Consider the following 70176-nt stretch of genomic DNA (forward strand, 5'->3'; position numbering starts at 1 on the left):
CTCAGCAAATTTGCGGATGATACTAAACTGGGAGGAGTGGTAGATACACTGGAGGGGAGGGATAGGATACAGAAGGACCTAGACAAATTGGAGGATTGGGCCAAAAGAAATCTGATGAGGTTCAATAAGGATAAGTGCAGGGTCCTGCACTTAGGACGGAAGAACCCAATGCACAGCTACAGACTAGGGACCGAATGGCTAGGCAGCAGTTCTGCGGAAAAGGACCTAGGGGTGACAGTGGACGAGAAGCTGGATATGAGTAAGCAGTGTGCCCTTGTTGCCAAGAAGGCCAATGGCATTTTGGGATGTATAAGTAGGGGCATAGCGAGCAGATCGAGGGACGTGATCGTTCCCCTCTATTCGACATTGGTGAGGCCTCATCTGGAGTACTGTGTCCAGTTTTGGGCCCCACACTACAAGAAGGATGTGGATAAATTGGAGAGAGTCCAGGGAAGGGCAACAAAAATGACTAGGGGTCTGGAACACATGAGTTATGAGGAGAGGCTGAGGGAGCTGGGATTGTTTAGCCTGCAGAAGAGAAGAATGAGGGGGGATTTGATAGCTGCTTTCAACTACCTGAAAGGGGGTTCCAAAGAGGATGGCTCTAGACTGTTCTCAATGGTAGCAGATGACAGAACGAGGAGTAATGGTCTCAAGTTGCAGTGGGGGAGGTTTAGATTGGATATTAGGAAAAACTTTTTCACTAAGAGGGTGGTGAAACACTGGAATGCGTTACCTAGGGAGGTGGTAGAATCTCCTTCCTTAGAGGTTTTTAAGGTCAGGCTTGACAAAGCCCTGGCTGGGATGATTTAACTGGGAATTGGTCCTGCTTCGAGCAGGGGGTTGGACTAGATGACCTTCAGGGGTCCCTTCCAACCCTGATATTCTATGATTCTATGATTCTATGATCCTGGCCCAGGAAAGGGACAAAGCCCAGGGGAGGAGGGGCTGGAGGGTGAGTCAGTTGGGGCTGGCTGGGGATGTGGAGCGAAGTGCAGACGTGGTTGTCTGGCTCACTGCCTCCCAAAATGGACCCGGCTGAGGGGTCCTGTTCTCTACCTACAAGCTCTGTTTTAGACCATGTTCCTGTCGTCTAATAAACCTCTGTTTTACTGGCTGGTTAAGAGTCACGTCTGACTGCGCAGTTGGGGGGCAGGACCCTCTGGCTTCCCCAGACCCCGCCTGGGTGGACTCGCTGTGGGAAGCGCACGGAGGGGCAGAGGATGCTGAATAATAAATAATAAATAAATAAATAAATAATAAATAATAAATAAATAAAAGAGGATGCTCAAATAAATTGGTTAGTCTCTAAGGTGCCACAAGTCCTCCTGTTCTTTTTGCGGACACAAACTAACACGGCTGCTACTCTGAAACCTGTCTCATTCCTGCTGTTTCACTCATCACACCGTGGCCTCCTGCTGGGGAAACACCCAGTTTTTCCCTTTGTCTGATCAGAAAAGATGCCCAACAATTCGCAGAGATTGACACGAAAATGCAAATGGTCCCGAAATGTCACTCAGCCAAAGGAGAGAACTCCCAGAGCTATAATCACAGACAAGTGAAGTCATGTCCAACTCCTAGCATGGGGTGCGAGCCGCTCCTCTCACAGGCTGCAGCAGTGTGTCAAAGGAACAGCCCCTTACACACTAATGAATGAGGAGGGGGGGTGAAGCGAATAAGAACTCAAAAACAGCCCCAGATACTGCAATTTTAAAAATCTGCCTGCCACTAGACAAAACAAAGAGAAGAACATTGAACAATGAGGAAATGAAGCAAGCCCTGTAAAATAACCCTGTGTCGAAGGCAGGTAAGGGAACACGTAGGAAATCTAACCACATGCGCACCAGCCAGCACTGCATAATAAGGGAATTAGCTGCACCACACTGACGGTTCATTTAGAAATAGCTTCACCAACTTGGGAGGCACTGACAGACCGGAGAGGAGCAAATATAACACTGAACTTCAGAACCTGACAGGTTTCAGAGTAACAGCCGTGTTAGTCTGTATTCGCAAAAAGAAAAGGAGGACTTGTGGCACCTTAGAGACTAACCAATTTATTTGAGCATGAGCTTTCGTGAGCTACAGCTCACTTCATCGGATGTAGCTCACGAAAGCTCATGCTCAAAGAAATTGGTTAGTCTCTAAGGTGCCACAAGTCCTCCTTTTCTTTTTAAGAACCTGACAGAAAAGCTATCGCTGTCCAGCGGAGCTAACTCCTGTCCCTAGTAAGACAATGGAGCAAATATTCGGGGGGGGATGACAAATCTACGTAGTTGAAAAAGTTGTAATAAGCAGTGGTTTTTAAAATAATAGTTTGGATCATTGCTAGACTATGTTAGTGTATGATCTCAGCAGTGTCCTCTTCCCCCTCCTTCCCCTGATCTCTTCCTGTTGGTTACATTCAGTTGTGGGATCTTGTCTTAAACTCTTCAGGGCCAGAGATTGTGTCTTTTTTTATATGTCTGCACAACACCTAGCATAAAGGGTTGTTGACACCTGACTGAATCCTCTTTGTGCCACCAGAATATAAATTAATACCAGCCATGAGCAATAGGCAGCCCTGGCGGCTGTAAGGAATATGTCCGACCGGGCAAACTTTTTAAAATGTGGATTTTAGAAAATCATTCATTGCTGTCTCCTGAAAACCTGAGCTGAAAAGTTAATTCTGCCCAACTTGCTAAAGAACGCAGTGATGTGGACTGAAACCTGGGTAAAAGACCCTAACCTGAGACCAATGGTACATGTCATTTAGAGATGGCCAAATACCAGACATAAAAACTAGTCAGTAACTAGTATTCAGCCAGCTATCAAGCTGGGCTCATACGGAGAAAAAAATCACTGAATAATATTCAGCTTGTTCAGGGATCAGTGTTAAGTACAATCTCCATCCATAAGCTAGGAAAATGGCGTTGTGAATAACACTGAGGACAAAGGACTCATCCAAACAGAGCGACAGAGATTAAAAACACGGGCACAAATCAGAATCAGCTTGGGGAACATGCAGCTAATGCACCTGAGAGAAAATAATCCAAACCCAGATACTCGCTGGGAGGGAGAATTCTGGGCCCCAGAGCATTAATATTAACAACACTGGTCAGAATTTACTGACTAAAACATTTTCTTCCCAAAATGAGAGTTCACTGAAAAAATTCAAAATAAAATATAATTTTCAATTACATGTTTAAATTTTCAACACAAAATTTTGAAAGAAAAGTTTTCAATTCATTTCAAATCAAAATATTTGTTTTGTTTCAGTTTCAAAACCAAAAAGCTTTTCAAAATTTAAAAATGTTGGTGTTTTTTATTTTTCCCCTTTCTGTCCTATATTGCAACAGAGTGAATGATCTCCATGGTTTAGTTTGGGTTGGTTTTTCTTTTTCTTTTTCTTTTCTTTTTTTTTTTCATTTTATTCACTGTCACTTTTCTAAACTTCTCCAACTTTTGGAAAGTTATGAAGCAGCAAAAGAAAAATGAAAAAAAATCCAAACCTCAGACATCATTCCTGCTGCTGTGTTCAGTACAAAAAAGGAGAAAGGGAGAAAAAAGGAGGCACAAATGGAAAAAAACCAAAAATTCTGAATATCAAATGTCACTCATTTTTTAGTTTTAAAACATGTAATCAAAATGAAACAAAATTTGAAATTAAAATTGAAATAACATTTTTGGGAACTGAAACAAAATGAAATATAAGATTTAATTGGAAAATTTCCCCATAGAAAATTGAAAAAATGTAAAGAAAAATTTTCAAATTAAATTTTCAAATATTTTGTGGTGGAAACATTGAGCAGCTCAGCTTATTAAGGATGAACAAGACCCAGGGGAGAGCAGACTAGATGTGAGTTAGCAATGGGACATGCCTGCAAAGAAAGGCCACTGCCAGTAGGAGCTGTACATACCATGAGATGTTCAGACACCATGGTGAGGTGCACAGTATGAAAAGATTAGACAAGATAAAGATAAAGACAGAGACATGGAGCAGGCAGGTCATAGTCACTCCGTTGGCCAAATCCTTTCAGTGGGGGTTTTGCCACCAGCTTCAGTGGGCCCAGGCACAGGGCCATCCCTGGGATGTTGACAAATTAGTGGGAGTGCCAAGAAGAGCCTGGAAGATCCAAGTTATAGAAAGAGCAAAATCTGTCTAGTCTGGCTAAGTAGCACTTGTGGTCTGCAAATAGCTGAAGGGCTTCACCACCCAGGAGGGAGAGCAGTTCTTTGGGATGGGTCCAGGAGGGTTAACTAGGAGCTAAATGGGATAAAATTATAAAGGGAAAATTAGTCTGAGCGTGAGGAAAACTTTCCCCACGGCAGGATGTACCGGGCTTCATCTCAAGTGAAGAGGGGGAACCCTGTTCCTTGAGACATTTAAAACTAGACTGGGAAATACACAGCTCTGGCTCCTGGCAGATGGAGTGGGTGATCTCATAGGTCTTCTTCATCTCTGATTTCCTGTGTGAATTCCTGAGTGTGAGCCCTGGATTCATGCCAGCTACTATCCCAATGGGCATCCCTCCTGTTCAGAGGTGGGAAGAGCCAGTCTGGATTGGGGGTGAAATGGGGAACCAGTTTTACGGCTATTCGCCTCGGAAGAAGCATGGGTGTTTGTGTATGTGAATGGCCCCTTGGCACTAGGGGGTTGTGGGAACAAGGTTAGCACTGTGTTAATCCATGAGAGCCACATGGAGAAAGAAGGACTGGGGAACTTCTTGACACTTATGTCTTTGAGCTGGGCTTGGTTTCTCCCCCCTTGCATCTGGAACCATTGTAGTGTAGAGCGGGGTCTCCCTTGCACCAGGCAGAAGGTAGAAGAGGATGAGAAGGAGACTTTCCCTTCCCAATAAATTCATCTTCTTGTTTCCGTGGCAGCTGAACTCCTTTGTCTTGGACACCAACACCTCTGAGAACCAAGCTGTGTGTGCAGTGGGACAGGGCGCGGGGCCGGCTCCTAATGGGGGACTGTCACTTTACAGCAGTTAAACAATAGTCAGCATTTGTTATTTATTTTCTAAATAAATCAGCGGGTCTTGTGCTGAAGGGCTGGAAAGTGGCGGTTTAGATTAGACCTTCCCTAAACCCCGGCTGGGCCTTGAGCTGCTGTCAGGGCTACAGAGAAACAGCAGCAAACTCTCACGCAAATGGCCTATAAAAAAGGCCCTGTCAAAGGCACCTTGACCTGGAGGCTCTCTCTGGTGCTGGGCTCCCCAGCAGCCCTCCCCTCCCATGGCTGCGCTCTCCTTGCATGATGTATTTCCCCTGCCTTTTTTAGAGCTGCATTATGTTAGCTCCAGGAAACAGCCTCTTCCTTCTTATAAACATAGCCCTGGGTTACTGACCAGCGGCCCTGCCACTCCGCAGCCACTCTCTGTCCATCCATCACACCTCGCTGTCACCCTGGCAACATATCTCTTGGACCGGTCCGGCTCCAGAGCTGGGAGAGGAGGGTGGGGGGAACAGGGGGGTCACATACACAGTGCATAATTCCAGCTTGCTGAGTAATTCCCTGGAAGCCCTGAGACTGCACAATGAGAAATCCTTTCCGATGGCTTCGCGAAGGGCACCCAAAGGTCAGCGCAAGGACATGGCTTGTACTTTCCAGCCTGTCAGCAGGGCGTGTGCAATGTGCGTACGTGTGCAAGCTATAGTGGTTTGGCTGTACACAGAGGTGCCGCGTGTGCACAGGGGGCAAGCAGGGAGGGAGGTTTAGAGAAGTGTGTCTGGGCCCAACCTGCCTGAGGACACTGCTCCTAGGTCTCCCAGCACTCCCTGCTCTGACTTTGTGTAGGTGCAGAGCCTGGTCACTCAGGGACCTTCAGTGGCTCCCAGGCAGCCAGGGCAGGTGTCAGCAACCTCAGTGGGATGGGGCCAGCCGGGTAAGCAGTCTGGGCCCTTTTGCCAAGTAAAAGGGGGAGGGCTATGAGGACACAGCCGCGGCCTTTGCCTGGTTCTGGACATGTCGGGAAGCAGATAAGGCCCTAGCAGGAGAGAGGTCTGTAATTATAGGACCCCTTCTCCTGTGTCAAAACCATGCCCTGGCGCCGCTCACCCACACACGCAGGGCTGGGTCGGTGCGGTGAGCAGCCCATGTTAGCGGGTTTAGGAGGGGGAGCTTTGCCTTTGGCCCAATTGGTTTTTTTAGTCTTGTTGGTGAATTACATGCATACGTCCCTCCCAGCGTTTTCACAACAGCATGACTATATGTCCGTCTCCTGAGCTGCTCAGCTGGAGGGGGATTAGTTGTTATCTGCATTACCGTAGTGTAGAGCCGAGGAGCCCTAGTCACAGACCAGGACCAGGACCCGGACCCCTGCTCTCCTTGGTAACTGCTCACACAGAGCTTCCTATGCGTAGGCAGGCAAGTAGCAGCTACTAACCAGCCCTCAGACACACTGGAGCCCTCACATGAGTAACCAGAGATTATGCAGTAACAACGGGTGGGACAGGTTCTCCTGTTTCATTCTGGCTGTTCAGGGGCCCACGGGACATGAGTCCTGGGCCCCAGTTCAGTCCCTGTTCCACAAGTGTCCGCACCACGCAACCTCCCTCTACAACTGCGGCTTTGGCGGCAGCCTCAGCAGAATGGCCACACCCAGAACAGCCTCTAGAATAGGCTCCTCCAGACCCAAGGGAGGCACATTGGCAGGACAATAGAGGGAGCCCAGCTGCGCCGCAACCAACCCGAGGTCTATGCCATGCCGTGCCATTCAGTCCCCTGCCGTGAGCTCTGTTCCGTCACTCCAACCCTGTCCTTCCATTGGAGCCACTAACCGCTGCGTGTTCCAAGCCGTCCTCAATACCTGATATCTCTTCCTTTAAGTTAACCATGGCTTTTCAAGGGCGAGGTAATTTAAAAGCATGTCTGCCTAACCAATGGGAAGCCTGTGCTATGCAAACAATACAGCTACTTGCTCATAATTCATCCTTTACCTGTTCCTCGGATAAAGTTGGGAGTAAAAAAACAGCAGAGTCTTCCCTTAGCAAAACAGAGCCAAAGCCTCACAAATGCATGTTCTGCTATTAATCTAGAAACTTCCCTGGGGCTAGGGGTGGAGTGAATCTCAGGCTGAATTTGGTGGAGCCATTTGAAATTTAGCAAAATGAGGTCTCCAGCCCTTGGAAGACTCTCAAGTGAGGGAGCCCCAACTTCTGACACATTTAAAACCAGGCTGGACGGGACCATGTCAGGGATCGTTCTGCACTGACCCTGGGCAATGGACTAGAAGAACTAAGAGGGCTCATTTCAAGCTTCTCTGAATCTGTTAATAACAAACTGGATCATAATTTTACTACAAACTGTTGTTAAAAGGTTCTGATTCACCATATATACTTGGGCCTAGACAACGGGAGAAGGTTTAACTCTCCCCTCCTCCCCCAATGTTGGGGGTGCATTACTAAACAAAGGAAACGCTAGGTTTAGAACAGAAGCTCATTTAACTCACTTTATTAAAAGTGGATACATTTGGTTATGCTACAAAACTGCTCACTGCAGCAATATTCAATAACTAGTGTTTAATTATTATGTAACTCTAGACACCTTCCTCCCAAAAATAAAAAATAAAAGTTGTCTATGCCCTTGACATGTTAACAATTGCTGCCTGGAAATCACAACAGGAGTTTGCCAGAAGAACTTTCAGGGTAAATCTTTACAGAAGTTTTCAGATTTCCCACCACCCGGCAGTGTAAGTGACTCAGAATCTAATCTAGATATTTTCATTTCAGTCACCAGCCTGGGAGGTGTGAGATGAGGAGAGAAAAAGCAGCAAAACACAACAGGGAAAATGAAAGCCACAAGGTTTTTTATTAAAAATGCACCAGCAAAGCCCACATTTAATAGCCATGGGCCAAGCTCACCAGCTGCATGAGCTGACCATAGGACCAGGTTTACCCGACATTCCCATAAACATGTCTCAATCCCCACCCACTCACCTACCAACCCATTTCAAATCACACGAGCTCAACAGAGTGCTGGAGTGTCAAAGCACTGCACTCTCAGTGATGTTTGGGAAACAAGTATACACACTTCCAGAAAAATGCCCTTCAGATGTGTCTGTTTGCCTGTAGTGCCACCTCCTTCCTCGTAAACCTTTGCATCTAAGCAGACAAACAGAAAGGTCTAGATTCCCCAGTCCCTCAACCTGCACCTCGGAACCACATATGGTTTCTGGCACATAGGCTTTGTGCCAGGCTGGGGATATATGTTGTGGGAGCTCCCTGTGAAAACACTGGAAGCATGTCACTGTAGCAGAATATGGAGATACTGCACACATCAATCTCCCACTGCAAATGCCACCTAGAGTCAATGAGACCAAACACCAGGAAGGGACCCTCAGCAGGTTGAGGCAGATATGGGGCTTTAAAAGGATTTCAGCATCAAATTCCTGGATAGGAAAGCCGTGCTCTCTTTCCTGGTGCAGGCAGGTACCTGAAGTTTAGCTGTAGCTGTAACTTTGTGCTGAGCAATGCCTGTCTGCTCTCAAAGGTGGGATAAACAAGGGAAAAGAAAAGAGGCATTTCCAAAACAAACTGGGGATTTCAAAGAGGGCACTGGAGGACATCCAGGCTCTGGGATCTCTGAGCAGTGGAGGTCAAAACTGTAACTGGCGTGGGGACAGAGACATTGTGAGATTGTCGCTGAAAGACTGTTTTAGCCAGCACAGATAATGCAGCTCCTACCCTGGCATTGTGCTGGCAGAAGTATGTCAGTGTGGGTGCGAAAGGCTGGGTTTTGCCTGTTTGCATCAATTTTGCTTGGGTCCAATCCAAACCTGTGGCAATAAAAAGCAATTTCTGCCAACAAAACTTTGCAGTGCAGGCCACACCCGCGTGTGGCAGAGATTAAAAGCCTAAACCCCGTCTGGGCCATGTTATGGGGCACCTAGAGCTGCATCATGGTTAAGGCTGCAACATGGTTTCTCCTTCAAGCTGAATTCTGCATTAGCTTTAAAACCCACCCCCACAATTAAATTGGCTTGAAAACTGGTGTGGTGGTTCGGGAGCCTGGGGTAGAGGTTGGGTGTAAATGTATCAAATCCCAAGTGTCACGGAGCCCCCGAACCTGTGCGATGCCCCAGCTGTTAACCTGTCCCCTTGGGGGAACCTTTTCAGTGAGCCTGACCCCCAGACTGTCCCCCTATTCCTTCAGGGTGGGCTCCAGCACTCCTGCTTCACCTGATGAGCTCTGCCCAGCCCGTCCAACAGAGAGAGACTCTTGCTCAGGGACTTTTACACCCTTTAGGGAGCAATGCACCTCAGCAAGTAGCTGTAGTGACGCCAGGCAGTCCTTCTGAAACGGAGCAGGAATTATTAGTCAACTGGAACACAGCACCGGGAAGTCCTTAGGTTAGCGCAGAAGAGCAAAGGCTAAGACATTACCCATCCTGGCCAAGCCAGGGCTCCAATTGCCAAGCTGCTATTGAATCTATGTTTGGTTCTCACCCTCTTTGTCAAGCCCAGGTGAGAGCTGCTTAGTCTTTCCCAAAGCCAGCTGTTATCCCTCTTCTGTAACCTCTAGCTTCCTTGTTTTCCCACTGAGCCTTGCTGAGCTCATATGCACCACATGCCTGAGTTTCCCATTGTTTTCTCAGTCAGTCCTTTAACAATTCAGTCATTCCACCCCACACAGTTAGGTGACCCAACACCTCATCTCCTGCTCTGCCCAAGCAAGTTTAACCCTTTTGCAACCACTGGGTAGCAATGCAAAGTACAGAGGGAAACTGAGGCACACATAGGATTCATAAAAATATCACAGAAAATTGCCATTTTGCCACACCAGATTAAGCAATGCAAAGTGTAACCTCACCCACATGGCAACAAATGAACTTGGCAGTCAGCAGGATCTTGATTAAGCAATAGAAGAAGTGATGACACTGAATTGCCAAGCAGCTCCCCTAAGCAAATGGAGCTTATCTGCTTGGTTTCCAAGATGGGGCCTGGGCCACCACCCAGCATATATATGCTCAGCACAGCTGTTGTCACATCACATCCATGCATGTGTGAGAGCAGGTAACCTGGGGAGCATTTCTAAGACTCAACCATCTCAAGAGAATAAGGATGCGAACAGTGACCAAACAACTCAAGGGGACTCTCCCTGGGACAAACCTTGCTCAGATTAATCCACCTCCAAGACACAGAAAGACACAGACAGCAGCAGGCCTTGAACTAGACAGAAAGCCTAATCGCAGTTGCTCTTCCAGCACCATAGACTCATCAGAAAGATGAACCCAAATGACCAGACGGGGAGGTCTTGGGAAAGGAAGCACTAAGCCACATGGACAGCAAGAATTCCTTCAGTGATGTATACACACAGCAAACTCTGACAGAGTTAAACCTCAGTGTTTATTAAGCAATAAAAGGCTCACCAGACCTGTTAAAATTTAATTGGCTTAATTTTAATTGGTCTGTTCTTTACAAGAGATACAAATCCAGGGCCTGATCCTGCCACTCTCACATGAGCAGTCCCTATGGGATTAAGTGGGATGTGAGTGAGACATAGGCCTATGAGTTTAGATGGTGCACAAGCCTCATGCTGCTCAGGGACGAATTGCAGCCATAGTTCTTAACCTCTGAACAGACACCCGTGTGCAGCAGTGGCCTTTCAAACATGAACAAAGGATTTAAGTGAATGGCTGCAGGTTTTCACCCTCCATGTGTGTTTGTATCTGGCGGTGTCTGCCAGCAGGGGCCCAGCTGCAGCGCTCCCATCTAACAAGCAGTAAAATGTGATTGATTGGAGATTTTCCTTCAGAGGAGGAATAGTTTTACTCTCCTTTAATAGTCCATAATTCCAGGGCTGTATTGGGCAGTGGGGGGACTCTGGGAGGCCTGGATGGACGTCGTGCATGAAAGATGCCCTATAGAAACAGCAGCATCAGTCCTTGGCCCAAGCACTTCCTATCCGGCATTGGCTCAGACACAGTGTGACCTTTGCCCACTCCTGTGATTTGGCTCCCAATTCAACTTGATGTGTCAGGTCTGCCTGAATTTCAGAGGTCCCAGCCTGCACTGGAATACAGTTGTAGTTTATCTTGTATGTATTTTTCCCTTTGAAGTTTAGATCTACCAAACGTCCCTGACTATAAATGATCCATCACCCCATGGTTCTGGCATGAACTGCTCTTGCTCGGTGAAATGCTGAGTGTTCCCTTCAGTGGAGGCTCACAGGTGACCAGTGCCCCTTCAGATCAGATCCAGAGATCTCACCCTCAACAAAATATTTTTTCTGGCTAATAGTTCATTTTGGGGTGTATTCTCAAACCATTAGTCACTGCAAATGTCTCCAAACAAAAAATAAATTAGCCAATCTGAGAAGGGAGGAAAATTCGCTCCAGAGACAAATGGGAATGTTTTCCTGGTATTCATGCTCAATTAAATAGAAAAGAAAACATTAATAGTAAGTTTTCCCAGGAAATACAAAAATGTGATCCCTTGGGGCAAATCCAGGCCCCTCCTCCCCGCCTGAGTGGTTCCCATGGCAGTAGAACCAGTGGGGTTACTTGGCACATATGGGGCGGCTAGAGGCAGGGATCACTCAGAGTAACTACTCCTGCCTGGTGCAGAGCCTTGCTAAATACAAGCTCCCTGCTCAGCCCAGGGGATAGCTGGGAGCAAGGCATCAGAGTCAGGGGAAGGCAGGGGAGAGTGGAGCCAGGACATCTATTACTTGGCCAATCTTCCCATCTTTCCCTCCACCCAGGGGCCTCCTTCAGGCTACAGCAGCCTCCACGGAGCAGCTCCACAACCAGTCTGTGACCTGGGCAAGGACTCCTTGTCTCCCCTCCCTCGATCCCACCAGGCTGCTGAGACCAGGTGTGGGGGCAGAGGATTTGCCCCTGAATGGCTAGTGGGGATCATCGACTTTTTAGATGCAGTTTTGTTCTCAAACAGTACAGTTCCATTTAAAACCATTTTTTGTGAACAAAAAAATCAGAAAAAAATTGAAATTAAAATTTCCTGAAAGAAAATCCAGGTTTTTTTAAAGTGTTTGAAATTTGTTGTTCCAAAACAGTGGAAGAATCCCAACTTTCTTTCAGTTTTTCAGCCTCCCCCTGCTCCCCACATCCCATCTCAGAAAGGGGAAGGATCAAAATATTACAGCGGAAAAAAAAACCCCACTTTTATCCTCTTTTTACTTCTTATTGGAAAAGTGTGAAAAAAATAAAATGTGAGTTGTCTCACATGTTGCCCTCCCAAACACACACACACACACACACACACACACACACACACACACACTTTAGCAGTGGAAAAAAGGGAGAAATGTCAAAATAAAAGTAAAATTTTTTTCCCTTGCTTCCCTCTCCCTCCCCTTCCACCTTTTTCCCCACTGGAAAAGTGTGAAGAAAAGTTGTTTTTAATTGTCCCACTTGTGTGTTTTTTCCTCCTTGGGGTAAAAAGGGGTGGGAGGGGATTCTACAAAGAGTGGGAAAGGGAAAAATCATTCCTGAAAATTTTAAAAAAAAATTGTTTATTTCAAAATATTTAATTTCCATTTGTTTCATGGGAAAATGGGACAGGCAGGAGTGAACCATTTCAAACGAAACCCAGATACGCTCTGCCCCAACCGCCAACGCTCCCTCCCAGGGTCTGCGACAGAAAGGTTTGTCACTGGCGGAGGACAATGGTGTAGCCGGTTGTCCCTGGAGCCCTATGTGTTGTGCAGTGAGAGTGTCTAACAAGGTTGAATATCTACGGCTTGAGTTCAAAACGGTTTCTAAACCCCAGGTCTTCGCTGTTTATACGGGCTGTTCTGCTCGTCCGTTTGCCTCCATGGCAAGCACATGGAAGAGGATTTCTGCACTCAGCCACTGAGGAGTGGTGGGCTATGACCTGCTGGGGAGTAAGTCAGCTGGAATGCCTCGGTGAGAAAGCGCGATTTGCGATGTGTTATTCGACTGCTACTCGACGTGCTGGGCAAGTGCGCCGTTCAAAACACAAAGCTGAACTGATCCACCACCAAGAGGGAATCTCTCCTGGTTAATTCAACAAGCCCCATGACAGCCTTGGACCAAGGGCGAGCAGGAATATCCCATGGTGTCAATGGCTCCTTTGCGCTCTGTGCCTGTTACAAATTTCCCAGTTGGATACCGGGTCTTCGCGGGCAGCGTTCAGACCTCCCCAGACCTCAGGTTCCGTCTCTGGACTTCCCCTAGCCCGGATGGGTGCTGTGGATGGGGTCTGGCATTTCTCACCTAATGCCCTGTAGTGTGATGATCTCACCTCTTTCTACACAACCCCGTGTCTGCAGAACTTTAATTTCCACAGCCCCTGTAAGCTTTGCTTCGGTGTCCCCTTCCCCAAGCCCTCCTTCTAGAAATAAGAAAAGGAGTACTTGTGGCACCTTAGAGACTAACCAATTTATTTGAGCATGAGCTTTCCTGAGCTACAGCTCACTTCATCGGATGCATGCCGTGGAAACTGCAGCAGACTTTATTTATACACAGAGAATATGAAACAATACCTCCTCCCACCCCACTGTCCTTCTAGAAATACTGTCAGGCTGCTCCAAGGGTGGGCTATTGTCGTTCTCATTGCAGCGTCTCCTGTGCCCTCTTCCGCCCATCCCTGGCGCCAACAAACCAAGGCACAGAGAAGGAGCCATTCTCTGGCTCTGGGCGTGGGCTTTGCACCGATGCACCGAGGCGCGGTGGCTTTAAGGACTGCAACTCGGTGGCACTCCAGCTGTCAGAATTGAAGACGGGTCGTTGCCCAGGCCTGTCAGGCTCGCCCGTGGTGACAGCCCATCCTAATGCCCTTAAAGGCTGGGCCCTTACCAAAGCCTTTCTCCTGCCAATTGGCGGGCAAAGACTGAGTGTTGGGTGACAGCCTGACATGGCCAGAGAAGCCTTGGTGCCCGGGAGGTTAGTGTCAGCTCCTGCCAGAGCTGCTGGAACTGGGGATGCTGCTGCACCCCCTGGCTTGGAGCGGTTTCCATCATACCCAGGGGTTACAGTCTGGTTCAATGGCTCTCAGCCTCCCCCCCCCACACACCCTGCTCCAGTCTCTGCTGTGCACCTGGCTGCTGGTCATTGTCAGCTCACTGTCGGGTCATTTTCAGCCCAAAGGCACCGCCGCCCTGCCCGCTCCCCCGGAGAAGCCCAGAACTTCCCTCGACCCTGGAGACGCGCCCGGGCAAGGCCGGGGACCCACTCTGCAGGGGCCCACCTAGTGACTGCTCTAGGGATGGAGGGTGCCGGCTGGCACCTCTCTCCGGCTCCCGCCCTTGGCCCGAAACCTCAGCCTGGCCCCTGCGGCCAAGGGCGGGGGGCACGAAAGGGCCCGGGGGAGAATCATTCACAAACCAGGGAGGGCGAACATCGACCGGAGCCGCGGCCGCGGCGGCTCCACACCCCCACCTCGGACAGGCCCTTGGGGACGATCGCCTGCTCCGGTGGGCGGCACATGCGGGCTGTGGCCAGCCAACCGCTCCCGGGGAGCACATGTGGGTCGCCCCAGTGCCCAGCACTCTCCAGCAGCCGGGCGGGGCGGCCTCCAGACAGTGCCCCACACCCGGACTCTCCTGGGGCTGGGGCGCCCCAGTGCCCAGCGCTCTCCAGCAGCCGGGCGGGGCGGCCTCCAGACAGTGCCCCACACCCGGACTCTCCTGGGGCTGGGGCGCCCCAGTGCCCAGCGCTCTCCAGCAGCCGGGCGGGGCGGCCTCCAGACAGTGCCCCACACCCGGACTCTCCTGGGGCTGGGGCGCCCCAGTGCCCAGCGCTCTCCAGCAGCTGGGCGGGGCGGCCTCCAGACAGTGCCCCACACCCGGACTCTCCTGGGGCTGGGGCGCCCCAGTGCCCAGCGCTCTCCAGCAGCCGGGCGGGGCGGCCTCCAGACAGTGCCCCACACCCGGACTCTCCTGGGGCTGGGGCGCCCCAGTGCCCAGCGCTCTCCAGCAGCCGGGCGGGGCGGCCTCCAGACAGTGCCCCACACCCGGACTCTCCTGGGGCTGGGGCGCCCCAGTGCCCAGCGCTCTCCAGCAGCCGGGCGGGGCGGCCTCCAGACAGTGCCCCACACCCGGACTCTCCTGGGGCTGGGGCGCCCCACACGGCGCTGGCGGCACTGCGCTGCGGGCGGAGCGCAGCACTCGGGGGCTGAGCCCGCCGCGAACCGGGCCGGGGAACTGGGCCCGGCGCTGGGTTCGCTCGGGACAACTCCAGGCGACCCAGGACGCAGCTGGAAATCATGGGAGCTGCTTCCGCTGGGGCCGCAAAGACCGTTAGGGGCGCTGATCCTGTGGGTGTGGAGCAAGGAGCCGGTCCCGCCGCAGCCGGGGCTGGTTCCGCTCCCAGGGAGCGCCCGGCTGGGCCCGGGCCCAGCCCTAGAGATCGTGGGGCCGGGCGCTAGTGAGGCACAAACCCCGCGGCTTCGCGCCGCAGCCAATTAAATATGCAGATGAGCTCGAACTGGCAGTGCCGCTGGCCGATTGGCGGAGCCGTCGCGCACCCACCCTCTGGCTGTTAGGTCGGTAGCGGGCTGGGGCAGGTGCCGGTGAAGCGCCGGCGGCGGGATGCCCGGAACTCGGAGTCCCGCGTCCTGCGCCCGGAGCCTCCGGGCGGCGCCGAGCGCTGTGGGGAAGGGAAGGAGGGAGTCGGCGCGCAGGAATGGGGCGGAGGGGCTGGAGCCCCTCGCTGCCCGGCTCAGAGCAGGGGGCAGGGAGCGGGACCGACCCCTGGGAGGCTTCGGGGCACTTGGCGAAGGGGCACAGCGGGAGCTAGGTTTCCCCTGCTGGGGAGAGACAGGGCCCCCCATCGGGGTGGGGTGTCAAGGTCCCGGCTGTAGCCACCCCTTTCTCACCCATGGAGGCAGCTGCGCGCTGGGGTCCCGGAGCTCGCCGGAGAAGGGGAAGCGCCGTTTGGGGGCGTCCCAGGGACCCCGGTCCCTGCGGTTCCCACATAAATCAGCTGGCCAGAGCCCGTGGGAAGGGCCCATTTGTCAGCGGGCCGCGGCTGACAGAGAACGAGAAACAGACGGGCCCTGAGATAAACGCCGGAGCGGGAGCGTTTACACAAGGGCAGGCTCTGTGTAAATAGAGCTGGCGCGGGGGCAGCGTCGGGCAGAGCCGGGGAAAACGGGCCTGGCCGGGTACCCGCAGCAGCCCCCTGCCGGGCGTTACCCTGCAGGGGCCCTGTGGATCCCGGTCGGCGCCGAGCGGGATGGCGACACACGCCCCGGGATGGGCGCAGAAGGCAGGAGAGCTGCTGTCCGACGCCTGGGTCCCCGGCGCCCCTTGCCGCGGTCTGCGCCCCGAGGGGTCAGGCGGGACCATCCCAGGCACGTCTCCGCCCTGGGATGTAACGAACACGAGGGGAGCGCTAGGGTCAGGCCGGGGCGCAAAGGCGGGGCTCCCCCGCAGCTCTCCCGGCCGTCACACCAGGCGCCCCCTTTTCCTCCATCCCACACGTTAGTCTCAGCTGCGGGTTTCTGCTCCCGGCCCTGAGGCTCCGTGCTAGCCCGCGGCGCTCCGGGAGCTGCTGTCAGCGCCCAGCGGCGGCTCCGTGGCGCGCACACCCCGGTTTGGCCGCTGGGCTCACCCTGCCTGGCAGGCGCCGCCCCTGGGTGTCACTCGCACATGGGCCGCCGGCCTCTTATGCGGGAGCCCAGCCAGGACAGGACTGGAGGCAGATTAGCCGCGCGTGAAGGGAGACAAGGCCCTGGCCCTCAGCCCGGTGTTGCTCCGGCTAGAGCCCCCTCTGGATTTCCTCCTGCCGCCCGGGTCCCCGTAGCCGAGGGCGGCGGTCGGGATTACGGGACAATGAGGCGGCTCTGCTGTGTCCCGCCGGCCGGGACAGGCGAAGATCAAAGGCCCCGGGCCGGAGCTGGAGACAGCCCGGGATTAATGTTTGTTTGTTTACAGCCATTAGCGCGGGGCCTCCCAGCAGCACTCAGCCCCCAGGCACTAATGGAGCAATTAGCAACCCAGCCTGGGAGCGCCCATCTCCCGGCCAGCGGGCCCTGTAGCCGGGCAGTGCCGCAGGGGCGCCGGCCTGCGAACCCGGCACCCTGAGCCCGGGGCTCCTGCAGGAAGGGAAACGTTTTCCTCTCGGCGCCAGCGCCTCCCCCGGGGTCTCCAGCGCCTCCGCTGCTGGGCGCCCCCCCGCCGGCTGTTTGCTAGGTCTTGGCTCCGGGCGCAGCATCCGCAGAGCGAGGGCCATCCATTACAATAATCCCCTGTCTAAACAGAGCGGAGAAGCGGCTGGGACAACAAGGCCGCGCTGTAAACAGAGCGCAGCGGGCGCCGCTAATGATATAAATAAAATAACCATTAATAGCGCAGCCATCCCTGCGCCCCTGGCCCAGCAGGCGGGGAAAGCCCGGGGGCCAAACTGTAGGGAGCCTAAGAAACCCACCTGCTGGTCCCCACGGCCAGGGACACGCCCAACACTGGGACCCCCAACTTCCTTTATTGGCCAGCAGGCCGCCCTCCCTCACACCCTCACAGAATTGGAAGGGACCTCAGGAGATCATGTAGTCCAACCCCCTGCTCAAAGCAGAACCAATCCCCAATTTTTGCCCCAGATCCCTAAATGGGCCCCTCAAGGATTGAACTCACAACCCTGCCTTTTGCAGGCCAACGCTCAAACCACTGAGCTCTCCCTCCCCACTAGTTCCACAGAGCTCCCTATATTCCTTCAGCCAGCGCCCCCGCCAACGGGCCTCGAGCAAGGCTTCACTGGGACTCTCCATTGCTCCCAAGCGCAGCGCAGGGGCACGCAGCGCCCTGGGGGTTTATCAATTAATTGTGCAGGGACCAGTAGCGGCCCGGGAAGCGGAGCCCAGCCTGGGGGGCGCTGCGCTCACACGCAGGCCCACTGCCCCTGCCCCACCGAGGCGAGGCAGGGGCTGGAGAGGAAACACGCGCGGGGGTGGGGGGCCCCAGGTGAGTGGCAGAGCCCGGAACAGACTCAGCCACGCCTGCGCCCGGCCGGTCCCGGCTGCCTCCGGGAGGGTTCGTGCCATGGGTCCACCCCAGCAGGCCCCGCGGAGCTTCCTTCGGTTCCCGAGCGCTGACGCAGCCCCGTTCCCAGCCCTTGTCCCTCCCCACGCGGGCCTGTGCGCGCTCCAAGGACCCTAACACCGGCGCTGTGCTCCGGCCCAGCCCAAAGCCGTGAGGCGTGGTCAGGCCGGCGTCTGCTGCACCCCGGCTCGGCCTCCGGTCTTTCCCTGCAGCACGTTACCCTGCGGCTCCCCGCAGCCGCGGCTCGCCCACGGCGGCACTGCCCGCCTGGGGGCTGCCCCCTGCGCTCACACCCCTTTCGGCCAGGCCCGCTAGCAGCCTAAGGGAGCGTGTGCAGGATCCGGCCCCTGCCTGGGATTCGGGGCGGCAGCAGGGGGTTCGGGGCCCGGGCCCGGGCTCATGTGACTCCCCCGGGCTGTATCCTCCCCCCCCCCCCAGTGCCGCGCTCCCTTTCCCTTATTTGGGCGTTTTGGGGAATCGGGCCGGGCGGGATTTCCAATAAGGCCAACAACTCTTGGGAAAGGAAGAGCAGCCGCGGCGGGTATTTTCCCTGGGCCCCTGTGTGCGGGGGTTGCCCGGGAGCCAGGGGGCCCTTTCCCCGGGGGCCAGGTCCCTAGGCACGTTGGGCAGAAAGGGAAGACCCCGGCTCTAGGCCGGCCCGGCCTTCCCGCCGCCGCGCTCGGGCCCGAGTAAATCGCAGTTTTTTATCCCACTTTTCACTGCCGGGGGAAAAAAGACACCCCTAGCCGGCGGAGCAAACTCCTGTCCCGGCCGGCCCGACCCGCCAGCGCCGCCGCTCCGGGGGGACGGCTCCCGGGTGGAAGGAACTAAAATCACCACCCCGGGCTCAGCCGCCTCTGCGTCGCCAGCCGCGGCCGGGCACAAGCTCCAAGAGAGGCGGGTAGGACCCGGCCTTGGTGGAGCCCCCTGCGATGACCTCAGGGCAGGAGCAATCGGGCCCGGGGAGCAGCGGCTTCTGCTGGATCGAGCTGAATGAACCGGCTCTCCGGGAGATCGGGGCAGAACGGTTCCGCGACCGCGGGAGGGTCGTTTGCTCGGATCCGTGCCCCCATGGATCTGCCCAACCCCGTGCACAGCCCATCCCAGTGGATCCCTACAGTCCGCCCTCGATCTTTCAGCACACGCGGACCCTCCAGCAGATCCGTCTGTTCCCCACCACCCCCCGTGCGTCTATGCAGCTCGCCCCATTGCTGCAGTCTCCGGCCTTGGGCAGAGGAGTCCCTCCCTCGCCGGGTCAGTCACTCCCTGCCAGCAAGCTACCGGGCGGCCCGGGCCCCGCAGCCAGCTGCTGCGATGTAGGCTTCTAAGAATAACGGCCCTCAACAGCCGAGGTCACAGGGATCCATCCAGCCGGGCCCGCACCCGCTGAACCAGCTCGGAGCGGATCCATCCAGTCCCTCCACTCGCTCTTCACCCAGCCGAATCAGACTGCCCCGGCTAGGGGAAGTGGGTCCCTGCTGGGGAAACAGCCCGCGGGCTAGACCCACAGACCCGTCAGGGCCCAGAGGGAAACTCCATTAACCCTGAGCCGCCTGCGCCGCCCGCCCTAGCAGGGCCTGGGTCCTGCTCCACGCGGCTGCAGCGGAGCCCGCTGTGCCTGGGTGTGGGGTGGATGCCAGAGGGGAGCGAAGGGGGCCAGGGCGCTGCCAGGAGGAGGCCGGTGAAAGGCCGGGACAGGAGCCCCTGTCCAGGGCCTCCCGAGCGGTGTCCACGGGGTGCGAAGCCTGCCCCAGGCTGGGCAGCCGGGCGGATTGTAACAGTGTTAATATCGACACTAACCGACTGCAGCGTCTGCCCACCTGGAGCCGCCTGGCCCGGGCAGAGCAGCGCTCCGCTGCCCAGCCACGACGTGTAGCGGGAGGCGGATTTAAGCTAAACCCTGATAAAAACCAGGAAGGTTAAAGTGAGCAGCGGCTGGGGGACGCGAGAGAGTCACTGGGCTGCTGGGCCAAGCCGGGCCTGGCCCGGACAGGCCCATGCCCAGAACAGGGTGCGGGGTGGTCAGCGGAGAAGCCCGCCAGCGGTGAGATCCCCGCGGCCTACGAACAGGCCTGGTGCGGAGGAGGGTGATTTTAACCCCCCTGTTCTCCCCGCGCCGCTGCTTCCTGGCGGAACCGAGCGCCGGCAGAGCCGCCAGATTTCTGCCTTTGCACCAAAACAGCGTTCTGGGCTGGATGCGTCCCGCGGTCAACCCCTCCTGGATGCGCCGGGCTTGGGGACAGGGAGCTGGGCCTCCGTGGGACTCCTAGGCAGTCCCGGCTGGGCCCAGAGCCAGGCTCAGGGATGCAGGCCTTGTTCGGGGAGTAGGCCCCAGCCTCCCCGGACCAGGCTCTAGGGGGTGCGGGGGAGCTGAGGGCCCAAGAGGCCGAACAACCTTCTGGGTTCCAGGCCAGGAACCGCCGGGCGCGGGCCGAGCCTGGCTATGGTGCCATTGATCGAGGCTACAGGGGAGTCGGGAGGCTGGGCGATAGGCCGCGGGAAGGGCTCGCCCCGTGCAGGGGCTATCGACCCCCAAAGGCAGAGGCCCAGCGCGCAGCGCAGCCACGGGGAAGGAACGCGCCCCCCGCCTTTGCCAGGCTCCCCTTGCCAAGGCCTGTGGAGATTCCTCCCCACGCGGAGTGTCGGGGGAATGAGCCGCCCCCGAGGACAAACCGGCCGGGGGTCGCTGCGGTGAAAGACTCCCGGACCCCGCAGCGCCGTGATCCCGCCGGGGAAGTCCGGAAGCTTCGGGAGAACACGCGCGGGAGCCCTGGGGGCCAGGGCACTTGGGAGGCCATGGGGTGGGGGTGAGGGGGCTCCTGCGCATCCTTCACACCGAGACAGCTTGACACCGGCGCCCGCTCCACCCTGCTTGCGGCTCCTGCGCTTACCCAGGCCGGGGCCTCTGCGCCAGCCGCAATCGCAACCGAACCTCCCCCTTTGCCTCGCAGCCCCGGGACCCCGCAAGGCTAGGGGAGGTGGCTCGGGGCGCTCCGGCCTTTCCAGGCCGCCTAACTGCGGAGCGCCGGGCGGCTGCCTTTCCCTCGGGCCTGCTCAGATCAGCACGGCCCTGCGGGAACACCCGGAGCCTCACCGGCCCTTGCCGGATTCCCCGCGAAAGCCTGGCCCCACAGAAGTCACTGGGGGGCAGCGGGGCCGGGATTTCACCCCTAGGAGCCGCAACCTCCAAAGCTGTGCGGCCCTCAGCAGCCAGCCCCGCGCCGATGTTAACAGCCAGCGGGGCCCGATCCGGGTGGAGGCGGCCAAGGCAGAGGGAGCGGCTCCCAGGCCGAAATTGGGCCCCCAGGTAAGCCCTGCCACTGCCCCGGGGCGGGGGGGTGGGTGAGCTCGCCGCGGCAGGGAACCCCATGGAACGACGCTGTGAACGCCCGGCTCTCTCCCGCTCTCAGTCGCTGCTCTCCGGCGGCGCGGTGCAGGGGAGCTGGCGGCAGCCGCCCGGCAAGTATCGAATTCATCTGAAATGTGCGATTGATAATGATCATCTGCCAGCCGGGCGGTGTGTAATAACGATCAGCCCCTCTCCGCCCGCTACCGCAGCGAAATGTCTCTCGCGGAAATTGTTATCGATCGGTTCTTGCACCCAAATGTTTTCGGCGGAAATTATAAATTATAGTCAGTTATTGTATCGAAATCTTTTAGATCTAGATTAGTGATCATTATTAGCGATAATCCCCGGGTCCGAATCGCACGGGCCAGGGCGGCGGCGCCGCAGGAATTAAATTCGGTTTAACTTTTACACGTAAATAAACCGCAGAACTGCTCCGGCTGCGGCGAGTTTCTTTGCCCACAAACACCGAGCGGGGCCTGAGGCTCGGGCGCGGGAACCACGGGGAAGAATCGGGAAATAACCAAACACCCGGTGGAGAAAGAAAACTGGACCCGAACCCTGCGGAACCCGCCGCCGGGTCGGGCTGGCGCGATTCGCCTCCCCGAGTGCCTGGGGTGAAGCGCGGAAGCCAGAGCGCCGGGGGGCCGGGAAGCCCCCAGAGCAGCCCCCGAGTGCGCCGGGTACTCACGCGACCTGCGGTCCGTGCTCCGGTCCGCCGGCGCCACGGGATCCGCTTTCGGCGTCCCCGTTTCGATTCTCACGGGCCTGCGGAGCAACACAATTGTTCGTTAAAACGAAATATCCCCGCTGTCACTGTCCCCCCTTCGCTTTTCCCTTTTGTTTTTCTGGAAGCGGCTGCTCTTCCCCGCATATACCGAAACCTCCCAGCGACAGGGTCCCGGGCCCGCCGCTTCCCAGTCGGGCCGCCAGGAAGAGGCTGTTTTCTTCCTAAAAATCTGTAGACATCGGTGGATTGACTGGACAGCTGGGTTCCTCGTTCCCCGTTTTCGGGCCTTTCTTCCCCGGCTGCCTCCAAAGGGCGCCAGGATCGGACCCGTGGCCGGGGCCGCGGAGCGCGGGTTATCGGCCCCTCGCCGCGATAATTCACAGGAGCGTTCGCTGCGGAGAGATAATTATTTTCAGCACCCCCCTTTGCAGGCAGCCTCCCTGCCGGGCTGTCCCCCCTTTGCCTCGATCTCCCCTTGACGCCGCGACAGGCTCTCGCTTCCCCGCGCTTGTGTAGAACGAAAACGAAGGACACTGCTCTGTCTTGGGCCGTCCCGGGCTTTCCCTACAGAGTTCGGCTCGTTTGGGGTTTTCCTTTGCAGCTCTGGATCTGACTTCCCAGACAGAGGCCGGCCCGCGCCGGCAGCAGAGATCGGTGCTGGGTCTGGGTCTCCTGCCCTGCTCTGAATTGCGGCGTCCACAGTCGTATGGACTCTCTGGGCCGATCCTGATCTCACGGCAGCGCAGACGGCGGAGTTCGGCCAGATCCTCCGCTGATGTAAACCAGCAGAGCTCCATGAAAAACAATGGAGCCCGGCCAATTCACAGCAGCTGAGGGCGCAGGCCCAGGGGCGCCTGGGGAGTTTGCCGCTAACTTCAGTGGAGCCCAGAGTTTACCCTTTATTTTCAAAAAACTCTCCTCTGTCCGTTTCGCAGCTTCAGTCTCCTGGAGGCAAGAGGGGGCTCCCAGGTGGGAATCTCGTCGGGGATCCCCCAGCTCCTGCAGGCCCTCGCCTGCCTGGGAACCCACTGCGGCCTCAGGGGTCCTGCTCCTGAGAGCAGCGCCGGGCGCGTTCACCAGGCAGGGGAATGGTGGCCCCCTTCTCCGGAGGCAGGCCCAGGAGAGAACCCCTCGGGCGGGGAGAAGGGGTGCGGGGCAGGACAGAAATCGGCACAGGCCCGGGCAGCACCCCCCGCCGCCCGTAGGTGCTGCTCAGTGAGACTTCTGGCTACTTTCCAGCGGGAGCCTAGGCCGGGAGAGGGCAGGGGTTTGTTCTCTCACAGCGATTCCCTTGGGTAGACCTGTCCGGAGACCCCCGCGCACCATCCCGCACTCCCCGGGCCTCTGAGCGCTCCCCGGGCCCGGCGCAAGCTGTGTGATGTGCCTACCTACCTACATGTACTTAGGATTGACATGAGCACCGGCTTTGTCCAGGGCACCCCTGGGATCCGCACAGCTGGGGCTCCCTGACCCCCACACACCGTCCCGCAGCCTCTGCCCAGCCAGGTGGGTGCCAGGCCCGGTCTGGCGCGCTCCTGGGAGCAGCCTCCCCCAGCCTCCCTTTAAGACATTGCTATTTCTGGTAGGGCAGCCGGATCTCGGGCCGGGGCTCGAGGGGCCGGCTCAGCCACCCCCACCCTCCAATGGGGAGGCTGCCCACAGGGCCCCGGCCCCTCCTCGCCGTGACGTGCTGGCCCGGGGCAGAGGAGGCTCGCGAGCCCTTGGCTGGTCCCCGCAGAGGCTGTAACAAAACGCAGACCCCCAGCGCCGGGCTAATGGAGGCAACTTAGCCAGGAGCAGGCGCGGCCCCTCGTTTATCAGCGCGCGGCGCTGCCTGCTCCCCCGCCCAGGGCGCTGCGCCCCCCCAGCACCCCGGAGCGCCGCCGGGCCCCGCGCAGGGCGCTGCACCGCCCCCAGGGTCTATTGGCTGTTCGCGCTGCCCCGATGATGTTACCGAGCCCCGTCACCTCCACCCCCTTCTCTGTCAAAGACATCCTCAACCTGGCGCAGCCGGAGCCGCACTATGGAGTCCCGCTGCCCCACCACCTGGAGCAGCAGTTCCACTCGGCAGCCTGCCTGCTGGCGGCCGGCGACGGCTCCCGCTTCTCCGACGGGGAGGAAGAGGAGGAGGAGGAGAAGCTGTCCTATCTGAGCTCCATGGCCGCGGCGGAGAGCCAAGGGGACGTGGGGCTCTCCCCGGAAAACTACGTGCACGCGGTGCTGCGGGGCTCCTGTGAGCCCAATGGCCCGGGAGAAGAGCTGGAGCGCGCCGGGGATCGGGACCCCAGTGAGTATGGGGGCCGCGACCCCGCGGCCGCGCTGTTCGCAATGCGGTACTAACCCGGCGCGGGGCAGGGGCAGGGGCGGGGGACCCCTGCAACTTCCCCCCACCCATCATCACCCCACAGCACGGCTCGGGACTTCGGGTCATCCGCAGCACCCGCTGTCCCCATCCGCCCCATAGCGCTCCACCAGGGCAGCTCCCGTCCCTATCCGCCCCATAGCGCTCCTCCACCGCTGCCGCCCCCAGCAGGAGTGAAGTCGGAGTCCGCCCCGCGTGGGTCTTCTCCCGAGTTTCTCTCCCCTGCCCGCAGAAGGCAGGTCCGTGGGCTGGGGGTCACCGCGGTGCCCGGGTGCTGACGGGAGGGCAGCGGGGCGGGCAGGCTCTGTTCCGATTGACCCTGGAGCCGCACCGCGCTGTGACAGGAACAATAACCCGCGGGGCGAGCCCCGGCCCCGGCAGCCCCCCGCGAGCAGAGGCGGCCCCGGGACTGTCACTCACCGAAGTGGCGCCCGAATCCGACCCCCGCCCCGTTCTCGGGAGCCGGGAACTCGCCCACCCCAGGCAGGGTGGGGGAACGGGGTCGCTGGGCGCAGAGCGGGCCCGCTCCTGCTCCGGGAGGCTGCTCGGAGGGGCAGAACCGGGCCCGGCAGAGACGCGGGAGGGTCCCGGCCCCGCGGTGGGCCCAGGCCTCGGGCGAGGAAGGGGAAGGAGACAGGCGAATGGATCTGGCGGCTCCCGCTGCTCCGGGGTGCGTGAGGGGAAGCGGGCGGGTGCCGGGAAGGAACAGAGGCCGCACCCCGCCTTGTCCCCATACGGCGTGCGGGGATGTCAGCCGAGCGCGGGTGTGTCTTGCTCTTTGCCTTCCGGCCTGAGTCCGGCATGCGGGGGATGAGTTCGGGGAGGCCGGCGCTTAGCCTGGAGCGCAGAGACTCCCACAAACTGCCCCGCTGCCCGAGGGGGCTCGGACCCGCCAGGGACCTGCTTTCCCGGCCAGCAGTGAGGGGCCAGAACCCCTGAGCAGAGCCGGGCCCTGTAACCCCCTCTGTTCTCTGCACTCACACCGGGGCTGGAACTCGGGGCGGCGGAGGGCTGTCAGACCCCATGGCTTGGAGTGGTTTCCACCATATACAGGGTTTACAGTATGGGTCAATGGTTCTCAGCCCCCCCGTACACACTGCTCTAGGCCCCTGCTCACACACACCAGCTGGGATTCTGCAGAGGCATGAAATGTGAGGCAGCCCAGGGAGTCCACACCCAGCTCAGCGCCCTGAAATACTGCACAGCCCTGGCCACACACACAGAGCTGGGGGGTCAATCACCCCCCCACACAGCCACCCAGGGCCTGCAGCAACACCGCGATCACACACACACACAGCCACCCAGGGCCTGCAGCAACACCGCGATCACACACACACACAGCCACCCAGGGCCTACAGCAACACCGCGATCACACACACACACACACAGCCACCCAGGGCCTACAGCAACACCGCGATCACACACACACACACACACAGCCACCCAGGGCCTGCAGCAACACCATGATCTCACAGCCACCCAGGGCCTGCAGCAACACCGCGATCACACACACACACACACAGCCACCCAGGGCCTACAGCAACACCGCGATCACACACACACACACACACAGCCACCCAGGGCCTGCAGCAACACCGCGATCACACACACACACAGCCACCCAGGGCCTGCAGCAACACCGCGATCACGCAGGCAGACACTGAAATACACAGCACTGCGCTCCCGTGTAAGCACTCACCAGACCATCACACCCCCCAGGACATCCCGCACAAACACACACAGGGCTCCCCTGGCCCCGGCAGGCCACAGTCCAGCCCTCGCCCGGCCGCGGCCCGGGCCCCGGGCGCTGGCGGGCCGAGGCCGGCTCTGCTCCGGGGCTGTTCTCAGGCCATGTGCCCAGCGGCGCGCCCCAGGCTCGCGGCGCGAAGTCTGCCCGGGGCGGCCCCGCGCGGAGGCCCGCTCCCCTGGCCCCGGCCCTAACCCTGCCTCTCCCCCGAGCAGAGCGCTGCGCCCCGAAGCCGCCGGCGGGCGCCGCGGCCAAGCCGGAGGAGGCGGAGAGGCCGAAGCCGCGGAGCCGCAGGAAGCCCCGCGTTCTCTTCTCGCAGGCGCAGGTCTTCGAGCTGGAGCGGCGCTTCAAGCAGCAGCGGTACCTGTCGGCGCCGGAGCGCGAGCACCTGGCCAGCAGCCTCAAGCTCACCTCCACGCAGGTGAAGATCTGGTTCCAGAACCGGCGCTACAAGTGCAAGCGGCAGCGGCAGGACAAGTCGCTGGAGCTGGGCCCCGCGCCGCCGCCGCCGCGCCGGGTGGCCGTACCGGTGCTGGTGCGGGACGGCAAGCCGTGCCTCGGGGGCTCGCCGGGCTACGGCTCGCCCTACAACGCGCCCTACTCCTACAGCGGCTTCCCGGCCTACGGCTACGGCAACGCGGCCGCCTGCAACGCCGGCTACGGCTGCAGCTACCCCGCGGGCGGCGCGGGCGGGCAGCCCGGCTGCAGCCCCGGCGCGGGCGCGGGGCCCTTCGTGAACGTGGGCAACCTGGGCGCCTTCGGCGGCGCGGCCCAGCCCCTGCATCAGGGGCCCGCGGGGCCCTCCTGCAGCCAGGGCGCTCTGCAGGGGATCCGGGCCTGGTAGCCGCGCGGGGCGGCGGACACTCTGGGCCAGGAGGGAGCCTGGTGGCCCCGGGGAAGGACAGGGACCCGCGCCGCCCCCGGCTGGTGCCCGCAGGCTGCACGCTAGAGGCAGACTGGAGCCCAGCGCAGCTCTCCGCGCCGCTTCGCTCAGGGCGGGAGCTGCAAACGCCGGCCAGCGCGATGGCCCAGCCTCCTCCCAGGTGGGGCAACTGAGGGCCGCTGCGCTCCGCGGAGCCCCAGTCCGGCCCCTCCGTGCCCCTGGCGGGGGCGGGGGACCGGCGCAGCAGCTGTTGGGGCCGCAGGGCAGAAGGGGGCTCGGCCCAAAGCCTGTCCGATCCCCCACGGCGGCTGGGGATGGGAACGCGTCCCCCGGCTCTGGGTGGCTCGGCTGCCGGGCTGGGCATGGAGCTGGAATCCCCGCACCGTCCAAGCAGCTTCGCTTGTAAAAAGCCAAAGTGTCGGGGTCTGGGGGAGGCAGCCGCGCGGAGAGCCGGGCCCTTGTATCTACTCTGTATCCGCTGTAAGTGCCAGCCCGCGCAGGAGCGAGGGACTTAATAAACCAGGTGCAATAGCCCCCGTGCCTCATTGCTAGCTGCCCGGGAGCCCGTGGCCTCGGGCAGGGACCGGAGCGGACAGCGGGCGGGGGATTTCCGTTCGCCGCAGCCCAGGGGATGTTGTACGTTAGGGGTGAAGCCCCTGCCCCGTTGGAGTCAATGGGAGATTTGCCCTTGTTCCCAGCCAGCCCCCCATGGGGGTCTCCCTGGCTCGGCGCTGCCGGGTTCCTGTGCTCCGCTGCCCCGCGCCCAGGACTCGGCTGAGCACTGGACGAGCAGGGGAGCGCCGAGCCCTGCTTTGTGCCGGCGGCTTCACCGCGGGTGCGGAGAGGCGAGTCCCTTGTACAAAACCGGCTACCGCCCCGCCCAGCCCCGGAGTCAGTGGCTGGGCTGCTCGGGGCAGTCGCCCTGGGGGCGGCCAGTTGTGGGAAGCCGATCCCCGGGCTGATGCAGGGGGACGCGGGGCCGGGGAGACCCTGGGCTCGGGGGCGGCGCTGTAATCCCCTTGTCCCGCAGGGGCCGGGCAGCCTGGCCCGCTCGGCGGATTGTGAGCGTGCCAAGGCGCTGAATGGGGAGCCGCGGCGCAGAGCCGGGCCATTGTGGCCGCCGGGCCGGCGCTGAAAGGAGCCGCCGGGGAAGGTGGCGAGAATAGGCGCTTATTGGATTCGGGAACAAAAGGTGTGGCAGGGAGGCGAGGGACAAAGGGGCCCAGGCGCCGAGATTGACGGGCCGCTCGGCCCCCCGCTGGGGCCCGGGCCCTGCGCTTTATGCGCGCAGGATGAGAAACGTGCTGGGTTTTGTTCCCCTTTCTGTGAGCGCAGGGGGAGAGGAGGGGGGTCCGCGGGGCGCGCTGATTAGGGGCGGCCCGGCCGGGCAGCCTCAATGCCGGGTCATTATTGCTACAAGTTTAGCAATTTCGCTGGTGCAGCGGGGGAGGGGCACCAGGGCCTGCCCGCGGCGGGCTGTGGGGACCGGGAGCACGGGCGCAGGGGACCGGGCTGAGAGGGGGATGGGACTGGGGGGAAAGGGGAGAAGCTGCCCCAGCTCCGGGTCGGTTCCGAGGCGTTTGAGCCGTTTCCTGAATGTAAAAGTCTGAAACCTGGGCCGGGGAGAGGGGCAGGGACCAGCCCGGAACCCAGCCCCAGAGAGCGACCCCGGAGGGGGGGCAGGGACCCGTCCTGCTCCGCTAGGAGTCACTGGGGGCCCGGGGGCTTGGACCTGCCCCCCAAAGGCACCGCCGGAGCGTCCCGCGGACCTGGGCGCAGTACCCAGGCTCTGAGTCCGGGGCGCTCGCTGGGGGGGGTGTGAGAATGAGAGTGAGCAGCGGAGAAAGTGTCTGGGGTGGGGGCAGGTGGTCGGGACTGGGCAGGCTGCGGAAATGGGCTGGCGGAGGAGGTTGCGGGGGTCGGCAGGGTGGGTAGGAGCGGGGGGCTGAATGTCGGGGGGGGCGGGGGATGGTGTGGGGGGCTGGCTGTGGGGGAATGTGGTGTCGGGGGGCTATGGGGCAGGGGGTGCGGTGGGTCTGAGGGTGGCGTTGGGGGATGGGTCCATGTGAGGTAGAGGGTCGGGGCAGGGGTAGAGGGTGGGGGCGCTGGCGGACAGGGGGGTGGGACTGGGCGGGGGGAGGGTCACCGCAGATCAGAAGGGGTTCAGGTGGATTTCTAGTTGCGCGCCCTCTGAGGCGGAGCCCGAGCTGGAGGGTCCCCGTGGCTTCCTGCGGCTGTCGGAGCGCAGGCTGGGCCCGAGCGCGGCTCTGCCCGGGCCAAGGGTACCGGCCTGGGGCGTCCTCGCGGGCTCCGGCCCGGCCGGGAGCAGCCGCTGGCTGGAAGCGACCCTGGCCAGGGGCCACCCACTGAGAAGCGGGGGGGGGGAACCGGCAGCTCTGGGAAGGGCCCGTCTCGATGGAACTGTTGCCCCCCCCATCCCGAGGCCAGTTGAGGGCAAAGGTGCTGGGGCCAGGACACCTGGGGCCTCCTCCCGGCTCCCACCACCGCCCCGTCTGGCGCTGGGGGGCAGGAGAAGGGGTCCCGGGCCCCAGAGGCGGAGGATGCCTGCACTGCTGCCGGCGTGGCTCGCAGTCAGAATCCAGCTCCAGGTCAGGCCAGAGCCAGCGGTGGAGACGGAGAGCACGGGTCTGTAACGTGCCCCTCACCGTGGTATCACAGCCTCAGCAACAGGCGGGGTACAGTTCAGCCCTGCCTGTGGGGTCGGTCCCTCCTTCCTGCTCCAGCTTCTGCTAACAGGTTCGCTTGAGCCTGGGTGATGCCAGCTCCCCTGCCCCCTGGCGGAGCCCATAACGAGTCCAGACAGGAACTCCTGGGTGAGATTCCCGTTCCCGTGGTGCTGGTCAGAGGCATGAGCCGATGGGTAACTAAAGGCTTGGGTGCTATGGAACAAGACATCAAACCCTTTGACAAGTGACTCAAATGGGGACCGCCTGGATTTGGCTGTGTGCCATACCTAACTGACACCTGCCGATTTTAGCTATAAACCCATTTGAAGGCACTTTTGCTCCCTGTGTGAATTAAATCAGGTTTGATTTGGTTTTTGTTTTTAAAGAAAACCAGTAACAGAGTCCATCCTGTAGCTAGATTTGAACCCTGAACCCTTAGATCCACAGCTCCTACTCTGGACCACTTGATCTAAAGAAGTAATTTTTCTTTTAATTGGGCTGGTTACAGGGGTGGTAACACACACCCGGCTACTGAGTTACACAACTATTTGCCAGACAGCAGAAAACTATTGGAGAAGAGAAATCCTGGATTCTGTTCCTGGGGTTTAGAACATAGTCGGGCTTCTGTGACTAGTCATGTAGGGGTTAGAGCAGAGATGGGTTACAGACCGGCCAGCCAACTACCAGGATTTGCTGCACAGTACTAGACACAGCAGATGGTAGTGGTGAGGGGTACATTCACGGTCTTCTGGCACCCAGCTCAGTGCACTATCCCCGAGCCTCCAGGTGTGTGGAGAGAAATCAATCATTACTCTCCCCAGTAGCACCTAGAGGTGTCAGCCAAGACTGGGGGCCCTGGTGCCGCAGAGGAAGTGACAGGATCTGCCCTAAAGAGCTTTCAGTTTAAACAGACCAAGAGTAGGAGGGAAAACAGGCCCAGAGAGGGGAAGTGACTTGCCAGTCGTCACACGGCAGCTCAGTAGCAGAGCTGGGAATAGCTCCAGATGCCCAGTCCCATGCACCATCCCCTGGGAGACAGCATCTCACATTACCACCCCTAACCCTGGGGGTGCTCACCATAGTCCCTGGTCACCTGGCAAGGCAGGTCTATAGAGAGGAGGCACACTTTGTTAATGAAGACCAGGGAGGATTGTGAGATTTGGAGAGATTCAGTCAGGTGGCAAACTCCAACCTCGTGCACACCTGTGCCGGCCCACTAGGGTCTGGGGGAGTGGGCAGCGTGAGGGCCGACTCTAGCCCCAAATTAGGTACCTGGACAGATTAAATTCATGGAAAACAAGTGCCAGGCAAGGCCTGTTGGGACTTGTTAAACTCCCATGCTGCACTGATGGGTTCAGAATGAGCGGTAACCCGCACAGAGAATGGGCTATGTGTGGTCAGGACTGGGTGTATGAAGGTGACTGCTCAATGCATAGCAGTGGTCAGAATGCTTAGGTGCAGACTGGGCTGACAAGGGGACAGAAAATAATGTGGAAATCATTGCTGTGCTCCTGCACACACAGATGCTCTCGGTGCCCTAAACCTCTGACTGCCAGGAGCTGGGACTGGTACAGGGGATGGATCACATGACATTGCCTTGTTCTGTTCATTCCCTCTGGGAACCTGGGACTGGCCACTGTCATAGAGAGGACACTGGGCTGGATGGACCATGGGTCTGACCCAGTCTGGCTGCTCTTATGATATTAGCCCTCAGCTGGTGACCTCAGCTCAGAAAGGAAAAAAATCTAGAGGAGGAACCAACAGTAGCGGCTAGAGATGGAGAAAGGCCATGTGCAGATTGAGGGGAGGACTAGCTATCTGGGGAGAAGAGCCATGGCCAAAGGAAATGAATGCATGGCCTAAAGAAGAGAAAACCAGCCCGTCTCCTACTCACCTTGCCCCTCAATCATGGGGGCACTTCGGAAAGGCAGCACGTTATTACAGTTCTACACAAGACAATACTTTTAAAAGTCAACATGTAATTAATTTGTGGCGCTGCATGATCCCAGCGAGACCTATAATTCAGGATAGCCCAGAAAGGGATTAGACTGAAGAGGCGGGGGAGGGGGGTGCAGAAAGAGGGACTTGAAGGGCAAAGGTCATGATTTCTGTTTGTTCCTGAAAGAGCCACAGGCTCTAATTTGGGAGCCAGAAAGGGAAGGTGCTGACGGATTTTGGACAGGGCTTAAACTTAAACACACTGGTCTAAAAACAATACAATGACCTGAAGCAAACAAGAGGGAGAGGAGACGCCAGGCCTGGGGCAGGGGCTCAAATTCGGGCTGTGTCCTGAGACAATTCCACGTTTAATGATGGCCTACAGACCAGGGAACAGACTGTGGCTCAGGACTTTCCTCCATCCACAGCAGAGCTCCCAGCAGAGCCAACAGGAGTTTACACAAAACCCAAGAGGAGAATCCAGCCCTTAGCTGTTTTGTCCCCCAGGGCCTTATTGTCACCTTCAGCATCACCCAGTGGGGCAGTCTGCTGTCTTGGGCCACTGCTAATTCTGCCCTGGTTTGCTTTTCTTCCCCATCCTTCTTCCTCTCTTCCTCTCCTTCCTTGCTGCTGCACCTCCCCTCCCTCCTTCCCGTGGCAATTCCCACAGTCTGCTACAATTACCAGCAGGGAAATAGTTAATACTAACCGGTATCCCCCTTGCCCTTGAGCAGGAGCACCCAGTGAGATCAACAGGGCCCTGGGAGTTCTGTCCTTTCAGAGCCATTGTTCCAGGCTGTCTGCAGACTTGGGGACACACTGCAGCATTGGGGTCACACAGCACATGGCTGGACCTGGTCCTGGAAGGGCTGCCATAGCGGGGTGAGCGCGCCACTCCTGCTTTGCGCCCTTGGTGCCAAGCAAAGCTCCCCCCCACCCCACTCCTGCTGCCCTGGGCCCTGATGCCGGCTGGGGTTGCTCCTCTCCAGTGAAGTCATAGAATCACAGAATATCAGGGTTGGAAGGGACCTCAGGAGGTCATCTAGTCCAGCCCCCTGCTCAAAGCAGGACCAATCCCCAGCTAAATCATCCCAGCCAGGGCTTTCTCAAGCCAGACCTTAAAAACCTTAAAGGAAGTAGATTCCACCCCCTCCCTAGGTAACGCATTCCAGTGTTTCACCACCTTCCTAGTGAAAAAGTTTTTCCTAATATCCAACCTAAACCTCACCCACTGCAACTTGAGACCATGACTCCTCATTCTGTCATCTGCCACCACTGAGAACAGTCTAGATCCATCCTCTTTGGAACCCCCTTTCAGATAGTTGAAAGCAGCTATCAAATCCCCCCTCATTCTTCTCTTCCGCAGACTAAACAATCCCAGTTCCCTCAGCCTCTCCTGATAAGTTATGTGTTCCAGGCCCCTAATCATTTTTCAGAGTTGCAGCCGTGTTAGTCTGTATCTGCAAAAAGAAAAGGAAGGTGCCACAAGTACTCATTTTCTTTTTTCTAATTATTTTTGTTGCCCTCCGCTGGACACTTTCCAATTTTTCCACATCCTTCTTGTAGTGTGGGGCCTAAAACTGGGCACAGTACTCCAGATGAGGCCTCACCAATGTCGAATAGAGGGGGACGATCACGTCCCTCGATCTGCTGGCAGTGCCCCTACTTATACAGTGTCTGCACCACTGCGCCCCGGACAGCCAAGCCCTGGCCCCTGGCTCACTGGAACCACTGGGCAGAGCAAGCCGGGCAGAGCCCGCTCGGGACGGAGCTGGAAAGGACCCTGGTCAGACTGAAACCAAGTGCAGCGGTCTGGCCACACCCAGGGAGCTGGGGACACCAGCCGGCGGCCAGGGAGACCCGCACAGCACCGCCTGGTGCCAACAGCACACATTGCAGTGGCTCCTGACCCCACCCAGGAGCCACTCCATGCTGCCCAGCTGCCGGGCTGTTCTGATGCATCGGGGCTGGGGCTCTCCTGCTTTGCCCTCCATGAGCCCAGGCGCTGCTCCCTGGGGAATGGAGTGAGCTCCCGCCAGCAGCCCCCCCGCCTGGCCCAGGGTCCAGAGGTTGGTTCAGGCTGGCCAATGGGGGGAGGAGCACGGAATGGGGCACACACACCAAGAAGCAGGAAGGGGGCTGACCCCTAATGGCGCACAGACCTCCCACTCCCCAGCCCTAGGGCATTGTACAGTGAAGTGCTTGCTGGGAACGGTACCCCTTCCTCGCAGCCTCAGGCCATAGGTCACTGTGGGAGGCTGACTTGTACTGGGGCTGCCTCTTGACAAACCCTAAGCACCCCCTTGGAAAGTCCCTGTACCCTCCCTGCAGGAGGCCCCTGCAGCTGCCTTCAAACGGAGCAGGTCAGTTTAAGTCCCTTTTGTAATTGTGATGACCTAGTCCCTCTGCAGACCAGACTCTCAAAGGCAGCCAGTGCTCCTGGCGGGATGGTGAGGAAACCCGCCACAGAGGGGCGGGAAGGAAAGTGAGTAATAAATCCAAGTTCAGTGGCACTTTGGTGTCTAAACCCAAGACTTAGCACCAAGTCTGGAGTTCCGGTGGCTAAGCACCTTCATGGTTCCCACCCTTGACCCTGCCTCTCTGTTCTCACCCTGAGCGCCGCTCCCTTGCTGGGCTCTAGGCTTTGTTTAATACCCTCTGTAATTGACGTGACAAGCCCCTTACTCAGCTCTGGGGTGGAAACATGGTCGGGTGTCATGATGAATAATGCTTTTATTAACCACTCAGTACTGAGGACATGCTCGGCCCTGAACAATCCGCAAACCCAGACAGCGCCTGCCTCAAAGTGCTTATGATCTTAGCAGCCTCCGCTCAGCGCAATAATTAGTGCTAGGCTGTGGCCCCAGGGCGTTAATTGGGTTGCAAAACCAAGCACCTGCTTAAGTACTGCACCACTGTCACCAGGGGGAGCTGTTTCATTATGGGCGAAGACAGTGGGCCCAACTCTCCACTACCTGGGGCCTTATGTGGCCATTTGCACTAGTGCAAAGTACATGCGAAAGCTAGCGAATCAGACCGGTGACCAGTGACTTCACACAGGTGTCAATGACTCCAAAGGGCACCAGGCGAGGGACAACAGGAGTTTGCTTCCTCCTAGCACCTGAGTTCTCAGCAACACGGACCCTTCCATGATGCTAGCTGACAGGTGTACTTAGGGGGCAGAACATCTCCCATATCAGCATTTTGGGGCCATGTTCTCCTAGATGAGCTGACTGCAGCATTTCTTCAGGCTCCCACCCTGGGTGAAAGCTGGAGCCCATGGCAATGTGCGAGGCGTCAGAACCAGAACAGACCTGCTGTGCTGAGCTAATCAGCTTCAGCACTTGCCCAGGGTGGGACACTGGTTTGGTCTCTGCCAAGGAAAAATCCATGGATCAGCCTCATTTAAAACAAAAATCTGACTCAGCCTCAACCCGGTCTTCAGTTTCATGGTAAACACAAATCCGTCTTGGCTCCTAGGGCCCCTTTAAAATGGCTCCATTCAGCACTCACGACAGAGAGAGACTGAGTGTGTGGTTAAATTCAGGGACAACTTATCAATGCTCCTAACTCCCAAGCCCCTGTGCCTTTAGGCCAGTCCTGGCTGCCTCTCCGGCCCACCAGTTCTGCTGATGCTCCTGAGTCCTGACCTGCAGCCCAGCCCTGAGCTCCCCTCACAGCTCTGCTGATGCCCCTTAGTCCCATTCTGCAACACCCCCATGCTATTCCAGTCCTGGGCTCTCCACACAACTGTATATTAAATGAAGGGAGTCCAGGAAAGCTGGCTGTATTTTAAAGAAGCCTTATTGAGGGAGCAGGAACAAACCATCCCAATGTGCAGAAAGAATAGCAAATATGGCAGGCGACCAGCTTGGCTTAACAGTGAAATCTTCAGTGAGCTTAAATTCAGAAAGAAGCTTACAAGAAGTGGAAACTTGGACAGATGACTGGGGGGAGTATAAAAATATTGCTCGAGCATGCAAGGGTGAAATCAGGACGGCCAAAACACAACTGGAGTTGCAACTGGCAAGGGATGTGAAGGGTAACAAGAAGGGTTTCTACAGGTATGTTAGCATCAAGAAGGTGGTCAGAAAAAGTGTGGGCCTCTTACTGAATGGGGGAGGCAACCTAGTGACAGATGATGTGGAAAAAGCTGAAGTACTCAATGCTTTTTTTTGCCTCGGTCTTCACAGACAAGGGCAGGCCACAGACTGCTGCACCGGGCAGCACAGCATGGGGAGGAGGTGAGCAGCCCTCCGTGGTGAAAGAACAGGTTCAGGACTATTTAGAAAAGCTGGACAAGTCCATGGGTCCAGATCTAATGCATCCGAGGGTGCTGAGGGAATTGGCTGATGTGATTGCAGAGCCATTGGCCATTATCTTTGAAAACTTGTGGTGATCGAGGGAGGTCCCGGAGAATTGGAAAAAGGCAAATATAGTGCCCATCTTTAAAAAAGGAAAGAAGGAGAACCCGGGAAACTACAGACCGGTCAGCCACACCTCCATCCCTGGAAAAAACATGGAGCAGGCCCTCAAGGAAACCATTCTGAAGCACTTGGAGGAGAGGAAGGTGATCAGGAAGAGTCAACATGGATTCACCAAGGGCAAGTCATGCCTGACCAACCTGATTGCTTTCTGTGATGAGATAACTGGCTCTGTGGATATGGGGAAAGCGGTGGACGTGATATATCTGGACTTTAGCAAACCTTTTGATACGGTCTCCCACAGTATTCTTGCCAACAAGTTAAGAAAGTATGGATTGGATGAATGGACTATAAGGTGGATAGAAAGCTGGCTAGATTGTCGGGCTCAATGGATAGCGATCAACGACTCAATGTCTAGTTGGCAGCCAGTATCAAGCGGAGTGCCCCAGGGGTCAGTCCTGGGGCTGGTTTTGTTCAGCATCTTCACTAATGATCTGGATGATGGGATGGATTGCACCCTCAGCAAGTTCGTGGATATCTCTAAGATGGGGGGAGAGGTAGATACACTGGAAGGTAGGGATAGGGTCCAGAGTGACCTAGACAAATTGGAGGATTGGGCCAAAAGAAATCTGATGAGGTTCAACAAGGACAAGTGCAGAGTCCTGCACTTAGGGCGGAAGAATCCCATGCCCTGCTACAGGCTGGGGACCGACTGGCTACGCAGCAGTTCTGCAGAAAAGGACCTGGGGATTACAGTGGATGAGAAGCTGGATATGAGTCAGCAGTGTGCCCTTGTTGCCAAGAAGGCTAATGGCATATTGGGCTGCATTAGTAGGAGCATTGCCAGCAGATCGAGGGAAGTGATTATTCCCCTCTATTCAGCACTGGTGAGGCCACATCTGGAGTACTGTGTCCAGTTTTGGGCCCCCCACTACAGAAGGGATGTGGACAAATTGGAGAGAGTCCAGCAGAGAGCAACGAAAATGATCAGAGGGTTGAGGCACATGACTTATGAGGAGAGGCTGAGGGAACTGGGCTTATTTAATCTGCAGAAGAGAAGAGTGAGGGGGATTTGATAGCAGACTTAAACTACCTGAAGAGGGGTTCCAAAGAGGATGGAGCTCAGCTGTTCTCAGTGGTAGCAGATGACAGAACGAGGAGTAATGGTCTCAAGTTGCAGTGGGGGAGTCTAGGTTGGATGTTAGGAAACACAATTTCACAAGGAGTGTGGTGAAGCACTGGAATTCGTTGCCTAGGGAGGTGGTGAAATCTCCATCCTTAGAGGTTTTTAAGGTCTGGCTTGACAAAGCCCTTGCTGGGATGATTTAGTTGGGGTTGGTCCTGCTTTGAGCGGGGGATAGGAGCAGATGACCTCCTGAGGTCTCTTCCAACCCTAATCTTCTATGATTCTATGAAAACAGCTGGAAAAAAAGAAGCTGAACTCTAACCTGGGGCTAACTAAACTCAAATACAATGAGAACAGCACCCAGCCTCTGGGGGCTCCTGCAGTACAAATAAAGCTAATTTCTCTGAGCTGCTTCAGGTTCCTTCTCCAGTGCTGCAGCTCTGGTTCACGGTCTTCCTCTTCTCTTGACGTGACTGGCATGTGACAGGCACACAGCGCTGGGGAACTAGAGTGGCTGGTACCAAGAAAGCCAGTAGCTTTTGTATCACTTGGCTTTCTGAACCTTGTCAGCCTCATGGAATAATAAAGTGGCTTCTCTGAGCCCCCCCAAAGGGAAACGTCTGTTCTGTGTCCAGAGAGCTCCAAACTCAAGCATTTAGCACAGATGCAGACACTGCTGGGGTCATGAGAACTTGTATAACTTTATTGGGGTCTGACAGAGCCCTGAGAAATCCCAGAGCTGCTTCATGTGTGGGGGAGAGGGGGCACTTCCTAGTGCAGAGTCAGCTCTCATCACCTCTTCCTCCAGCCCTACAAGCAGGAGAGTTAGGGAGTGGGCGTCTGTCCATGGGTGGGAGTGTTCCCTCTGCATACAGGTGTGTGTCTGTGTGCGGGGGGGGGGGGCTCCCCAGTCTGATCTCCCTGTACCAGTGGAGAAGGGGAGTAAAGCGCAGGGCTTCTGCAGAACCTCCCGTTTGAACCTTCTGTCTGTCTGTGGCCCTGTCTGCCCTGCACTGCAAAAGGCCCCGGGTTAGAGCATGTGAATGAGCCTGATGTGAGGACGTAGCAAGGGCAGACACGTTTCAGGCCAGGTCAGTGGGTGGCAGCTGACCCGCACTGATCACCATGATGCCCTCACACTTCCTGCCAGCGGGCTAGCTCGAGGTCTTTGACCTTTTTCTTTGCTGTTGTTGTAGAGGAAGCCAGGCTGAAGGGGAGAGGGAGGGCTCCCCTTTGCACTGGAAGCACTGGGATCCATTCTCACCTCCTGCATTCTAGCCAGATCCAAGCAAACTCTGTCCCCTGTCCCAGTGTACCCTCAGGATCTGGCACTCTGTCCATCCCACCCCCAGCACTGTGGAAAGAGGGGCTCCCTTAGGTAGTTTGGGCCATTTCCGTGGCTGGCCCTAAAGCTGGGGAATGCTACCATGAACTGAACCCCGTAGCCATTGGAGAGCCAGTGCAATGCCCAATGACAGGCTCCCAGTGACCAGCATTGCTGAGGAGGTGCATTGTTGACTTTAGACCAGGGGAAGCTTTTTAAAGCTCACCCCAGAGGGTGCTGCAGAGACACCTACCCCAGACCTGGTCTCTCCTGGTTAGAGAAATGGGATACTGTCAGGGACTGACATGTTAGAAGCAGCAGGCCTGGAGCAAATGGATAATTTCAGAAGCAATAAATCCCCAGGCCCATCAGGTTGCACCAAGGATTGTGAAGGGGCCTCAGGGTAAGTGACTGAGCTCCCAGCAAAAACATGCAAGCTCATAAAAAGCAGCCACTGTACCAGAGTATCGACGGGTAGCAAATGTTGTACTGATATCTAAAAAGCTTGTAGGTGGGACCCAGGTGTGACAGACCAGTCAGGCTTACATCTGTCCCCAGGAACATGGTAAAAATGCTCTTTAAACACAGAACAGCAGCTGGAGCCTGAGGGAGGGACCAACCCCAGCCGGCACAGCCTGTGTGAGAGGCTGACCTGCCCCTTTCCTACTTGTCACGGCATCTGGATCCTGCGTGCAGCATGGCTCACCCCGCACAGAGGAGATGGCCAAATTAAAGGCAGTGCCAAAAAGGTGACGAGAACGATTCACGGTCTGGAAAAACCTCCTCTGAAGAGTGATTGAGGAGCCAGGTTTTTGTCACTTTACAAAGGTGACAGCTAAGCGAGGACATGATAAATGTATGTAAAATGCAATGGTAAAATATGACATGAATGCAGAGTTAAGGTGGCCTGATGGTACGTTGTCCCCTCGCAGAACACTGAGCTGGACAGCACTGTATGGACTAACCGTTGGTGAGCAATACCGCTTTAAACAGGAAAGTCACTTGTTACTAAATACAGGCTCTAGGCTTCCTTTCATATCATTCCTTACCTGACTTGCTTTTATTTGACTCTTTAACTGAAGCTTTGGTAACTAAACTTCCCTTTGGCTTTACCCCAGACAGGTCCGAGTGCTGTGTGCTAAGGAGAGCGCTGAGCGGAGGTGAAGCGAGTGAGCTGGAGCGCTGCTTCCGGGGAGGCAGCGGATCGGTGCCCATTGCGGGGCTGGGTGTTCCAGAGCAACCAGGTGAGGTGTGCTGACTGCTCGCTCAGAGTGGGGCAGAGCAGATGTTGTGGTAGCTCGGGGCAGAGCTCCTCTGTTGCCTGCAGCCAGTGTTTTTGGGAGAACCTCCCCTGCTGGGCACAGGCAAGGCTCCCTCGCACGGGAGCAGGTGGTAGCGATTCACCTGGACACCTCAGTCTTACATAGGCCCCTAGTACCCCCTCACTCTCTGTCCTGATTTTTCCCACTTGCCGTCTGGTCACCCTACTTATCCTCTTTTTTCCTGGAGCTGGCAAGAGCCCCGGGTAATGATGTGTATACACTCCCGGTGCCATCAGTGTGTGAGGTGCCCGACAGTAAACGGTGGAGGCAGTGGGTGGCCCTGCTTGGTAAAGGTGTGTTTGCGCTCGGAGGACATGCGTGGATTCCTTTGAGGTGTGTCACATGATACGCTTTGTCCCCTCTGTGTGAAGAGCTGCATGTGTGTCTGGAGGAGCCACTGTGCATCATTTCATTGCCGAGGAGTTTATCCTATACATGAGGAGGGTGCGAGGTTTTATGATCGTTGGCAGAAGCAGGGGTATGAGAGCAGCCTATGCATTTATTATCTGCATGTACTCCAGGTAAAATGGATGTCGTCCGTGTCAGGTGCAGCTGTACTGAACGGTGGAGGCGGGTGCACTGGCTGAGCTGGGGGTGAAGGGGGGTTGGACTGCAGGTAGTTGGGGTGCATTGGCAGAACTGGAAGGTTGCCATGCCCCCCACACCTGAGCCCCCAACCTCTCTTGCCTCCCCTACCATCCATCCCCTTTTACCCCTTCCTATAACCCCCTCCCCTTGTTGCAGCCCCAACCTCTCTTCTCCATGTTCCCCCACTCCTCCACCCCGTAATGCCCCCTCATTCCAAGAAGTATTCACATGACCATTTCCCCCCAAATACTTTGATTACATTCCCCCCAAAATAAAATTGCCACCCAGGATTCACAAATCATAGCACCTCCTGTCACTAGTCCACAACTCCTTCTGTTTCAGGTGAGAGCTTGTGATTAATTTACCCTTAATTATGTTAATTGAAGGGTGAATTCACAGTCATTAAACTTAACAGGGTCTGTGATTCATCCACTCAGTCAGTACCTCTCAGTTTAACCGTATAAGGCAGCGGAAGAAAACCATTCTGGGGGGAAAATAGCTCAGAAACCCCTTGGTCAAGTGACCCCAAATTTGGATCACCATGGTTACCCTTCACCCGCATGAGGCCCACCGAATTTCAAAGCAATCTGATTAATCATTCAGATATTAGAGCACTTATAGGAGTCAAGCTTTAAAGCATATAAAATGGCGGGAATGAAACCCCTCCAGCCGTTTTTCTGAGGTGGTGCGTGTGCAGTGTGAAAATGAGAGACGGGGGTGGGTGGGGAAAACCTTCTAATGGACCAACTTCTGTTAGTGAGAGACACACGCGCGCTTCCCGAGGAAGAGCTCCGTGGACCTCTGAAGTTTGTCTCCCTCACCAACAGAAGTTGGTCCAATAAAAGACATTCCCTCCCTCCCTTGTGTCTCTAATACCCTGAGCCCGACATGGCTACAGTAACACTGCATCCAGCAGCGTCAACATGTACATTTTTTATTGTTCTCAGTGTGGGGCCCCCAAAGCCTTAGTGAGCGCCAGGCACTGCCGTGGGTAAAACTCAACAGCCCCGTGTTGACCCAGCGCTCACCAATAGTCTGCGCTCTATCTCAGTACAAAATACCCCCCCCACCTAAAGACGTTTTTCAAAATGGCAACTTTTTCAGGGCTTACATCTCCAGAATCCCAGCTCAATGACTCCAAGTCTGGGCACAAACCCTACCCTGCACCCACCTGAGGCACCCCAAATTTCGGAGAACTCTGACTAATCATATAGATTTTAGAGGACTTAGAAAGACTGACCTATAAACAGCCATCTTTATGCAAACTTAACTATCGCGTTACTGGTGTGCCACTGTAGTAATGACTGGGATACAGGAAGTAGATCAGGAGCTGCTGTTCTCCCTGTCTCCTAACACAAGAACAAAGGGACATTTAATTGCATTAACAAGGTGGCACATTTTAAACAGATTTTTTCACGCAGTGTATGTCACCTCTGGAACTCACTGCCACAGGAACTCACTGAGGCCAAGAATTTAGCAAGTTTCAGAAAAGCATTGAACATGTATAAGGCTGTAACACTCTGTACCTCGGGGGAACACCCTGCACCCCCATCTTCATCCTTATAATTACATGGTGTCCAATGCAAAGTTTATCATGTAGTGTGTCTTCAGAAGGCTCATGATGCACTGAGCATTGTTGTTATAGTAATATTATAGGTTGTAATTTCATGTATAATAGTTATGAGGCTGAAAATGTGTCCTCATGGCTTAAAACAGGCCCAGGCAAAACGCTCCAGGAGCAGAGGGGCCGTTCACACCTCGTCAGGACATGTATGGGACAAACCCAGCCCAGCCTCACAGGAACAAAGGACTCTGGCCTAGGCAGCAACAAAGGATCTGTTGGACTCTCAAGTGAGTTACCCCCCTTCCCTTGGTCAGGTGGGGACTACGATGAGGTAATGCTCCCCTGACTCTGAAGGCGGGGTGGGGGGGAAGCCAAGAGGGAAGAAAGGACATGATAAAAGGGAGAGATGTTTGCCATGCTCTTCCTCTCTCTTCCACCTACATCTACAGGCACCACCGCCAAGCGACTAAAGCGCTGATCAAAGGGGAGAGCCTGGCTGAAGGGCAACCAGCCAGCCTGTGGTGAGAAGCATCTAAGTTTGTAAGGGCATTGAAAGTGTTAAGATCAACTTAGAATGCATTTTGCTTTTATTTCATTTGACCAAATCTGACTTGTTGTGCTTTGACTTATAATCACTTAAAATCTACCTTTTGTAGTTAATACATTTGTTTGTTTATTCTACCTGAAGCAGTGCATTTGGTTTGAAGCATGTCAGAGACTCCCCTTGGGATAACAAGCCTGGTACATACCAATTTCTTTGTTAAATTGACAAACTCATATAAGCTTGCAGCATCCAGCGGGCATAACTGGACACTGCAAGATGGAGGTTCCTAGGGTTGTGTCTGGGACCAGAGATATTGGCTAGTGTCATTCGGTTGCACAATCCAAGGAGCAGCTGACATGCCAGAGGCTGTGTGTGACCAGCTCAGGAGTGAGGGTTCTCACTACAGAGCAGGATAAGGCTGGCTCCCAGAGTTGAGGGTTGGAGCGACCTAGCAGATCACTGGTCCGGATAACCCCAGGGGAACGTCACAAAGGCTATCAAGAATGTCCCAAGTTGTTGTAGACAGACAAGGTGTGTGAGGGAATATTTGTTATTGGCTCAACTTCTGTTGTGAGAGAGACAAGCTTCCTGAGGAAGAGCTCCATGTAGCTCGAAAGCTTTGTCTCCCTCACCAACAGAACGTAGCCAATAAAAGATATTACCTCTCCCCTCTCCCCCCATCCCATCTCTCTAACATCCTGGGACTGGCATGGCGACCCCACCACTGCAAACAGAGTTGTTGTAGTAAGTACTAAATAAAGAGTTTGAGGAGATAAATCCTCATGTTTCAGAATTTGAAATAATTGCTCATTATTCAAGGTCAGGATGAGCACTCCGTGGGGGCCAGATGATCCTACATCTGCCTAATGCAAGGGTCTTACCCTTTCTCCTGGCCACTGCCAGAGACAGGAGACTGGGCTAGATGGACCATGGCTCTGATCCAGTCTGACCAGCCCTAGGTTCCTCCATTCCCACTGTTCTGTGATGCCCACAGAAAATCGCCTTCCACTGCCTATCTCCTTCCCCAGGGGTCACAGGGGTATTGTCACCTCACCTCAGGCCCTGCAGCCTGGGCCTGTCGTGTTTCATTTGGTTTTCAGTGGGTAGTCTGGAGATGGGTTACTAAACCATGTTTGTGTCTCGGAACAGCCTAGAGTCCCCATCTCTGCCTCGCTCCTGGCTTGCTGCTATGTGACTCCCTTGCCTGCAGGGCTGTGGCTAGAAAAGCCATTAGCCATTAGGTTCCCTGCCAGCCCTGCTGCTGGGCACTTCACTGTGCTGAGCAGGGCTGCACCAGCTGTTTGATTTCAGTGACAAGAGGAACAGATGCAGGAGCTGCTGAGCAATGGAAACTTCTCCGCTGAGCTTATCCAGACTTGGGGTTTCCCTTCCCTGCCCTCTGAGAGCTGTCAGCATTAATGGGAGAGCTCCTCAGCTGCGGCCTTTCCCACAGGACAGCTTCAGTGCAGGGGACCGGTGCAGGACGAGGAAGAAGTGAAGGAGGGAAAGTGAAGGTGCAGCCCTCCCAGCGGCTGATGGGAAGACTGTGAAGAAAGGCCAGATCTGGGCGAATGATGCACAATAATGCCGCCTGAGAGAGAGACAGAGAGAGGCAGCGAACTATCCAGATTCCTGGCACCGCCAAGATCACGGGAAACAAGGAACTCACAGCACAAAGGAATGCTAGCTAGGACTCCAGAGAAACGCTCCCCCTCTCCCGGGGGAGCCAGCTCCTGTCACAAGGCCACAAGGCAGCCCCATCCCATCTAAACCCTGCCAGAGGGGTCGCTTGACCTCGAAAGCTTCCCTGTCCTTGTAAGAGTTTTTCCCAGTGTGGATTTATTGCAACAAGGTTTTTTGGCTGGGCACAGCTGCCTCCTCTTCTCCGTGTCCCCCCACTTGGGCTCAGCCCAGGGCATTTCCCGCTTGGTTTGACAGCTGGATGGAAAAGTTCTGGACTCCTACTGCTCAGCACAAGCTGGAGGGTTCAGGGCCTCCAGGGAATTTTACCTTCTGAAGTTGCTCTCATTTCACCTTCCCAGCTGAGCTCCATCCACGCAGGCCGGTGTGGTGAGCAGCCCCCTTCCCAATCCCAGGGGCACAAATCCCAGGGGCGTCTCCCAGGTGGGTTCAACAGGCCCTAGCCTCTGGGTGTCTTGAATGCCCGGCTCCTCATGCTCCAGGCACTCCAAGGGCACTGCTTCCAGGCTGGAGAGACTATCTCAGTAGTGGCAGGAAAGGCAGCCATTGCCTGTGACCTCCCCTCCACGTCTCTGGAGCCGGTCCTGCTGCTGTGCCTCTGGCCAGGAACCAGTGATCTGTGCCAATGGTTAACCTCAGCAGAGCAGGGAGAAGAGAGGGGCAGGAGAGAGGATTTTTCCTGAGTCCCTCCCAGCCCTGATGGGTGTCTGGAAGCTGCCCTGCTGCCTCTTCCTCACTGCTCTGGGGGTCCCCCTAGTTCAGCATGAGACCAGGTCTCTGCAACGCCCGGCACTCAGCCAACAGTTGGGGTCCCAGCTCTTTGCCCACAGCTCAATGGCCCATGTTCTGTGGTGAGTATTGCGGCTATGCAGAGTGCGTCCTGTGTGAGAGGGGGAGGAGCTCATGCCCGTGGGAAGGGGTGTGCTGACAGGGGCTTTCTGGACACGAGCCATGCACATGGATAAAGTGACCCTCTTTCCTACGGGGTGGCATGGCACATACAGACCTGTAGAGCCCAGGCTCTCTGGCTGACAGATGGGCAACAAGGCCTGGGCTGCAGTTAGCATACGGGGTCTGCCTAAGTCCCAGGCAATAATGGGATGGATTGATGGCTCTCTCCCACTGTCTCCTGTGTCTGTTACCACTCTATGGGGAGGGGTGTGTATTTACCTCCCTTAGGGGTCAGTCTATTGCATTCACGGTCAGGGTAGCTCCCCACACTGTTACATTCGTCGGGACAGCGACGGCTCCCAGCACCGCAAGAACATATTCCGAGGGGGCGGTCTAGCTGCTAGACTGCCAGCTCCACCTCATTTGGACTGGGCCTGAGCCAGCTGCTCATTCACCCAGACTCCAGCTTCCTCTAGACGCCAGCAGCATTGAGGGGCTTGATGGCTGGGTGGGGAGAAGCTGCCGGGAATGTTGTGAATTGTGCCCCCGTCCCTGCAGGATCTGGCTCTGCTACGTGGAATGTCCCATGAGAGCCTATGCTCACTGCACAGCCCATCAGCAGAGAGTCAGGCTTCAAGCAGAGTCGGGGACGCCTCCCTGGGTGTCAGGGTAGCACCTCAGCCAGGAGGCAGGTTTGGCAGCCTACCCTGAAGGCGGTAAGACTCAGCCTTTGTCTGGTCTCAGGTGGAAGTTTGTTCCGCAGCCCCTGTGAGGTGTTCCCTGGACTCTGTCAGCCAGGCTGCCCAGCTACCCACGAGCGTCTTTGGGTACCATCACTCTGGTCCTCCATCCCCGCCTGTGCTCACAACCCTGGTTCATACTGTGGAACGAAGGCTCTCTGGCATCCCCAGCAGTCAGGACGTTTGCAGAGCATGGAGAGGCCGACCTGTCTGTGGGAAAGGCCAAGCTGAATGAAAGCCCTGCAGTGAGCTGTAGCTCACGAAAGTGTATGCTCAAATAAATTGGTTAGTCTCTAAGGTGCCACAAGTACTCCTTTTCTTTTTGCGAATACAGACTAACATGGCTGCTGCTCTGAAACCTGACAAAATTATCTGTTACTTGCACACTTTAGGGGCAGCCACCCTTACCCTGTTCCTAAGGCTCAGGGTGTAACCTTATGCTCTAGGGCATCCACCTTTACCCTTCTGGGGGCTCAAGGCATAAGCCTGTTAACTTAGGCCCCCATCCTTACCCCATTCCTAGGGCTCAGGGTGTAACCTTAACACTCTGCAGGTTTGTAGGACCTTTTACCAGTGAAAGAGCCTTACACAGTAATATCCTACATCACCTCTATTTATTAACAATCACCAAAACATAATGCCCCCGCTAAGCAAACAGTGCTCACCACTCCCAATAAGGCAGATGAACTTTTCTTGAGGGCCAGTCAGGATAAGGTTGTCTGGGGGACTCCAGCTTCTGCACAGTGTGGTCAGCAGGATGTTGAGGTATGGCAGCTCTGATCTTGGGGCTGTGTCCTGGAGTTGATTCCCAAGAACTTCCTTTTGGACCCCAGTTTATATAACAAAACTTGAGTCCTGCTTAGCTGTACCGTAACCAATCATTTTACTAAAATATTACTAAACAATTCTCTAACCAATCCTAACATATTGTAAAACAATTATTTAACCAATCCTACCCCACCACCATGATTGATTTACACCTAGCAAAATTAGTTATGTAACAGACAGAAACAGTCAAAGAAACAGACAGAGACCATACAGATAAACAATAGAGAAGTGGGGACCATTAAGACAAAACAATAGAAGTATAGATTTTACAATCACAACTGTTGATAAGTTTCAGAGTAGCAGCCGTGTTAGTCTGTATTCGCAAAAAGAAAAGGAGTACTTGTGGCACCTTAGAGACTAACAAATTTATTTGAGCATAAGCTTTCGTGAGCTACAGCTCACTTCATCGGATGCTCATGAAAGCTTATGCTCAAATAAATTTGTTAATCTCTAAAGTGCCACAAGTCCTCCTTTTCTTTTGATAAGTGTTGATAAGTGATTCCTTGCCAGACAGATGCTATCAAACTAAGTTTTCTTTAACCATCTTAAGCTCTGTTTCTTTATCTGGTGATGGTGGGGGCCATTAGGACAGAAGCCTTCTTAACTGCCCAGCATTACCTTGTTTTAATGTAATGTAGATGGAATGTGAGGATGTGACTTTCTGCTTCTTAGTTCATGGCTGCTGCTCTCCTAGCATGGCTGCAGGAAAAGACCTCAGCCTTACACCGCGGGGGTAGGAAAATCCAGCTCCCCCATCACTGCGCAGTCATCTGACCCAGTCGCGAGTACAGGCTGATAGCAAACAGGCTCGCCTTGTCATCTGCTCTCTAAGCAACATCTAATCCTGGCCTCTGTTTCACATGCAGGTCCTGCTCTAGAGAGACTCCTCCCTGACTGGCTTGCTTAGGGTGAGCAGACATCTTTGGCTGCTCCAGCATTTTTTTGTTTGGTTGGTTGGTTGTTTTTTTTGCTTCCCCCATGTGTCCTGATATTTTCTCTGCTTCATCTGGTCACCCTAGGCTTGCTGGCATCAGTGCCCTGGGTTCGTGTGAGGGCAGCCGGGGAGGGATGTGCTCCGTGACCTGTTCCCCAAGATGATGGCCAAGACAGTGGCTTCACTGTTCCATCTCCCAGCTTTGCTACAGACCCTCAGAAGCCGATCTCCCCAGGTACAGCCAAGAGCTCTCTCATCCCATCAGCTCATTCTCCTACCCCAGACTCCAGGCTTTGCCCTGGCGTGGCTACCCGTGGTGTCTACAGCAGCCGACAGTGACACTCTGCACCAAGACAAGGGGGCAGGGGAAAGGAAGAAGGGAGCCACTGAGCTCTGCCTCCTGAACGCACACAACAACTTGCTCCCCAAGGAAGCCTCAGGAAAAGCCACCGCCAGCCAGGAGGGCAGCCGAGCCTCAGGGAACCTGATAGTCAAAGAGGAACCTTGTGATCCAAAGAGGAACCTTCTGGGCTGGGGCCACGTTCACAGCAGGCAAAGCAAGACCCTGCACCCAGGCACTGGCCACAGTGCACAAAGCACCTGGTCCGACCACTTCCCCGGCAGCCCCAGTGGGCTCTGTTCCTGGAGAGCTGGGTTTCTCTGGGTACGGTGGGGTTGGTGTCCCTGCAAGATGCCTGGTGAGGGAGAGCATTTCTCTAGGTCCCTCTGATCCCATGACTGTGCTGAGCCAGGCTTCTTTTGGGGCTCCCACCTTTCTCAGCTCATAGAGATCAACTGTGAAAAACAGGAAACAGGTTTGAGATAAAAGTAATAGGTTGAGGTGAGTCTAAACTGGCAGCCCCCTCTGTACTGGGGAGTGTCTCTGTGGGGAAAAGATCTCACTCATGGTCCAGTGAAAGCCGGCGGGACCAGGCCTAGCCAATCACAACCGATCCAGGCCAAGGGCACTGGCCAGTCCAGTGGATTGTGCCTAATCTGACGTTAGCTGCACCTAGCAATACTAAAAATCTTGTGAAGTAAGCGAGGCAGAGGCAGGAGCAGGATCTGGGACAGCCCTAGGAAACCAGGCAGCCCATCTTCCCGGGGCAGGACTGGTCCTACATTCCTACAGGAAGTTTTCTCCTGGATTGTCCAGTCCAGTTTTGTGTGAGCCAATCCATGGGGCTCCCACCCCTCCCCTGGGAGATGGTTCCACACCTGGATACGGCCCATTTCTCCTATTTACATACCCTGGAGTCACTCTACATAACACCTCTGCCCCTTGGGTGTTTACATCCTTTACATATTGGGACAGGTTTCAGAGTAGCAGCCGTGTTAGTCTGTATCCGCAAAAAGAACAGGAGGACTTGTGGCACCTTAGAGACTAACAAATTTATTAGAGCATAAGCTTTCGTAGGCTACAACCTACTTCATTGGAGGCATAGAATGGAACATATAGTAAGAAGATATATATATACATACAGAGAAGTTGGAAGTTGCTATACAAACTGTAAGAGGCTAATTAATTAAGATGAGCTATTATCAGCAGGAGAAAAAAACTTTTGTAGTGATACAGTGTCTCTATCTCAGACAGGCTGAATGTTAATCTCTTCCTCGAGCCCTGGCCATTTTTATGCTTTTCCCGCCAGTTTACCAGTAACCTGGTACCCAGAACTGAATGCAGATGCCCAGGCCCTGCTGCTTGGAGAGAGACCCTACCCTCCCTGCTCTGGCCTATGAGGCCCTCCATGCACAAATGGAATTGTGCTGGCTTTCTGCTGTCATATCACATGGTAAACACATGCCTAAGTCACTGCTCATTAATCCCCCACTTGTCTCGTCTTTCCTGTTATTCCAGTTTCTCTCTCTAGGGTGAAGGAGAAGCCATGTTGCCAACTCTTGTCTTGGTGTATTTCTTACAGCCCCAGCTCCGGGAATCTTGGCTTCCAAGAATCCATTTCCTTAAAAATCTCATGAGTTTTAAGCCACTCCCATGTTTTTGGGGCCTGACTTGGGTTGTGTGAATGCCCGCGGTAGGCGATGCTGAGAAGACGCTCTTGTGGCACTGTCTGGGGAAATGCTTTGAAGGACCAGGTGCCCTGTGCAAGGGGAAGGTGCAGTCCCAGGTCCCCACAGGCTGTGAGTGGGGCTCAGTTCCCCTTCTCTAGCCATGTTTCCTAAGCCCCCTCCCTCAGTTCCATTGCAGGCAGTGTTGGGGGGTGGGGGGAGGGCTCCAGCACACCTGACTGCCTCTGGCGCAGGTGTGGGGCTGGACTCCAGGCTCCCAGAGATTTGCCTTTGACAGCAGCTAGCTTTGCAGGGGGAATTAGCGTTGCCAGGTTTGTTGTTATAAGACTTAGGGTGTTTGTGCAAGTCGTCGGCACCTGATCTTCTCCGGCCTTGTTTGGAGTTTCCTGTCACAGCCGAGAGCTCCTGTAGGCATGCGTTAGAACTAGGTAGGCCAGGTGTGAACCTGACTGTCATCCCACTAAGCCAGGAGAGTGAGCTCAGCAGTGCCCCAGGGCACCAAGCCAGCATGGCTGAGCAGGACCAGTTTACAGAAATCCATGCAGCTCTGCAGGGACCGTGCAGCTGGGGTGAAAGGGAATCAGCTGTGAGCTCCCCATCACACCCCTCACGAATACCCTCTCGCCACAGGATGAAAGATTCACAGATTCCAAAGCCAGAAGGGACCATTGTGATCACCCAGTCTGACCTCCCGGGTAAGACAGGCCGGAGACCGTCCCCAGCCAAGCCATCACGCCGCTTGGTACATTGTTCCAGTGGTTACTTACTCTCTCACTGTTAAAACTGTGTGCCTTATTTCCTATCTGAATTTGTCTGGCTTCAACTCCCAGCCCTTGGATCATGTGAGAACTTCCTCTGCTAGACTGAAGAGCCCATTGTTAAATATTGAATGATGACAACTGGTCATTGCTGACCTGTTCCCTTGGGAAACCCATTGACTTGTTGCATGGGCGGGTCTATTCTCTTGATGGCAGGTTTGCCATCACTTTTCACAGTTACATTTCCCCTGTTCAGATAGACATCTTGCTAGCAAACCACCATTCCGCTGTTAAAAATCTTTACGGAGTTGTCTGACAACCATCCTGCATAAGTTTTCCTCTTTAGAACCTATGGGGCTAGCTTTCATAAGAACGGCCATGTTGGGTCAGACCAATGGTCCATCTAGCCAAGTATCCTGTCTTCCGACAGCAGCCAATCCCAGGTACTTCAGAGATAATGAACAAAACAGGGCAATTTATTGAGTGATCCAGGCCTTGTCATTCAGCCCCAGGTGCTGGCAATGAGAGGTTTAGTCCACTCAGAGCATGGGATTGCATCCCTGCCTATCCTGGCTAATAGCCACCAATGGACCTGTCCTCCATGAACTTATCATGAACTTAGTTCTTTTCTGAACCCACACTTATACTTTTGGCCTTCTCAACATCCCCTGGCAATGAGTTCCACAGGTTGACTATGCATCATGTGAAGAAGTACTTCCTTTTGTTTGTTTAAAACATGCTGCCTATTAATTTCAGTGTCTGATCCTGGTTCTTGTGTTAAACTAAGGGGTAAACAGCACTTCCTTATTCACTTTCTCCACACTATTCATGATTTTATAGACCCCTATCATATCTCCCCATACTCATTTCTTTTCTAACAGTCCAAGTCTTTTTAATCTCTCCTTCTATGGAAGTTGTTCCAGACCCCTTATTTTTATTGCCCTTTTCTGAACCTTTTCGGATTCTAATATAGCTTTTTTGAGATGGGGCAACACCAGATTGAAGGTGTGGATGTACCATGGATCTCTATTGTGTCATTATGACATTATCTTTCCCTTTCCTGATAGTTCCTAACATTCTGTTATCTTTTTTGACTGTTGATGCACATTGAGCTCTAAGATCTCTTATTTGAGAGGTAACAGCTAATTTAGACCCCATCATTTCATATGTATAGTTGGGATGTTTTCCATTGCATTTATCAACACTGAATTTCATCAGCCATTTTGTCGCCCAGTCACCCAGTTTTGTGAGATCCCATTGTAACTCTTCACAGTCTGCTTTGGACTTAACTAACTTGAGTAATTTAATATTGTCTGCAAACTTTGTTATCTCACTGTTTACCCCTTTTTCCAGACCATTTATGAATATGTTGAACAGCACTGGTGCCAGTAAGATCCACTGTGAAAACTGACCATTTATTCCTACCCTTTGTGTCCTATCTTTTAGCCAGTTACTGATCTATGCAAGGCCCTTTCCCTCTTGTCCCATGATGGCTTACTTTGCTTATGAGCCTTTGGTGAGGGATCCTGTCAAAGACTTTCTGAAAGTCCAAGTACACGATATCCACTGGGTCTCCCTTCTCCACATGCTTGTTGACCCCCTCGAAAAATTCTAGTAGATTGGTGAGGTCTGATTTCCCTTTACAAAAACCAGGTTGACTCTTCCCCAAAGTATTTTGTCCATCTATGCGTGTCTGACAATTCTGTTTTTACTATATATTTTTACTATTTTTACTTACAGGCCTAGTTTGACTTCTATATTTGGGCTGGGGGCAGCTCCAGTCAGGCCAATGGGGCCACGTGTGGGGGTGGGGGACAAATTCTGTGCCTGCCCTCAGGGCGCCATTTCAGATTTCGGGGGAGGGGAGCGCAATTTTAACTGTGATTCCAGGGGCTACTTATGCAACCAAAAACTCTAGTGTTCTTGCAGATAGTAACTTAGAAATTATCTGACAGGAGCATTGTATCTAGTCCCTATATCAAGAAAGAAAATTAAATAAATATTAGACCCAGTCAGTTCTAATACTAACATGTTCTGACATCTTGTGGCAAGTCACTTATGCGACACTGGTTAGGTTTAAAATTGTAATGTCTATTCTTACTCAGATAATCTTACTAAAGTCAGAAGGGACCATTGTGATCACCTAGTCTGACCCCCTGCATATTGCAGGCCATAGAACCTCCCTCATCCACTCCTGTAATAGACCCATAACCTCTGGCTGTGTTACTGAAGTCCTCAAATCATGGTTTAAAGACTTCAATTCCAGAGAATTCACCATTTACATTAGTTTAAACCTGCAAGAGTCCCCTTGCCCCATGCTGCAGTGGAAGCCAAAAAATCCCCAGGGTGTCTGCCACTCTGGCCCAGGGGAAAATTCTTTCCCAACCCCAAATATGGTGATCAGTTAGATCCTGAGTACCCAGCAAGACCCACCAGGCAGATACCTAGGAAAGAATTGTCTGTAGTAACTCAGAGCCCTCCCCATCTCGTGTCCCATGTCCAGCCGTTGGGAATTTTTGCTACAGGCAGTCACTACTGGGCCATACTCCATTGTAGGCAGTCCTGTCAGATCATCCCCTCCATAAACTTATCAAGCTCAGTCTTGAAGCCATTTAGGTTTTTTCCCGCTGCTCCCCTTAGAAGGCTGCTCCAGAACTTCACTCCTTTGATGGTTACAAACCTTGACCTAATTTCAAGCCTAAACTTGTTGATGGCCAGTTTATAGCCGTTTGTTCTGGGGTCCACATTGGTGATTAACTTAAATAACTTATCTCACTCCCTCATATTTATCCCTCTGATGTGTTTAGAGACAGCAATATCTCCCCTCAGCCTTCATTTGGTTAGGCTCAACAAAACAAGCTCTTTGAGTCTCCTCTCATAAGACAGGTTTTCCATTCCTCAGATCATCCTAGTAGCCTTTCTCTACACCATTTCCAGTTTGAATTCATCTTTCTTAAATATGGGAGATCAGAACTGCACAAAATACTCCAGATGAGGCCTCACCAGTGCCTTGTATAATGGTACTAACATTTCCCTGTTTCTATTGGAAATACTTTGCCTGATACATTCTAGGACTGCATTAGCTTTTTTCACAGCAGCATCACATTGACGGCTCATAGTCATCCTGTGATCAACCAATACCCCCAGCTCTTTCTCCTCCATTTTCACTTCCAAATGATAAGTCCCCAGCTTATAGCAAAAATTCTTGTTGTTAGTCCCTAAATGCATGACCTTGCTTTTTGCACTATTAAATATCATCCCATTTCTATTACTCCAGGTTACAAGTCATCCAGATCTTCTGGTATGATATTCCGGTCCTCCTCCATATTGGCAATACCTCCCAACCTTGTGTCATCTGCAAATTTTATTAGCACTGAAGTTAGGCTTATTGGCCTGTAATTGCCAGGATCACCTCCAGAGCATTTTTTAAATATTGACGTCACATTAGCTATCCTCCAGCCATCTGGTACAGAAGCTGATTTAAATTATAGGATACAAATCACAGTTAGTAGTTCTGTGATTTCATATTTGAATTCCTTCAGAACTCTTGGATGAATAGCATCTGGTCCTGGTAACTTATTACTGTTTAGTTTATCAGTTTGTTCCAAAACCTCCTCTATTGACACTTCAATGTGGGGACAGTTCCTCAGATTTGTCACCTAAAAAGAATGGCTCAGGTGTGGGAATTTCCCTCACATCCTCTGCAGTGAAGACTGATGCAAAGAATTAATTTAACTTCTCCGCAAAAGCTTTATCTGCCTTGAGTGCTCCTTTGGCACCTTGATTGGCCAGTGGCCCCACTGGTTGTTTGGCAGGTTCATTCACTATGTGGCAAAATGTCTTATTTACTGCACACTGATCAAAACCTAATCTGAAGACAATTATTTATTTCTTCATGGGTTTTTCCATGATGCTCAGCACTATAGAATCATAGAACAGGAAGGGACCTCGAGAGGTCATCTAGTCCAGTCCCCTGCACTCAAGGCAGGACTAAGTATTATCTAGACCATCCCTGACAATTGTTCGTCCAACCTGCTCTTAAAAATCCCCAGGGATGGAGATTCTACAACCTCCCTGGGCAATTTATCCCAGTGCTTCACCACCCTGACAGTTAGGAATTTTTTCCTAATGTCCAACCTAAACATCCCTGGTTGCAATTTAAGCCCATTGCTTCTTGTCCTATCCTCAGGGGTTAACAAGAACAATTTACCACCCTTTTCCTTGTAACAACCTTTTATGTACTTGAAAATTGTTATGTCCCCTCTCAGTCTTCTCTTCTCCAGACTAAACAACCCCAATTTTTTCAATCTTCCCTCATAGGTCACGTTTTCTAGACCTTTCATCATTTTTGTTGCTCTTCTCTGAACTTTCTCCAATTTGTCCACATCTTTCCTGAAACGTGGTGCCTAGAACTGGACACAGTACTCCAGTTGAGGCCTAATCAGTGCGGAGTAGAGCAGAAGAATTACTTTTCGTGTCTTGCTTACAACACTCCTGCTAATACATCCCAGAATTATGTTTGCTTTTTTTGCAATAGAGTTATACTGTTGACTCATATTTAGTTTGTGATCCACTATGACCCCCAAATCCCTTTCCACAGTTCTCTTTCCTAGGCTGTCACTTCCCATTTTGTATGTGTGCAACTGATTGTTCCTTCCTAAGTGGAGTACTTTGCATTTGTCCTTATTAAATTTCATCCTATTTACTTCAGACCATTTCTCCAGTTTGTCCAGATCATTTTGAATTTTAATCATATCCTCCAAAGCACTTGCAACCCCTCCCAACTTGGTATCATATGGAAACTATATATGTGTACTCTCTAGCCCAGTGGTTCTCAAATTTTCTTTTCGCAGACCACTTGAAAATTGCTGAGGCTCTCGGCAGACCACTTAATAATCTTTCCAAATGTTGTTTGCACCATTAGCTAACTATTGTAAAGCAGTTTAGATAAAAGCTGTCATAAATATAAAGGGAAGGGTAAACCCCTTTGAAATCCCTCCTGGCCAGGGGAAAGCTCCTCTCACCTGTAAAGGGTTAAGAAGCTAAAGGTAACCTCGCTGGCACCTGACCAAAATGACCAATGAGGAGACAAGATACTTTCAAAAGCTGGGAGGAGGGAGAGAAACAAAGGGTCTGTGTGTCTGTCTATATGCTGGTTTCTGCCGGGGATAGACCAGGAATGGAGTCTTAGAACTTTTAGTAAGTAATCTAGCTAGGTATGTGTTTGATTATGGTTTCTTTAAATGGCTGAGAAAAGAATTGTGCTGAATAGAATAACTATTTCTGTCTGTGTATCTTTTTTGTAACTTAAGGTTTTGCCTAGAGGGGTTCTCTATGTTTTTGAATCTAATTACCCTGTAAGATATCTACCATCCTGATTTTACAGGGGGGATTTCTTTATTTCTATTTACTTCTATTTTTATTAAAAGTCTTCTTGTAAGAAAACTGAATGCTTTTTCATTGTTCTCAGATCCAAGGGTTTGGGTCTGTGGTCACCTATGCAAATTGGTGAGGCTTTTTATCCAACATTTCCCAGGAAGTGGGGGGTGCAAGTGTTGGGAGGATTGTTCATTGTTCTTAAGATCCAAGGGTCTGGGTTTGTAGTCACCTAGGCAAATTGGTAAGGCTTTTTACCAAACCTTGTCCAGGAAGTGGGGTGCAAGGTTTTGGGAAGTATTTTGGGGGGAAAGACACGTCCAAACAGCTCTTCCCCAGTAATCAGTATTAGTTTGGTGGTGGTAGCGGCCAATCCAAGGACAAAGGGTGGAATATTTTGTACCTTGGGGAAGTTTTGACCTAAGCTGGTAAAGATAAGCTTAGGAGGTTTTTCATGCAGGTCCCCACATCTGTACCCTAGAGTTCAGAGTGGGGGAGGAACCTTGACAAAAGCGCTATATAAAAAAAATCTTAACTTTTTTTGTTCTACAAATAAAAGCACACAACTCATATTTTAATATCAGTAGTCTTACCTTTCTAATGCAATGGATGTGCCCTCTCTCCCCCGCCACAGCAACCCCACAGCTGGGGCTGGGAAGGAGGGGGGGTCTCTCCCTCATCACAGCAGCCACAGCTCTGAGGCTGGGAAGGAGGCCATCTCTCTCCCGGCAGCCGCAGCTCTGGAACTGGGGAAAGTCACCTCTTTCTCTGGCTGCCACAGCCCTGCACATCCAAGATTCCCCCCACCAATTGTTCTCACCCCACTGCCTCCTCCCACTTGCCCATATTCCCCTCAAGGCCACCACCTCACCTTACATGTGCATCTTCTCCAGGGTCCAGGCATCTAATTAGTGGAGACGCACAGACATGGCTCCACTAATTAGGTGGGTGGCCCTTCATTTTCTCGTGCAACCGCCCAGGCACGCAACTTACAGGGAACTATCCGTGGACTGCCTGAATGGAGCTTGCGGACCACTGGTGGTGCACGGACCACAGTTTGAGAACCTCTGCTCCATCAATGATTTAGAAAATGGCATAAAGATATTTAACAGAACCAGACCCAGAACTGATCCCTGTGGGACCCCACTCGTTATGCCCTTCCAGAATAACTGTGAACCACTGATAACTACTGTCTGGGAATGATTTTCCAACCAGTTATGCACCCACCTTATTGTAGCTCCATCTAGGTTGTATTTCCCTAGTTTGTTCGTGAGAAGGTCATGCAAGACAGTATCAAAAGCCTTACTAAAGTCAAGATATACCACATCTATCGCTTCCCCCCTATCCACAAGGCTTGTTACACTGTAAGAAAGCTATCAGGTTGATTTGACACGATTTGTTCTTGACAAATCCATGCTGACTGTTATTTATCACCTTATCTTCTAGATGTTTGGAAATTGATTGCTTAATTATTTGGTCCATTATCTTGCTGGGTACAGAAGTTATGGTGACTGGTCTGTAATTCCCTGGGTTGTCCTTATTTCCCTTTTTATGGATGGGCACTATATTTGCCCTTTTCCATGACTTTTCAGAGAAAATTGCTAATGGCTCAGATATCTCCTTGAGTATTCTAGGATACATTTCATAAGAACCTGGTGATTTGAAAACCTCTAACTTGTCTGAGTAATTTTTTACTTGTTCTTTCCCTGTTTTAGACTCTGATCCTACATTTTCACTAAAAGAAAAGGAATACTTGTGGCACCTTAGAGACTAACCAATTTATTTGAGCATAAGCTTTCGTGAGCTACAGCTCACTTCATCGGATGCATACTGTGGAAAGTTTAGAAGATCTTATTATATACACACAAAGCATGAAAAAATACCTCCTCCCACCCCACTCTCCTGCTGGTAATAGCTTATCTAAAGTGATCACTCTCCTTACAATGAGTATGATAATCAAGGTGGGCCATTTTCAGCACAAATCCAGGGTTTAACAAGAACATCTGGGGAAGGCGGGGGGGGTAGGAAAAAACAAGGGGAAATAGGCTTGAATAGAGACTGGGAGTGGCTAAGTCATTATGCAAGGTAGCCTAAGTTAATTGTACCCAATTTGCAAATGAATTCCCATTCAGCAGTTTCTCGCTGGAGTCTGGATTTGAAGTTTTTTTGTTGTAAAATAGCGACTTCCATGTCTGTAATCGCGTGACCAGAGAGATTGAAGTGTTCTCCGACTGGTTTATGAATGTTATAATTCTTGACATCTGATTTGTGTCCATTTATTCTTTTACGTAGAGACTGTCCAGTTTGACCAATGTACATGGCAGAGGGGCATTGCTGGCACATGATGGCATATATCACATTGGTGGATGTGCAGGTGAACGAGCCTCTGATAGTGTGGCTGATGTTATTCGGCCCTGTGATGGTGTCCCCTGAATAGATATGTGGGCACAGTTGGCAACGGGCTTTGTTGCAAGGATAGGTTCCTGGGTTAAAAGAAAAGGAGGACTTGGGGCACCTTAGAGACTAACCAATTTATTTGAGCATGAGCTTTCGTGAGCTACAGCATGAAGTGAGCTGTAGCTCACGAAAGCTCATGCTCAAATAAATTGGTTAGTCGCTAAGGTGCCACAAGTCCTCCTTTTCTTTTTGCGAAGACAGACTAACACGGCTGTTACTCTGTTCCTGGGTTAGTGGTTCTGTTGTGTGGTGTGTGGTTGCTGGTGAGTATTTGCTCCAGGTTGCGGGGCTGTCTGTAGGCAAGGACTGGCCTGTCTCCCAAGATTTGTGAGAGTGTTGGGTCATCCTTTAGGATAGGTTGTAGATCCTTAATAATGCGTTGGACGGGTTTTAGTTGGGGGCTGAAGGTGACGGCTAGTGGCGTTCTGTTATTTTCTTTGTTAGGCCTGTCCTGTTGTAGGTGACTTCTGAGAACTCTTCTGGCTCTATCAATCTGTTTCTTCACTTCCGCAGGTGGGTAGGGTAGTTGTAAGAATGCTTGATAGAGATCTTGTAGGTGTCTGTCTCTGTCTGAGGGGTTGGAGCAAATGTGGTTGTATCGCAGAGCTTGGCTGTAGACGATGGATCGTGTGGTGTGGTCAGGGTGAAAGCTGGAGGCATGTAGGTAGGAATAGCGGTCAGTAGGTTTCCGGTATAGGGTGGCGTTTATGTGACCATCATTTATTAGCACTGTAGTGTCCAGGAAGTGGATCTCTTGTGTGGACTGGACCAGGCTGAGGTTGATGGTGGGATGGAAATTGTTGAAATCATGGTGGAATTCCTCAAGGGCTTCTTTTCCATGGGTCCAGATGATGAAGATGTCATCAATATAGCGCAAGTAGAGTAGGGGCATTAGGGGACGAGAGTTGAGGAAGCGTTGTTCTAAGTCAGCCATAAAAATTTTGGCATCCTGTGGGGCCATGCGGGTACCTATAGCAGTGCTGCTGATTTGAAGGTATACATTGTCCCCAAATGTAAAATAGTTATAGGTAAGGACAAAGTCACAAAGTTCAGCCACCAGGTTAGCCGTGACATTATCGGGGATAGTGTTCTTGACGGCTTGTAGTCCATCTTTGCGTGGAATGTTGGTGTAGAGGCTTCTACATCCATAGTGGCCAGGATGGTGTTATCAGGAAGATCACCAATGGATTGTAGTTTCCTCAGGAAGTCAGTGGTGTCTCAAAGGTAGCTGGGAGTGCTGGTAGCGTAGGGCCCGAGGAGGGAGTCTACATAGCCAGACAATCCTGCTGTCAGGGTGCCAATGCCTGAGATGATGGGGCGCCCAGGATTTCCAGGTTTATGGATCTTGGGTAGTAGATAGAATATCCCAGGTCGGGGTTCCAGGGGTGTGTCTGTGCGGATTTGATCTTGTGCTTTTTCAGGGAGTTTCTTGAGCAAATGCTGTTGCTGCTTTTGGTAACTCTCAGTGGGATCAGAGGGTAGTTGTAAGAGTGCTTGATGGAGATCTTGTAGGTGTCTGTCTCTGTCTGAGGGGTTGGAGCAAATGCAGTTGTATCGCAGAGCTTGGCTGTAGACTATGGATTGTGTGGTGTGGTCAGGGTGAAAGCTGGAGGCATGTAGGTAGGAATAGCGGTCAGTAGGTTTCCGGTATAGGGTGGTGGTTATGTGACCATCGTTTATTAGCACTGTAGTGTCCAGGAAGTGCATTTTCACTGGCATTCACTATGTTAGACGTCCAATTGCCATTAACCTTCTTGGTGAAAATCAAAGCAAATAAGTCATTAAGCATCTCTGCCATTTCCACATTTTCGGTTATTGTCTTTTCCCCCTCATTGAGTAGTGGGCCTACCCTGTCCTTGGTCTTCCTCTTGCTTCTAATGTATTTGTAGAATGTTTTCATGTTTCGTTTTATGTCCCTAGCTAGTTTGATCTTGTTTTGTGCCTGGGCTTTTCTAATTTTGTCCTACATACTTGTGTTATTTGTTTATATTCATCATTTGTAAGTTGACCGTGTTTCCACTTTTTTTGGGACTTTTTTTGAGTTTGATCATTGAAGCCAGTTAAGCCAGGGTGGTCTCTGGCCATACTTCCTATCTTTCCTACACAGGGGGATAGTTTTCTCTTGTGCCCTTAATAATGTCTCTCTGAAAAACTGCCAACTGTCTTCAGTTGTTTTTCCCCTTAAAAGTGCTTCCCATAGGATTTTACCTACCAACTCCCTGAGTTTGCTAGACTTCCCTCTTGAAATTCATTGTCTTTATTGTGCTGTTCTCCCTCCTACCATGCCTTAGAATCATGAACTCTACTATTTCATGATCACTTTCACCCAAGTTGCCTACCACTTTCAAACTCTCAACCAGTTCCTCCCTATTTGTCAAAATCAAATCTAGAACAGCCTCTCCTCCATAGCTTTCTCAGTCTTCTGAAATAAAAAATTGTCTCCAATACATTCCAAGAACTTGTTAGATAATCTGTGCCCCGCTGTGTTACTTTCCCAGAAGATGTCCTAAACAAGCTGTACCCTTCTATACCAATATTCCAGTCATGTGTATTATCCCACCAAGTCTCCGTGATGCCAACTATGTCATAGTTGAGTTTATTTACTGGCATTTTGAGTTCTTCCTGCTTATTCCCCATACTTCTTGCATTAGTATACAGACATCTCAGATACTTATTTGATTCCCCTCCCCCGACTTCTGTCTTGTCTCTCCTTTATTTCTGCTATAAAAGCCCATGCTCCCCCCAGATTCTGATCCTTCTCCGAGGTCTCCATGTTTTTTACTTACCTGTGGGCTTTGGTCACCTGCCCCCATCGAACCTAGTTTAAAGCGCTCCTCACTAGATTAGCCAGTCTGTAGACATATATGCTCTTCCCCTTCCTTTATGAGGTCAGCCTATCTCTGATTAGCATCCTTCTTCCTGGAACAGCATCCTGTGGTCAAGGAAGCCGAAACCCTCCCGGCGACACCATCCTCGCAGCCAGGCATTCACCTCCAGGATGCATCGGTCTCTGCCTGGGCCCCTACCCTTAACTGAAGAGAACAGCACCTGCACTCCCAACTCCCTCACCCTTACTCCCAGAGCCCTGTAGTCACTTCGGATCTGCTGAGGATCAAACCTCGTAGTATCATTTGTGCCCACATGGATGAGTAGCATGGGGTAGTAGTCAGAGGGACGGATGATCCTCGACAATCCCTCCGTAACATCTCAGATACGGGCAGGCAGCATACCTCCCGGGATGCCATGTCAGGGCAACAGATAGGTGCCTCCGTCCCCCTCAGAAGAGAGGCTCCCATCACCCCTACCATACGTTTCCTCTTGGGAGTGGCGGCTGTGATCCTCCCAGCCTTGGGGGTACATGGCCTCTCCTCCTCCACCTTTGGGAGCAACGAGTGATGAGGAATCGCCAGGGCAGCATATCGGTTTTCCATCATCATGGTGGGTGGGTTGGGAGTAGGGATGGGGCACAGCCTGCTGCTGGAAGTCACCAGCAGCCAGTGACCTCCCTGTGACAGAGCCATATCCTCCTCCCCCGGCGGCATGCGCAGTCCTCTGTAGCTGGATAGCGTCCTCAGCCATGGAAGCCTCCATATGAAAACTGTCAATGAATTCCTTGTGGGCACGGATGCGCATCGGCCTAGCCACCTCCTCCTGTACCTCTCCCCCCTGCTTCCTGAGAGATTCCACCAGCAGGCACCTTTCACATTGGATGCTCCCCCCATCCTGGCTTTCTGAGAGTGGGAAATGCAGGGCCCAGTCTCTGCAAGTCCATGCCAGGATCTGGGTAGAGACATCCACGGTTAGGTTCTCTGTCTGGATACAGGCGCAGGAGACAGGAGCAGCGTGGGCACTGGCGATGTGGCCATTCCTAAGCATAACAATAATATTATGACTCCCTCCTACAGACTCCTCTCTCTAGCTCCCCTTGGTCGCTTAGGCTCTGACTTTTAAGGCCTTCCCTCCTAGGTCAGCCCTACCCCTCGTTAATCACATAGGGGGAGGGTGATCACAAGGCTGACTGAGGCTGATCAAGGGAACAATGGCTCAGACTGTCCCCAAACACACAATCCCAATTGACCCTGTAACTGAAATAACCTGAAAGAAAAAGAAAAAACTGCCAAACAAACTCACTCACCCCAAGGTTAGTACTCACACTATAGTATCTGAATACTTCACAGATATTAATTAATTTATTTTCACAACATCCCTGTGAGGTATGAAAAGGGATAGCCTCTGTTTGCCAGAAGCTGGGAATGGGCAACAGGGGATGGATCACTTGATGATTCCCTGTTCTGTTCATTCCCTCTGGGGCACCTGGCATTGGCCACTGTCAGAAGACATCCAATGAAGTGAGCTGTAGCTCATGAAAGGTTAGAATGATAGAATCATAGAATGATAGAATATCAGGGTTGGAAGGGACCCCAGAAGGTCATCTAGTCCAACCCCCTGCTCGAAGCAGGACCAATTCCCAGTTAAATCATCCCAGCCAGGGCTTTGTCAAGCCTGACCTTAAAAACCTCTAAGGAAGGCGATTCTACCACCTCCCTAGGTAACGCATTCCAGTGTTTCACCACCCTCTTAGTGAAAAAGTTTTTCCTAATATCCAATCTAAACCTCCCCCACTGCAACTTGAGACCATTACTCCTCGTTCTGTCATCTGCTACCATTGAGAACAGTCTAGAGCCATCCTCTTTGGAACCCCCTTTCAGGTAGTTGAAAGCAGCTATCAAATCCCCCCTCATTCTTCTCTTCTGCAGGCTAAACAATCCCAGCTCCCTCAGCCTCTCCTCATAACTCATGTGTTCCAGTCCCCTAATCATTTTTTGTTGCCCTTTGCTGGACTCTCTCCAATTTATCCACATCCTTCTTGAAGTGTGGGGCCCAAAACTGGACACAGTACTCCAGATGAGGCCTCACCAATGTCCTTAGCGTACAGTTGGAAGGACTGGGCCTACTGAGGCTTATGCTCAAATAAATTTGTTAGTCTCTAAGGTGCCACAAGTCCTCCTTTTCTTTTTGCGAATACAGACTAACACGGCTGCTACTCTGAAACCTGTCAGAAGACAGGATATAGGGCTAGATGGACCTTTGGTCTGACCCAGCCTGGCCGTTCTGATGGTCTTATGTTATGTTCTTGTGCTGGTTTCTCCTTCTCTTCTCTCTCATATTGACACTGCCTTTCCTGGTCTGCAAAATGCTGGAGTTCCAGGCACCCTCTCCTGCTCCAGCCGCTGGGTTGTCCACTGCTCCGGTTGCAGTGGGGTGCTTGGCCAGGATGGAACAGGCTGCAGCTTTCATCAGCCTCGTTCCTGCTTCCCTCCAGGGCATTGGCCCTAAGATTCTCCCCATCTGCTGGACCCTCTGCCAATGCGCTGGAGGTCTGCGGAGAGCCTGAACCATCCTTCCCTGGCAGGTTATTAGGATAGACAAATTGTGGTTCTTTGTGATCACAAATTCACCACAGCTCCAGCTCAGAACAAGCACCTCAGTAGGCCCAGTCCTTCCAACTGTACGCTAAGGACTGGGGCCTTCCACGGACCAGGGTCCTGTCCATTTGCTGGATCAGAAATAAGGCCCTGAGCCAGTTTAAAACCAGGCTATTTATGCAAAAATCCTGTGTGTGCACGCACATGTGCCCTGGAGAATCTGGTTTGAACCAGTACATGCATCTCTGTCCAGGGGGGTGACTTCATAGGGTTGCTCAGGGAGGAAGTACAGTATGAGAGAAGGCACGTACAATGCCACAATAGCATGTACACAATTACACATTTAATACAATGGACCCCAAAGGCATCAATGCTAATCCTAGAAGGTTTAATGTCCTTAAAGTTTCTCTCACTTATATAAGGTTTGTTCAGGATATTACAGCATATTGTCTGTCTGTCACAGCCCGTGCAGGACAGACCCATTCAAATAATCCATTGGAACAAGCTAAAATTGTGAACAGATGTTAATAGACATTAGATACCATAAATGCTAAGCACTTCCTCCAGGGAGTCATCTTGTGTGTGGCAATGTGGGCTAGCTGCCTCGGCTCCAGGGACCCCCGCAGGGCATTGTGGGGTATGTGCAATAAGCCACAGGCTCTGCCATGCCTGCAGGGAGAGCTGTGTGGATGCAGTGCACCATCCCACATTGCACCAGTTCATTCACACCCCCAGTGCAAGAGGCCATGGACTGTCGCCATGTTTCAGAGGCCAATTTGTGAAGGTTTGGGGCCGGGAGAGCAGGGAGTAAATTCCAGAAACCCCTCTGCAGTGAACAGAGAAAGGCAGGGGGAGCAGTGTGTGGAAAGGCCAGGACTAAACCCTGCGACCAAGGCCTGACTGGTCCTGAAAGCATTTGTCCTGGTCTCACCAGCATTACTGGCCCTGGCAAGTCACAAGGAATCAGATCTTAAAATGATCAGTTATTGGTGTCTGGTAGCTCCCATGACGTGCCATGTGCTACCTACATGTAGTGGGAGACAGGTTGTGAATTCTTGGCAGAGACTGACACAACAAGCAACATATGAAGAGGGAAGAACAGGGATAAACCAGACAGCCAATGCACAACAGCCCTGGAGCTTTGCCATAACCTCCCTGCTGAACAGTCTGGGTTTGGACAGCTCTAACAGTCTGGGTTTGGACAGCTCTAACAGATCCAGACTAGCCAATGAGGCACACTGCACAGAAACTTCAAATCGGAACCTCATGGTCCCAGGAGCAACCCTTAGAAATCAGAGACCTCCACCAAGTGGAACAGCCAAAGATTTGTGCAGTTCCTGCCTAATGCCTCTGTAATAAATAAAGGTCCCACCTCAGCTTCTGGCTCCTAATAAAAAAGCAGCCGTTGTTACGCTGTCAGATTCCATTGGCCCAGCACTGCTCCTACAGGCAGCCGCGCTTCCAGATAGTGAAAAGGAAGCAGAGCCTCCCTCTGGAACCCTACGCCCTGCGCTGACAATGGACTTGGAGACAGAGGTCCACAGCAAAGGGGTGTAGCCCTTCTGCCAGGAGGTGTTGGCAACAAAAAGGGAAAACAAACAAACAATACTACCCTGGGCACCTTTGGTGAATAATACTTCCCCACTCACCAGCACCGAGTCCAGAGATATGAAACAAAGAGAACTTTACTGGGGGGTGCGGGTGGGGAGGCGGGGCGGGGCGGGAGACACACAAGGTGGGAGCAGGACAGCAGAGTGAATTGGGGAAAACCTGCAATTAACAAATTCTGTGTGTTAAGACTCCCCCATGCCCTGGGTATCTTAACAATAGTCCGAACCTCAGTCCTCCTCCAGCATTTATAAGTGGCAGGTGTCTTCTACCACTTCCCTCCTGCACTGTTCCCCAGTCATAGTTTATTGTCCTGAATCACAGATGATCAGGGTTGGAAGGGACCTCAGGAGGTCATCTAGTCCCACCCCTGCTCAAAGCAGGGCCAATCCCCAACTAAATCATCCCAACCAGGGCTTTGTCAAGCCTGACCTTGAAAACCTCTAAGGAAGGAGATTCCACCACCTCCCTAGGTAACGCATTCCAGTGCTTCACCACCCTCCTAGTGAAAGTTTTTCTTAATATCCAACCTAAACCTCCCCCACTGCAACTTGAGATCATTACTCCTCGTTCTGTCATCTGCTACCACTGAGAACAGTCTAGATCCATCCTCTTTGGAACCCCCTTTCAGGTAGTTGAAAGCAACTATCAAAACCCCCCTCATTCTTCTCTTCCGTAGACTAAACAATTCCAGTTCCCTCAGCCTCTCCTCATAACTCATGTGTTCCAGGCCCCTAATCATTTTTGTTGCCCTCCACTGGACTCTCTCCGATTTTTCCACATCCTTCTTGTAGTGTGGGGCCCAAAACTGGACACAATACTCCAGATGAGGCCTCACCAATATCGAATAGAGGGGAACGATCACGTCCCTCGATCTGCTGGCAATGCCCCTACTTATACACCCCAAAATGCCACTGGCCTTCTTGGTAACAAGGGCACACTGTTGACTCATATCCAGCTTCTCGTCCACTGTAACCCCTAGGTCCTTTTCTGCAGAACTGCTGCCTAGCCATTCGGTCCCTAGTCTGTAGGAGTGCATGGGATTCTTCTGTCCTAAGTACAGGACTCTGCACTTGTCCTTGTTGAACCTCATCAGATTTCTTTTGGCCCAATCCTCTAATTCCAAGGATTCTCCCAGGCCCATGCTGCTCATGGGACTCTACCCCATGACTCACCTGAAACAACTTCAGCTTTAATTACTGGCTGGGACGGGCTGCACGCAGCCCGCCACACACTGTGGTTTTATCTTCAAACACACCATCACCCTGCAGCGCAACAGTCACCACATCTACCCTGCCGAAGCAGCTACAGCAAAGCCACATCCACGTGTCTGGAACAAATCAGTTTAACTTAAAACCCGCATGTTACAACACCTGCGCTCCACCCCTCCCCTTTGCCACCAGCGTTTCCAATCTCCCTGACCCAATTGGGCCTCACCGCAGCTGTGGTCAGGGTGACTCCAAACACCTTTGGGTCAGTGTTTTGTCCCTTTTCCCAAAAGGGTCAATGCCACTGGATTGCCCCAAACTCAAAGCTTAGAGGTAGTTAAAAAACGTGGCCCAAATGGTCACGGGAAGGAAATGCAAATGAGGCCGGCCCATTCAGCCCCTTCCCCCCGCTCTCCAATGGACAAGCAGAGAGCACCCTTCCCTAGGAGCCCCTGGCCACCTGGAGCTCTCGGGGAGCTCTGAGCAGCTCTTCCCTCCAGTCACCAACAGTTATCAATAGCGAGCTCCATTCTCTGTAAGGCCACAAGGCTTACAGAAAAAAAATCAGACCAAAGAAATACTTTTCCATGCAACACACCATTGCCCAGTGGAACTTGCTGCTACATGAGACCATTGAGGTCAAGAGCTTTGGAGAATTAAAAAAAGGATTTGATAGTTCTCGAGAGAAGATCCAGAAGTTATAGTAAAAGAATTGGGGGAAGCAATCCAATCATTCACAGGCAAGAACCAACCTATCTGGGCTCACAAGGAAGTTTTCCCTGCGGGCAGAGGAACCCATGCTTGCCTATCCCTGCATGTCAGTGCAAGAAGTACCTAGGATTGGTTCCTGCCAGAGACAGGTCACTGGATTAGCTGGCTTATTGCTCTGATCCAATACAGCAATTCCTATGCTCCCATGGCAAACAGAGCCAGCTGCCTTTCCAGCACTGCATGCTGGACCAAGAAGGCAGCAGGAAGGTATTTAGGGCCTAGAGTATCAGTGAAGTTAAGATGCAAGAGACTTGTTCACCAAGGAGGCTCTGACCCAAAGGCCACTCAAGCCTTTCCATTTATTTCCATGAGTTTTCTATCAGCCCTATGTCCATGTCTGTGCCAGCAGAGGAGACAGCCCCAGAGGTGATGTGTTACATACATTGGCTCAGCCAAAGGCCAGCAACTGGCTCATCTCCCCATGGGCAGGAAAGCTGTAGCCCCCTCCTGGAGCATTGCAGAGCACTGCAATTGCCCTATGGGCTGTAGCTCCAGTCCTCTCTAGCATTAGCCTGCATGAAGCCAAGAGCCCCCAAAATGCCACCCACTGCTCTTATTCACACCCTCTCCATCTCACCCATGCTCTTTGCTGACCTTCCTGGTGCAGGTGAACTGTCCTGAGAGCACCTGTATTTCAGCCACACCACACCCTACAGACACACTCATGCAGAGCAGCTAGCAGAAGGTCAGTCCTGTAGCCCAGACAAATCTCCTGCAGCCTCTCCCACTTCTGATCATGATCCATGCCAGCTGCTGAGCAACAGGTCATGGGCTGGAAATAAATAACCCATCCCCCAGCTGGAAATAAATAACCCATCCCCACCACTGAGCACCAGGGTCCCTCTCACCTTCTCAGAGGGCAGCCAAGGCTCCCACTCCTCCTTGACTAGCAGCCAGAGGCCCTTCCCATACACCTACTCCTCCCTCCCTCAATAGCAGACAGGAATCTCCTCCCCTTACTCCCCAACTCTGCAGGAACCCAGCCCCTGCCTAGAGCTCTGGAACGATTCCATACTGAGGGCCATATCTTGAGAGAGCTTCTCGGCATACATCCCATTGACCACTGGCTGGTCCCACTTCTCCCAATAGGGATCATCAGCCAGCCCAGTCTCCCTTCCTTTGCTGTCACTCAGCTCCTCCTTTCTCCGCTTTCCCTCCCAGCCACTGCCGTTTTCCCATCACACCTCATTCGCCACCACCCTGCCCATTTCCCAACTCTCTGGCTGCTGGCTAACAGCCCTGCCTCACCACCAGCCTGCCACATTCTCTCCCGCCTCTCTCCCAGCTCCAAGCAGGGAGTTTTCAGCAGATTTAGTTACATCTCCCCAACATGCAAGATGGGAGCACCATCCGCAGCCTGTACAACTGCATAACACTCACTGGAGAGCTACTGAAAGGCCCCAAGCCAGACCACAGGAGCTGGGCTTTACAAGAGTAACAAGGGACATGACAATAAAGCAGAATTATTTATTGGAGGCGCCAAGAGTAGGAACAATCACAAACCTACGAACTCCCCTCCCGGGCAATTCTTCCTGCCAGCTGGCAACAGGGCAGTCGGTGTCAGGCGTGCATCTGTGTGTGCGTGCTGCTAGACAACGGCTAAGCTTACACTTCCCCCAGCCAGAAACCAGCCAATAGCCCTTGGCACTCCAGGCAATGGCAAGGACCTTTCCTGAGCACCTTAGCTTTGACTTGCCAGTGGTGGGTCATGGTATTCGTTATCCCCAGAGAGACAAAGCTTTACGTTCAAGGAGATTTGGTAGGGGGAAGAGCAGGAACACAGCTCCTAGGTGGAAGTGCAAGGGCAGGTAACCTGGGCTGTAGCTTACAGGATGACATCACTCGAGGGTTCTGGGGACAGGGGCAGGCTGTGCTGTCTGAGCAGAGCTGCAGCAGCCCCAGGCAACAGATGGCCTTGCTAGAACCCAAGGGCTTTCCTGCCTCCCCGTCTCCCGCACAAACCAAACCAAAAGGGAGACACCGAGAGGCAGAGGCAGGGAGGGGAGATTACATGGGCCCAGAGCAGGGCCAAGCTCTGACTCACTTCCCAGCCCGGCGCTCCTCCTGGCGCTTGGTGAGGATGTATTTGAAAAACTCATACACGGACCAAGCAATGGCTGTGGAGGGCATCTGGTAAATGACCCGGGCCTGGACCCCACGGAAGTAGGCGGTCACACCGCCCACTCGGTACACCGTCCTGAAGGCATTGGCCATGCCTGTGATATGTCCACTGATGTTGGAGTTCAAGGCCAGGGACTCCTGGGTGTTGAGCAGTGTTTTGCAAACGTCCAATGGCGTGGTAGCAGCGGCGGCCACAGCACCCGCGCAGGCCCCTGAGACCACATGGGAGCCAGGGTTATACTGTCTTTGGGGGTTGAGCTGCTCCTGCAGAAATTCGTAAGTCATGAAGTGGATGGCTTGGAAGGGGATGTTCATGGTGAGCTGGGTAGTGTAGCTGCGGTAGAAGGCCCCAGCCCCTTCGTTGCGCCATACGGCCTGCACACAGTCCGTCACCCGCTGGTAAGGTGAGTTGTACATCTGCATCCTTTGCTTGACCACTTGGGGCAGATGACAGCAGCAAGCAGTCAGCGACAGCGTCCAGTGGCCAAGCCACCAAGGGGATAACGAGAGAGAGAAAGGATGAGTATAGGGCTAGGGAGCTCCCTGGGTTCTATTCTCACTGGCTTCAGAGACAACTGACAACTAAGACCAGAAAACCCCTGGTTCAAGATCCGTAACTCCCAGCAACCCCACACCCAGCCAGGAATCTAGCTAGAGCAGGGGTTCTCAAACTGGGGGTCAGGACCCCTCAGGGGGTTGCAAGGTTATTACATGGCGGGGTCGTGAGCTGTCAACCTCCACGCCAACCCCACTTTGCCTCCAGCATTTATAATGGTGTTAAATATATAAAAAAAAGTGTT

The 70176-nt window shown here is 53.6% G+C and overlaps 3 protein-coding genes across 5 annotated transcripts in view; 2 read left to right on the forward strand and 1 right to left on the reverse strand.

Moving 5' to 3' along the window:
* The first annotated feature begins 23767 nt into the window (after positions 1-23767).
* Positions 23768-27529, forward strand: NKX2-3 (NK2 homeobox 3). The gene is made up of 2 exons (XM_084635229.1): positions 23768-24307; positions 26345-27529. Exons 1-2 carry the CDS (start codon positions 23965-23967, stop codon positions 26971-26973), a joined length of 972 nt encoding a protein of 323 aa, XP_084491355.1. The 5' UTR covers positions 23768-23964; the 3' UTR covers positions 26974-27529.
* A 191-nt stretch (positions 27530-27720) lies between these two features.
* LOC311523269 (uncharacterized protein) lies at positions 27721-42564 on the forward strand (the record flags this gene model as incomplete). Its single annotated transcript, XM_084633039.1, has 5 exons — positions 27721-27847; positions 28088-28204; positions 39630-39755; positions 42138-42272; positions 42435-42564. 5 exons carry the CDS (start codon positions 27721-27723, stop codon positions 42461-42463), a joined length of 534 nt encoding a protein of 177 aa, XP_084489165.1. The 3' UTR covers positions 42464-42564.
* Positions 42565-68702: 26138 nt separating this feature from the next.
* The window catches only part of SLC25A28 (solute carrier family 25 member 28), a 12311-nt gene continuing 10837 nt past the window's right edge, over positions 68703-70176 (reverse strand). For all 3 annotated transcript variants that reach the window (XM_084635647.1, XM_084635645.1, XM_084635646.1), the window contains one exon: positions 68703-69813. In XM_084635647.1, coding sequence (XP_084491773.1) covers positions 69296-69813 — 518 coding nt within the window. In that variant the 3' untranslated portion in view covers positions 68703-69295. The remainder of the gene's footprint in view (positions 69814-70176) is intronic.

This window comes from Lepidochelys olivacea (assembly GCF_965140295.1).
Source record: "Lepidochelys olivacea isolate rLepOli2 genome assembly, chromosome: 7".
Taxonomy (NCBI): Eukaryota; Metazoa; Chordata; order Testudines; family Cheloniidae; genus Lepidochelys; species Lepidochelys olivacea.

Bases quoted from the DNA above. Each gene is read 5' to 3' on its own strand.
- NKX2-3 (XM_084635229.1), top strand. From the start codon at position 23,965: ATGATGTTACCGAGCCCCGTCACCTCCACCCCCTTCTCTGTCAAAGAC. The intron at 24,308-26,344 runs GTGAGTATGGGG...TCCCCCGAGCAG, and splicing joins CGCCGGGGATCGGGACCCCA to AGCGCTGCGCCCCGAAGCCG.